General features: G+C 36.5%; 1 protein-coding gene across 12 annotated transcripts; it reads right to left on the reverse strand.

The window, feature by feature from the left end:
• Positions 1-1,845: 1,845 nt before the first annotated feature.
• Positions 1,846-55,774, reverse strand: PTGFR (prostaglandin F receptor). Of its 12 annotated transcripts, none has more exons than XM_084528254.1 (4): positions 21,450-21,615; positions 20,581-20,682; positions 19,163-20,010; positions 1,846-4,202 (listed from the first exon to the last, which is right to left on the reverse strand). In XM_084528254.1, the coding sequence occupies exons 3-4, from the start codon at positions 19,949-19,951 to the stop codon at positions 3,897-3,899; spliced, it is 1,095 nt and encodes a 364-aa protein (XP_084384380.1). In that variant the 5' UTR covers positions 19,952-20,010; positions 20,581-20,682; positions 21,450-21,615; the 3' UTR covers positions 1,846-3,896. The 12 variants fall into 12 exon arrangements, with proteins under 12 accessions (XP_084384380.1, XP_084384377.1, XP_084384376.1 ...); XM_084528251.1 differs by lacking the exon at positions 21,450-21,615 and adding an exon at positions 21,207-21,256; XM_084528250.1 differs by lacking the exon at positions 21,450-21,615 and adding an exon at positions 21,124-21,215 and having other exon boundaries at positions 19,484-20,010.
• Positions 55,775-72,089: the final 16,315 nt, after the last annotated feature.

Here is a 72,089-nt window from a genome sequence, read left to right on the forward strand (position 1 = left end):
CAGTTCCCACATTGCTGTATCCACTGATAAGCAGCAACCCACTACTGAAAATTCATTTATTTGAGAACAATGGGCATGTTATTACTGAACCACTCAAAACAGTATTAACATGCAGTAGTTTCCACCTGAGGTACACACTCATATCGTCATTTGGACAATGGGTTTGGAACTCATAAATTTTTTTCTTTGCTGTTATTCCAAATCACAAAGCAGTAAATTCACTGTTATCTTAAGTTAACTACTCATATTGAATAGCCCATCTTCATCTTTGTAATAGCACTACACTGGCAGTATTTAAGAGATCTTACCAAGTATTAAAATTAACTCACATTCAGCAGGAAAACATAGTCTGTCCAATGAATAAACAGTTCCTTCAATATAATGCAACCAGATTGAATTGGAAGTCATAATTTACCACAATCAGAGAAGTTTTGTCATTTTCAGTGCTGGCAGATCATAGAAGTTGAAAACAAAAACAAAAAAAAAAAAAGCACCTGAAGTATTTAGGAAGCAAAATACATCATCACAGGTGTTGTAAATTCCTTTGGGTGCTTTCCTAAGTATCCAAGTGTTGAGAATTAAATATCATGCTAATATGCTAATATTTACAGTTGATCAGAGGTGTGCTGTGTTACCAGTACAACCCTGGAGAAGCATACCAGCAGGTGAGGCATATCTCAAAGGTCCTAACACTTTGCCCTAAAGGATCCCCACAGCTACAGAATCAGTACCTATTGTTTATTAGTGATCCTGAAATAATTCCTAACATTTCAGACTAAGGTAACAATCAAATAAAAATACCTACATACAAATATCTGGGGGAAAAAAAGAAGAAAAAAAAAAAAAAAAAAAAGGCAAGATATAGAAAGGTGGACATTTTGCCTCAAGAATCAGATTTTAAGACCTTGAACCTTGCTCTCTGTCTATGTACACCACAAACAAGCTACAGGTATTTGTCTAATCTCAGTGATGAGCAACCTGTTACTGATGCCTTCTTTGCCTCAGCAGGCTGATTCAGCCTAGGCTGAGACCTTGTTTCGGGATAATGTACTGCCTTATATAGCCTACCCTTTCTTAAGCTCCCTATTAGATTAAAATATTCTCCCACCTTGAGGATTTCCTCAGTCATTAGTCAGAAATAAGATTCACTTTCAACCCAGCAGACTGCCCCTGCCTGCTCTGGAAGCACTAATTACTGCCCAGCAGTGAACAGGCAGCCAGCAACTGCTCACGTCGGCAGCCAGCCACTGCAGAGATCATTGGCACATTGTGAGGCAGCCTGCCCTTTTCTTCCTTCCTGGGCAATACTCAAACCCTACTGTGAAGCTGTCCTGTTTTTTGCTGTTGTGGTGTGGGGTTTTTGTTTGTTTCTTTTGTTGTTGTTTATACGTATATAATATATAAACATTTATAATATATAAACATTTATTATTTATATATATATATAACTTTGAGACAAAACACTAGCAGCAAAACTAACTTTTTTTTTTTCAGGATTCATAGTGTACATGAGACTAATCACAATCCATGTAACATGTTGGCAGCAATTTGAATACAAACACTTCTATTTGCATTTTCTAAGTATGGATCATCAGAACTTGACCTTGTTTACCTCAGACCACTGATTGTACTGGGCTACTTACATGAAAATGAAATGTACGAACATTCAGGCCTCCTATTTATATCCTCACTGTCCTCTGTTCTACTTTCACAGTTTTTCTGCTGTCAAAGTTGTGAATGGCACTGGTCAGCTTGAATCCACTGTAGGTGGGGGTTGTAGTAAAGCTTATGTTTAGCAACATAGGTTCTCTTTTTGTCATATTAAAAAAATCATAACTCTCAAGATACAGTTTGATAACTTTAATGAGGCTCTGCAATTTACATTCAGTATGTTATAGTACACAAAATATAATAAATCACATATACATATAAACTTTTTGTTTGTTTGTTTTACAAGTTAACCATTACGGACTACACAAGCTACATTTATTCACATAACAAAATGGAACATTGATGAGCTTCATTCACTGATCAAACACCTCAACAATTTACGAGCCAACATTTTTCTGCAGCTGCTAAAACAACTATCTTCCTTAAAGAACAAATAATTTATGTCAATAGATACACTGGCATCACATTCTACAAAATCAAAAGGCCAAATTGAGCACTGACTGAATACTCCCAGATTTCAGCAGAACACACAAGAAGCAACAGTGCTGAGCTTATACCAGCATCAAATGTGTACACATTTTATGAACTATGTGATTGACAAAATAAATCACAAATTCCTTAGGGTAAATAAAGCCATTTCATTTCATTACATGTTTATTTCACCCATATTTTTTTAACCTTTTTAAAATAAAAAGGAAATAACTTTTAAAACAAAAAATGAATTATTTAAATCATTTATTTTCTGACTCAAACTATTCTCATAAACAACATGAATTTGTAGTTAGTGAATAGTTTTGGTCTCTCAAACAGTCTTCTTGGTGAATCAATTTTTAACTACTTAGTCCACATACATCAACAATTTGCAAATGTTGTTACTTGAAGTTAAGTAGGTAAAAATAACATTAGACATTTCTATATGAAAATAATCCTTCTGCTACAACGTCTCTGATACTGATAATTTTGCTTCTAAAGAAAGTACAGTCACAAAAGCCAACACTTCTTTTAGCAGCATTAGAGGAGCAGGGTATAGTCCTGTGTAAAGTCCTTGTAATTTTCTGACACCTTCAAATATACTAAATGTACTCAGCACTTCAGACACATACCCTGCAAACACTGAGTATGCAGTTTGCTTTCATAAACAGAAACCACAATCACAGCGCAGTTCCCTGTAGAGCTGCTCATTTGTTCACACAATTATTTCACATGAGACACACATGACCTTTTACTAATGGAGCCTTACAAGGTACCCCTTATGAGCATTTCAATATACATATTACGAAAACCCTTCAAGAAATTTTCTTCAATTTAGGGAAAAAAAAAAAAAAAAAAAAAAAAAAAAAAAAAAAAAAGCCCTACTCTTTATACAGGCTAACCACAGCTTTATTCTGTTAATTTCAACAAAATGTATTGAAAAGGCTTAAAACTCACCAATAAAACAAAAAATGTAACTGCAAGCAAGCTGAGTTGATCTGCTTCTAACTGTGTTCCCACAGGGAACCTAAAATTTTATCAGTGATTGGAAAGGAACACTTACACTGATGATGTTTGCAGCTCTCCCAAATACTCACGCAACGGTAAATAATTAGGAGGTCAAGTCAAGGAACCAAGCAAACTAGATCATTTAGTACACTGGCCAGAAGCAAAACATCTTTTCTACATTCAACTGGAAAATTCCTTGCTTATAAGCAAAGAATACCCTTAGGTAAAAGGATGATACACTTTACCCTAGGAAGCAGTGACTTTGCAAAGGATTTGGGGGTATTACTGGTAGGTAAAGCTACCCCCTTTAAAAAAACACCTTGGAGATCATTTTCTCACTTTTATGTTTTCTTAAGAATCCTGCTAAGGTAAAGGACTCGGTAGGGGTCACTATAAGGAACCCTGTTCACTTTAGTACCTGGAAGTGAAAAATCCAGGATGATCTATCATTCTACAACCAGTTTTGGAAGGGATGTATGCTAAAGTGAATTAAAACATTCAAGCATATCTGTTGGAGTAACAATGTCAAACAGGTAAGCAACAAGAGCAAATCACTTACAATTCAAAACAAATGCCAAACCACTGAGCCTTAGAATTCATTGTAAGGTATTGCCCGTGTATGAGCACTAATTCCATGCTAGCGTTAGGTCAGAGGTTGGACTCGATGATCTTGAGGTCTCTTCCAATCTAGAAATTCTCTGTGTGTGATTCTGTGTGTGTGATCTCTTCTTACACCATAGTTAACTTTATTGCCCTGTAGAACTGAGTGGCTGTAGATTTATTTGTTTGGAACTTACTGGTGACTCAGATATTGCTGCAACCTTTAAAGAATTCTTGATGGAGCTGAGCTCCCACATGTGTAAGTTTATGATGTGCATGCCACAACATCCCCTCGTGATCTTGTACAGGTTTTTAAGTACAGCTTTCCGGAGAAGAATGTACACCCAGGGATCTAAAATCTGATTCCATGTTGCCATTCGGAGAGCGAAAAGTATTGTTTCACAGGTCTCCTTTGAACGACTTGCATTTATCCCAATTCTGGCCATTGTCACCTGAAAATGGAACATTTTAAAATTATATTAAAAAAATAAAATAAAAAAATACATCAAGTGAGCATGCAAATAAGTGAAATAATTTCAACATTATCTCTAATATTCACGCCTTAATAAGACTGATCCAGGGCTGGGTTTTTTCAAGGATAGAGGCCACTGTTAGATCAGGACGTTTTTACAAATGGTATTTACTTTTTCACATTTTCCAAGCCTGCATAAAGAATGCAGCACCTTGATTTTATCAAGAAGATTCATACATTTTAAGCTGCAACATAACAAATTTTATTTACACCAGAGAAATACGAGGTTCAGAGGTTTCTAGGAAAATTTAAGCCATGGTGACAAAGACTACCAATAACCCTCTTCTTCCAATGGAGCTACTGAGGGTCTCATTCACCTGTAGAGGCAAAGAAAATGCTGCAACACATGGACAGACATCCACCACCCCTTTAGTTTCCCAGTCCAGCTCAGCAGGATTACTTGTGGCGGAGGATACCCAACAGCTACACCAGCCAAGTACAGCTCTGTAAGCCATGTCTGGCACCCACCTTTGCAGGGCTGCAGCCTGATCTTTGAAACACCAGCCCTACACACAATACTGGGGCTCCTGCCCCACAGAGACCTCTTTTGTAGACTTGCCACCACTGAGGTTTTGTAACCTGAGTTCATGCATGAAGAAAGCCTGACTGTGCAATGCCAGGAATCTGCCAGACAATGGTAAATTATCTCTCTCTATTATTAATGTTAAAAGCACAAGAAGACTTTTTTGGTAGAAAGATGAAACGCTGTGAGGCTTTCAGTTCCAAAGCATTTAAAGTGATACAGTTAAGTAACTAAGAAATTAGATATTTTACAACTGATGTTATGAGTATACTGATTTATTGTGTGACAAGAGGTAGGGCCAGTCTGTACAAGTGCAGAATACTATTTTCCCAAAGAAACACCGTAGGGAAAAAAAATGAATGAAGAGATAAAGAGAAAAAAATATTGCTTAGTTGTTTTTTTTTGCTAAGCAAACCTATTTTTACTTCTTTAAAATGATTCTCTAGGTCCTGTTTGTAGCTTGCAGGTTACCACATCTAGGTATAAACTTCCATAGGGGAGTAGAGTGAATGCATAAAAGACTGTACTTAGTTAAGGATTTGGTTAAGCATTTCTATATGGACATCTGTCATGGCAGAGAAGAGAGCCCACAGAATATTTCTAGGGAAGCTGGTAAGACTGGCAGAGGCACAGCTGGGAACCGGTGCGAGGAGGAGGAGGAATGTCTGAGCACCATGCCAACACAAACAGCTACAAGTCAGTTCCCTGAATCTGCTTTTCACCCCACAACCATTGGGTGCATTCCTCTCTGACATCAGCAGACCACCCAGACTTGGACAACTCCTTTGGCTTCTGCACAGGATGCTTTCTCAGGACAGTCCTGCATTTTATTTATTAGAGGCCCAATACCACAAACCAAACTCAGACGGAGTACTCCTTTCTCATGAAAGTAGGACTGGGCAGCAAATAACAGCACAACAGGGTTCAGACCAACATCCTCATCTGATATATTGGATGCTTGGTTTAATACAGATATCTAGCTTCCTAATCTGCTGCTTGATGTTTCTGTGGGTACTTCAAAATTCCATTTGTTCTTCTTCTCTTGCATTCTGCAAACTTAATAACTGCCAAATCCAAATGAATTAGAATTCATTTGGAATTAATTTCAGTGCCTGGAAGAGGAAGCAGCAGAAGTTGCCGTTTAAGAGTAGCTCCATCTGCAATTTGAAAAACTATCGTCGTCTTACATGTTTTCTAGGAAACTTGAGAGATTCCTTTCTATTTAGTATTTGTCACCTCTAAATGAATCTATTCATTTTCTGTTCAACTTGATTATGTATTACCTTAAAGTGCTATCTAATGATAAGATAATTTGATACATAATTTTATGGATTCTGATAAGTGGATAAGCTTCATCCAGGACATTTAAGTCACTTCTTGTGAATACTGGATGTGCACAAAACAATGTATTTGAGTACATGTAGAAAATAGAAACCACAGCTTATTTACATAGCTAATGATTAAGCAAGTCAGCTGTGAATCCCAGTACTGGAAGTATTGAGATAAAATGTTAAAAAAAAATTGTTTCATACAGTAAGTTTTTTCTAAAATTATTTGGGAGTGTAATTCAGAAATTAGAAACTGTTTCCTTTTTTATTTCTATCACTAAAATCAATAGAAAATATTATCCCAACTTTTTAAGTTCTGTGAGGCTGACATTTCTATATAGGCCTGGAATAAGACAGAGAATCTCAGTCAAGCTCCAAGCATGGGTGATTCCTAAGTATTTTTATCCTAAAACACTTGTGCCAGAGCAGCAGCAGTGACAGAGATGTCACCATCACATCATCTCTGGCTATGAAGTGAAATAGCTTTTCTGTTCCTCCAAGCAACTTGCACTGTCCTGGGAGCTCCTCCACATCTGAGACAACACATAAGACTCCAGTCAAATAAAGCCGACTGCACACAAAGAGAGGAGAAAGAGGGGAACATGTCTTGCTACAGCAGCTTTTCTAAAAAAACATCTGATGATTTGTAGAACAAACCCTAAACTCTAGCTGAAGAGGGTTAGAATGAAGCAAGGTCAATATAAATTATTTATATCACACTTTCATATTCATCATTATTTAATTTCACTTTCAAGTCATTTTAAAACTATGAATGATAAAAAGGCTTAATACACTACCATCTCTTTAAAGTGTTTCACTGAATCAAAACATTCAGACAGTCTGTATTTGCTCCCTGGGTGCGAGAAAGTTGTTACTGAACTGGCACAAGTCACCAGCTCAGGAATGGGAACCAGAGCTTGCTGCAATGCTAAGCCAATTTATGAGAGCAGGACCTCCTCTGAAGGCACAGAAATGTATTATTTCTTCTTATTTGACTAATACCACTCAATAATTAGTTCAAAGTGGAGAAACCAATTCAAATAATGATGTGCTTTTCTCCTTTTCTGCAGGTCCATCAGGTTAGTATGATTAAGGAATTGTGTTGTTTGTAGACAGCAGTACACAAGTGGGAAGAAGGAAGAGGCACAACAGGATAGCATCACATCTGGTTGCCTTTGATCTCTACAGCTGACTGTAATATCCATGCAGATCCAGCAGCATGACTCAAAAAGTTAATCCTGTGATGGTAAATAATAAATGTAACTCATGACATTTTCTAACATATTTAGAACTGTAAAAATCCAAATAGCGTTTTGCTGAGTTATACAATGTTTATAAGAATACAGCTGTAATACTTCTCCCTGGCTTATGAAAAAAAAAAAAAAAGTATCACATGATATAACCAATACAATTCAAAAACTTTCTTCAGGAAAGTAACAATGAAAGCATCAGTGAAACACATTGACTTTTTAAACCAAGGCCAGCTTGTAAGATACAAAGTTACTCTGATTCATGTTGGTCTTTGCTAGTTTAAGGTAAGACCTGAGAATTCCCTATCCCTATAAATAAATATAAAGAAGTCCAAATTTGTGTCAGGCAAGGACTTGACATTAAACTTCTCCATTCTTTTTTTTTTTAACCTCTTAGGTTTCACTAAAACCAAAGCTTACTTTGCAGGTTCCAAAAAGTCAGATGGAAAAGTTTTAAAAACATTTTGAAATCATTGACTTCTACAACTGCATCTACCATCAGAGAACTGTCACTTCCCTTAGAGACAGAGCTCAGTGCAACAAACTTAAAAAAAAAAATAATAACTCCAGTGTTTCACACCACTCTCCAAATATAAACAGAATGTCTTTAATTTCCCTTCCAATTGGATTTCAATTAGATGAGAACAACTAACAAACTAAATGGCAGTGCTGCTTAGTCACATTCCTGTTAATACTCAAGGACAGCCAGTCAAAACAAGAAGCAGACTTTAAAGCTAGTTAGGAAATAAGGCAAAGTGTAGAACTACTTTGATGCACTTCAGCTCATAAGCTCTAAATCCATGTTCTATCCTTGACTTCAGGAAATTGGATAAAAAACCGTCACCAAGAGATTGATACGGAAAGCAGAGCAGACAGGCAATTCTTGTTATTTGCAAACAAATATCAGAAATTCTCTTCCTCTGTAGGTCAACCTCTAGTCTCCATTTCTCTGTGGGAACCTTGCAGACCCTCCTAAACCTCTTCCTCTTTCTTTGGATTCCAGTTAAAGCATTTCTGAGAATTTCCATCAATGTAGGGAAGTCCATTTTTTTTCCCAGTATTTGCAGAGTACTTTTATCACTGCCATCAATGCCTATGTTGAACCCAGAGGTGCACGTCCCCTTCTCCTAAACCACACAGGTGGTATTCTGACTGTGTTCCTCTCCATGGATACAAAAGCATATTTAATTTTGTATTTAATTATAACAAAATAAAAATAGTAAATAATAATAATAATAATTTTGAACTTCCAGAAGTTTTTGGAACTTCCATTATTCATACATGCACACATGCACTGTGGATGTTTGCTATCCAGAAGCTCAGCTCCATCTGACTTTGCTCTATAATCACTCCTTGCTGAAGACATTCAGTTCTTCTGGGCTTTCCACTCTCCTCAATCAGGCTCAGGTCTGCAGACTTACAAGTTTATCACATTCTATTACTGTGCCATTAGAGTCAGTGGGATAATTTCTCCATCTGTGTTTTTACAGCTTCATGCAAAATGTTTATGTATGACAATATAATTTCTGAGTAAACATTTGGAAACATCATTTGAAATGAGATTTTTATGTATGCAAGACTTTATCAAAATTACTGAACAAAATATAAAGTGCCATGACATTATACTCACTCTTTATATTTTATTAACTGCCTTTGGCATGATCATGTCCTATATAAGGCAAAAATGCAATTATGAAGTAAGCTTCATAAAAAGAAGGATTTTGGTGTGCACAAGCTAGAAAGCATTAACTGAAATTTGAGCTTTTATATTCTGACAACTTTTCCTTTGGAGGCTGCATCTCTTTTACAGTAATATATATTCAGCTTGGGCTCGAACAAAAGATTCCAGGCCACTTCTTCGTTTCTCCAAAAGAATCCAGATAATTTCAATCTGGGATTGATGGTTCTTTTTCCTTCTCTCCTTTCCTCCTCCTCAAAATTACAAATATTTTGCTTCAACTAGCTGACAATGTAATTACTCTAGCAGCTTAATTGATTAACTTATCTGAACAGAGAGAACAATGAATATGGATAGGGAAAAGTTTAGCACTGAAAAGAATAAATGAAATAATGAAAAATTATGAATATATTATTATTATATTAAATAATAATTGAATAATAATTTTAATAATAATTTCGTTATTATTAAAATAATGAAAAATGAAATTTCACTTCATAATGAAAAGACATAGTATCCATATCAAAGTCAAATAAACAAGCTGTTTCTTGAGCTGCATATTTTAAAGCTACAAAAAAGCCTGCCTCCATAGGGCAAATAATGTATCGCTGCCTAACAAGACATATAACAAAAATCTCTTGCACAGAAAATACATTTTACAGATAAAATGAAAATATTCTTTACTCAGTAACACTGGAACTTTACAGGACAACTGCTATGTCTTCTGGGACCAGAAAACAATAGAGTATTTCTAATAAAGACCATCCTGAGGGGAAAAAAAATCTAACAAAATAAGTATTTAGAGTAAAGACTATATGTATTCAAAATCCAGCCATTATTCCATTAGGGTCAATTGGGAAAAGCTTCAAAGCCAGGAACTAGCATATCACTTCTTTTGTACTCTCTGCTTTTTCAGGTTTTCACATGCATTTGGAAAATAATCACATTTTTATTGGTTAAATAAATATTCTGTTTTGGAAGGAAGGAAGGAAGAATGACAACACTTAATATTGTGGAGGAGGGAGAGAGTTGTGTAAATACAGAAAAATGAGACAGTATACAACCTATAGGAGGAAAAAAGAGCTGCAGAGATTCACAATTATAGAATGAATTCAGCATTTAACTACTGTAATGCACAGGATCAAATCCATGGCTTAGAAGCGGACTGACGTTTCCAACATTACTACACTGTTACTTTTGTCTAACAATCCAAGAATTAGGCTGAATTCTCCAAGGATTCCTTGGACTCATCACTCCATGGTTTCAGAGGAATGGCATATACACACAGGCTTTCAAGGCAAATACCACTAAAACAAAAGATATCCATACATACTAGAAGCATGATAAGAAGGGATTCCACAGTGAGTCAGTCACACCACACAGTGGCCTCTTCACCTCTTCTAGAGCTCAGACATGCAGTGGCATTGAAGTGTCATTATGCCTGCAATACCTCAAGTAATGACAAATCTAAGAAAGAAATGAACTTGTCTACCAGTTAAGTTAGACCTTCAGGTTAATAGTCTGAGAAATCACAGTGCTGATTACACAGGTGTTGGGGAAAAGAAAGAAAAAAAAATGTTAACTTGTAATTATATTTTATGCATGTTTATGTTTACGATATGTACAGCATATCCAGTGGAGAAAAAATAGATCTTTTTAAATACAGACTGGAGTACTTGTTGTTTAATGACTTGTACTATCTGATTTGCAATATTTGCAGATCTGGCTGGAGGCAAAAGAAGATGTGGTATGTTCCCTTATTCCTACAAAAAAATATGTAACTTTACTAAAGCAACTTATTCTATATACATGTATCACTCTGTAGAAGTGCACTGACAAGCTATGAACTGAAATATCAGTGCTAATGAATTAGTATTACATTTACCAAGTTGGAAAGTTTAATTTTGAATATTTTTATTTTTACTTTTGGCAAATAAATTATAAGGGATTTCTGTGCAGTTGGATGACCTTTAAGGTGGAGATAGAAGAAAAAAAATTCTAATCTCCATTTAAGAGTGATTTATTTCTCACTACTTCTGCAAACCCATGCTCCTGGTAAACGTACATGACTATTAAGTACATTCATTTATATTTCTAACACACTAATACATTGCAAACCCTAAAACAAATTGCTATCACTTATATGGACCCTTACCTACTTCCTGCTTCATCTCCTTGTTTTAACACCATTCTGCACACTGGGGAAGATGGGAATGCAGCTGTCCACATCCCCACTGGAGCAACAGTCTTCCTCCCCACATCCTCACATCTTAATGTTGGTCATAACTTGGGTGCTGAGGTTGGTCACAGGCAGACTTGCTACATCCTTTACATCCTCACTCCCGTAACTTCGGGTTGGCCATGCCGCACAGGCACAGTGAGCTAGCATGTGGTTCAAGCCACCTGAGACAGCTGGCAGCACGTGGGACTGGGATGGCAAGCAGCTGGAGATCAGTCATTAACTTCTGGTTCTCCAGTGACAAATTCTTAGTGTCTGGGAATCTACTAGTGAGGCCCTATTTTCTTTAAAAACTGTTTTGGACATATTTCACAGCATCTGAAGCTTCAGCTTCTTGCAGGCAATCATGCAGAAACAGCTCCAGTGCTGTTGAAACCTGTGCTTTGGCACACACAGCTCTTCATGGGGTTCATAAAAAAGAGGCACTAAGAAAGAGCTTAGAGCTGCTCTCCACTCCTCTCCTGCTCTGTTTGCAAAAGATAAATAGGAATCCTTCAGCAGGAGGCAGTGCTTTACCTCCAAGACAGCTCAGGTTCATTCACCTCATCAGCAGTTTCACCTCATTCAATAGGAGAATAAATCCAAAAGAATGAACTGCAATTCCTCAAACTTCACTGTAACTACTGGTGTAAATGATTTTGGCAGTGTTCTGCTACCTGACCATTACGATATGCAAGATTCACAGATCCCAACATGGTATTGTGCTCCTGTTCTGTGAACTGTAGGCACTATACACGCATACACCTTCCTTCCTCAGGGAGTTTATAACCTAAGTAACCAGCTGTAATTTAGCTATTTCTGAATATTTAAATGTAAAATTTAAGTCTTAAGAGCAGGCGAAACAAGAATGAAAAGACCTGAATTAGAATTGCTCTATTTTCAAGCTAAACAGCCTATTTCCCAGAAGTGGATCCGAACAATGCATTCTCTCAGACATCAACAGGTTCTGTATTACTACTGAGTTTGCAGAAGTAGTGAGTGGGTTTGCAGACATAGTGAGAAATAAATCACTCTTAAATGGAGATTTTTTTTTCTTCCATCTCCACCTTAAAGGTCATTCAGCTGCACAGAAATCCCTTATATGCCAATATTATATCCCAATAACTTATGCTAGAAAGCATATATAATCACCATGAAGAACTTTACATCTTGAATTAACACCATAATAACACAACAAATATCTCACAAATACAAGAATGTATATTGGACACTGAAGTCTGTCCTGTTAAACCTGGTGAGTACAGAAGAGTTTCTGGAGTTTTTCCATGTGAGTGTATTTGTCCCAGAGACTTTTCAGCAACAAGTTTACCATTTAAAGGCTTCTGATAGTCAGGAGAAAGACCTTTCCTAAAATAACAATCCAAAAATGGTTATGCAGTGTATGATATTTTCCAAAAACGGTTATGCAGTGCACGATATTTTCAAGCAAGAAAGGCCTGAATAAGTGTCATACCTAAGAAACAGAAAGAATCCACTCATATCAAACAAAACTGGAAAGTATCTCAGATTGACTTATTTTTCAGTATCAATCACAGCATCTGAAAACTTTAGTAACTGAATAAAGAAGGGGAGATTAGGAATAGTAATTTGGCTGAGGTTTTCAGAATTTTATTTTTGAGATGGCAACTTGCAAATTAAAAAAAATAAACATCTGTGATAGTCACTGACATCTATCTGGAATTAAATGTTTCCATTTTAAACTTCATGGTTTAATACTGTATACATAATATGAATTTAAAAATCAAGCGGCAAGCAATTTTGAAAGCAAAACAGTACCCCGTTGTTTTGAAAATGCAATGTTTTCACACAGTTGGAATCCTGCCTTCTGTATTTTATCTCTCCAAAGCAAATCAACCTCATTGCATTCTGATGGCATTGCATTTTCAGAAGAAGGCTTTACATAAGTCTTTCTAAACAGCACAAGTAAACATAAATAACAAAAACTATAATTATGCTTCTCCAAAAGTCTCTAGTAAAGGACAATCTGTCAGCCTCAGCTCTTCTTCCTTTCCTCATTCCCATCCCTACCACAGGACAATATGCTGTCTACTTTCCTTTTCTTCTCCAGAACTTCTTTATTGTTGAGAGAATATTTCAGCAGCTCAACTCCCTGACTTCTGCGAGAAGGAGGTAAACATTTATATTTGCATTACAAACATAGCCACATTTAATACATTTTCTAAGTGTCTATGATAAACTAAGCCTCGGCCCACAGTTAAAAACATTTTTAAAAAATGAATCATAATTCTCAGAAAGGCAAAGACCTTAACAGCTCTACAAACTGTAAAAGGTGAACACAGGCACAGACCAACTCTGAACACTGAAATAGTAACTTTCAAATCCAGTATCATTTATGTGGGCATACTCTTCAGTATGACGACTCTTCAGTGTTCCTTTTCCCACAATCTCATTAATCTCTAAATCAGCAATTTATTCCAGAATATATTTTGGGCCAGAATGTTTGGAATGGCACAGTAACATTTCAGCGATACAACCTTGAGTATCAGAAAGTCATTCAGAAAAACTCAAGCAAGAATAGTAATTGAACTTGCACAGTGTTAAGACATATTGAAAAATTTGGCAAGCAACTAAAACATCACAATATCAAGAAGAGTGAGAGCCCTTATCCTAGCATGTGGTATGTTTTTCCCTGAGATTGTAACTTTTACAATGGCATTCAAAGCTACAAAATTAGCTGAAAGTCTTTTAGAGTATCTCCTTCAGTCTTCAGAAACAGATGACTGAAAATTGAAAGCCTAATTTATCCTTCCAATGACCACTCTCTTTGTTCACAGTGCCTGTGCAGACACAGCAAGCTCATGGTGGCTGCAGCTTTGACCAGCAACTTATATTGCCAGTGGCTGTGTAAGACAGAGTGCCCGCACAGCAGCCACCCAGGAGATCCAGCAAGCTGTCCCATGCACAGCCAATAGGCAGGGCACGGACCTGCATCTTGGGACTTGTGTGTGCTGCTGCTTGGCCGCATTTCCCAATTATGAAAATCACCAGCCAGAGAGCACAAGAGAACTTTTATGTAAATATTTTGCTGTGGAGACGATACAATTAGAAATAACTGAAGGCAAACACACAGCATTAATAAAGCAACAAGCCTCTATAAATGATTTCCATTGTGTATATAATTACATGTAAGTATAAAGGAAATTCAAACTGACAATTTATAAGAGAATAAGGGATACTTCAAGGGTAACATAGGTATAAACTCCTACAGTAGTGTCACTGTGCATATATAGATATGACTACACATACAAAAATATTAAGATGAGATGCACAGAGGATTGCCATGTACAGCAAAGTGTCTTACACTATATGTAACTATGTGGCCTAGAATTCAGTTAGTATAAAACCTGCAACCCATCAGCCTCCTTTATCATGTATCAACCCTGAGCTTGTCTCAGGACCTGAAATACCTGGTAGAGCAACTGGGGCTGTGAGGTCAGGGTAAGGATATTGCACCAAGTGCTAATTAGCGCAGCACTGCCCTTCTTGCCTCCTCCAGCAGCATGACCACTAAGGCTGGACACCTAGGTTGGACTGATTCAAAAAAATAGAAGCTAAATGAAGCCCTACATGCACAACCACCAAGCCTCATTGCATATGACAATCTGAAGACAAGAACTCAGAACAAGTTTAGAGAAAAGCAATTAGAATAAAAAATTGGAAAGGTAAGAGATGACATGAGAAATGATGGCTAGAAATTAATCTAGGCAGTAAAAAAACAAAAAAGCAACTGACTAAGAGCTGATATAATCATATGAAATAAATAGCTGAAATCTTTAAAAAAAAAAAATAACAGGAGCAGCTATTTTTTGAGTTAGAGGGGAGGTAAAACTAGAAAGAAATGATTCAGGTAGGTGCATAGAAAAAAAAGATCTTAACAAAAATAATTTAAATTTAAAGGTAATACTAATTTTCTCAGGCTATGTTCCAAACATGAAAAAGAATTTTCTCCATATCATAATTTATTCCTGTAGACAAATTCACTCTTAAATAAACCCCTCCTGTCTGTAATTACAGCAAATTCATCTTGCTTCCCCAGAAACAAAACTTAAAATGTGTTTATCCCTTGAGCCCCACAGAACTTGATGTACGAAAGTCAGAATCTGCTGATGTGAACGTAGCTCCAAAACCAAGCTGTTTCATGACAGGCCAGACATCAAAACACTGCCAAAAGATCAGATTTATAAAACAATCTGTTTCATCAGCAATGCTTGTCACAAAACACTCCAGTGCAGCTATTCACTTTGGGAATCCAAGCCCTAGGAACTACATCTATCCAACAAAATTCATGTATCCTTAGCAAAGGACTAAGACTAGCAAGGATGAAAAAACGATTGCTTACTACACAGAGAGGTTGATGTCACTATCTTCAGAACATATTTTCCTGGAATTACCCATCACAAAGCTAAATGATTTGGACTGTTAGAATAAATGTGCCTCTGTGAAACACTGACCACACGGACTATCAGAAAACTCATGAATTTCACTAGCTTTGTCAGTTTCCTGCCCCTTTCAACTCCTCAAAAGGAGATAAATGTTTCCCTGTAAAGGAAGAAACAGGTTGGTAACCTCAGCCAGCAGATCCCTCACTGTCTGCATTTAAGAATTATGGAGGAAATTAAGGAGTAACATTGACTCTGTGGACATTCCTCTTCTCACCTTGGTATTCCATTAAGGAAGGATTCCCACTCAGTGGCAGAAAACTTGAGAAAGCTGTCTGTTTTGAGATGCAAACAACACAAGAGAAAACTTCAGAAAATAAATCAGAAGGAAATCCCTGTCCAACAGGCCCAGCCAGAGATCCGCATGACCCATACAATGGGCTCCATTTCTGAAACATACTCCAGATCTCCAGGAGTCTTAAAACAGAGGTGGTGATAGATTATAATATATTTTAACATATAATATTAAATTGTATTTAAATATGAAAGTACTAAAATACCAAAACATCAAAACAAGTTCATCACCACTGAACAGGTGCAGAAGTCAAGCTCAGTTCCACACCAGACACCATAAAGGATGATTCGGGGTCTAATGTTATTTAAAGGTGATTTTAGCACAGGGCAGTGATTGAATACATAGCTCCACTTGAAAAAAATACATATAAAATAAAATGTAACAGTAAAGAAAATCTGCACTGGATTACAATATTGGATAGACTTTTGGTAGCCGTGCACATATGAAAATTGACACAACACCAGACTAGACTAAAAACAGAAGGAAAATAAACAACCCAACCCCCCGTCAGATGGCGAATCAAATAAATCTAAATTTTTGTATCTGCAAACCACATGTGGCATAAACTGTATTGCCTTCCTCTGCTTTCTCTTCCAAATGTTTGTTTGATTTCTAATAGCTTTGGTTAGATTGAGGCAGTTCACTCTCAAATAAGGTTTTATTGTACATAAACAATATATGTATATAAACATATTTTATTATAGATGACTCCATTTGTAGAGAGCATGGGTAGAATTCTCAAAGATTGACACTAACTTCTAGATTTCACGTTGAGAAAAAAATCATACAAGCAAATGGATGTAAAATTAACATGAATTTAGATACTTTGAGAAATAATTGCAACTATGGATGCCTGATCATATTTCTTTCAAGAAATACTTATATAGGTATATCCTGAATAAATTATGGAATCTAAACCATTCATTTCACAAATCAAAAGCCCTGAGAGATTTCATATAAATAGGATGTGTAGATCTGGATCAGCAACCCATCATAAACTATATGCCTTAACAAATTCTAGATCTCTGCTGTAGTAGGTTCTTGGCAAAACTTTATTCCACGGAATCTGCATGCTCCACTCCTGTCCAGTAAAGCTTGCTCTGATGGCACAGTGCTTACAATTCTCTTTCTATTCAGTGATCAGAATGCTATCAAAACCAAGTAAAATTTGTAATTCAGAGACTTAGCTATGATGCATACTCTACGATCCTAATAGCTAAGAAAGGTAATACCACAAAGGACTTGCTCACTGTTGTTGCATTTCCCAGACTTTCCAAATCTATGACTAACACTTTGTTTGCTTCCTCCAAACTTTGTTTCAAGATCTAAATCCAACGTGTTGCACTGTGATTTTATTAAAGACCGTCAAGATTTAAAATATATGGTTTTATAATTAATAAAAATTGAAAGGTATAAAAAAATTGCCAAAACCAAACTGTGTAGCTACAATTCTGTGTTCCTTCAAATGTTGAACAAAATAACTCTTTTGAATGAAAAACAGCTATAGCTCTTTTGACAAACAAAGTGCAACCTTTAAGGACAATTATTTTACAGGAAAATAAATGTCAGTGGAGGATAAAATACTGTTTTGCCATGAAAAGTAAAGCCACCCCTTGAGTCACTTTTCTTGATAACCTAACCATTCTGTGGCTTGCCACAGATGAATTTCAGAGTATTGGAAGTTACTTTAAGAAAGCTCATTACATAAGTTTTCTGCACTGCTCAGATGACTTTGTTTATCCTGTGTATCCAACAGTCAGGACACTGACAAAAGCTAACGTGAATTTAAACTACGTTGTAGAGCAAGTCTAGAAAAATCAGCAGAGAAGCAGGGGCAATTCTGTCGCTGTTCAACATGAGTGACAGAGGTTTTGTGCATTTCAGAGAGGCAGACATATCCCAACACTCACCTTCACGTCCTTGGTACTGGGTTAATTGGCTACTACCTGCCAGATATACCCAATTGCTTCAGCTAAGCCATTATCAGTAGCTAATTTAGAACCAGTTCAGGTACCTCCACACTATACCATAGCCAGTCAGTAGATGAGATACAGCTGGAGCTGATTCTGATCTCAAATTTAAATTTCTATTTTTGTAAATCTGTAACTAAATTTGCTCCTCGTTCACATCAGAGGAAAACTATGGGACACTGTTTCTAGGAAACAAAATTAAGATTTAATATTACTTGTGACTTAGCCTCTCTTACTCTGGCAAAAAAAAAAAAAAAAAAAAAAAAAACATCAAACTGCTTCAGTCAGGTTTACTAGAGTAAACAGTCATTTTTCCATACCGCCTTCATAATGCCATCATACCACAGAAGCCGTCAAATTCTTTCCCGTATCATAATCCCATTTCCTTTAACACTACTCACTGACAGAGCACACAGTATCCCGAGCAACACTTACCACTTTGGAAGAGTCACTGCATTTACCAGCAAGCAGTCCTAAGTTACAACCGGGACAGCTGAGAAAGAGCCCTAAGTGCACAGAGAAGTTTTGCCCATGATCTATCCAGATTACAAACCCAGCTTGATTAGGTCTAAACCAAATTTTTACATTAACCCACTGCCAACCCCTTTTTTTTTAACATAACTCTTAAACAAAGTTCTTAATATCCCGCTAACAGAGTGGAGGATTTTTATGTTCTGAACTGTTATCTTCTGTAACACATTTCACAAGTAGCAGTAAACTGTAATAATAACAATGAATAGACTACCATAAATAAAAAAAATTGATAGGAAGACTAAACAGAATTACCACTCCAAGATTTCACTGAATTTTTGGCCAACCTCAATATTTGCTTTAAGTTATTCTACCACCACTCTGCTACCACTGTCTGCTTCACAGCACTGGAAATAAAGCCTTCAGAGTCCCTGCACATTTTGTTTGTTCAATCTATTCTACTCTTGATCAGAAGTGATGAATAATTATTATTTTTGTTATAGATGCATAGGTACATATGTCACGGGTAATATGCTGTAAAATTAATACATTAAAATGTGAATGGATCTGTTATCGCAGCTAAAGCACCTTTAAACCTGGAGATAAAAAGTATAAGTTTTAGACAGTGATGTGCATTAAAAATTGGCAAACACATTAGGCTCTTACCAGGAATGGACTCCAGCAAATGCAAGAAACACACATTATAGCCAAGAGCTGAATGATCATTTCAAAATGATGAGATCTGCCTTGTCTTTGTTGACTTTTAAATTTGACCCTTAAGAGGGTAATTCCTGTGACAGCATTGCACAAGAATGAAATAGCAAGGGCCAGTAACCCAAGGCAAGAAAAAAGTAAGAGATAAAATCTGTCTTCCCAGTCCTCAACATGTTCTGTTTTATAGAAGCACCAGGTCCTCGATGCTTGAATTTGATAGGCTCTAAACCTAAGAATAGGCAGCAAAGCTATAAGAACAGCAAAAAGACATACCATAGTCAACATCATTTTCACATGTTTAGAAGTCATTTTTGTAGAATGAAATATTGGCTTAGTGACTCCAATGCAACGTTCAACAGCCATCACGCTGCCCAGGAAGAGCGGGCACAAACCAAAGAAAACCATGCAGATGCCAAAAACACTACAAAGAATGTTGGACTGGTTAAATCGAATCCAGTCTTTGTCCGACGCATACACAAACACTGCAATGGCTCCGTTGATGAGGTGGCCAAAGAGATCTGTGATGACCAAGCCACTAGCAAGAAGCAAAAAGGATGCTTTTGATTTCTGTCTAAATCTCTGGTATGCTTTCATGAGAATTGCTATTGCAAGACTGTTGGACAAAATTCCCACTGTCATGAAGATTATTGAAAAGAAAACCGAAATCTTCTTCTCCGTGTGGCAGGTTGTGTTTTTTAAGATTCCAAATCCAGCCAGCCCAGGTGATTTTGAACTGTTCATGGTTAGGAGAGGAGAGGTAGTGCTCAAAACATTTCAGCAGTCTTGCAATCAAAAGGCATCTGTAATATTAAAAAAAAAAAAAACACACAGAGTGTAAGAGGCATGCCACTGTTCCAATGACATTTGAAACAGAAAATCCATAATGTTAGTCTGTGGTACGAATCTAATTTTCCTGTTTTCTGAGTGATATGATATATCATCATATTTTAGTGCAGCAGCCACAGGATAAAACAATTCTCTGCACACATGATACAATACAAATGTAGTTTACAGTATTTTCTGCAAGCCTATTATGCAGATAATGTATGCCATATATATAATGCACATGTACATGTAATCCGAGAAATCATCAATACATTACTGTGGTTAAACTACATATATAAAGAAACGTTTTTGTAACATACTCCTAGAATGAAAATATTTATCAACCCAACCACAGTCAAAAGTGAAATACTCCAACTAGAGTGTTATGAGATGCTAATCACACTCTGTTTTTCTTCCCTCACTGTTAAGCATTTATTTTCAAAACAATGTCCCAACATCTTCCAAGTAATTCTCCTCTCACAACTCAACGTTTTAAAGCTTTAACATAACCGGTCCTGAAGTCCCCAGCTTGCTCGCTGAATTACCAGTGTGCACCGCAGCCGACCTCTGATACCGAAGCCAATTCTGCGAGCTACTTTACGCCTTATCTCTCATCTCTACTCTCAGGACATTCCTGATGGCAAAAACTTCCCACGCAGAAAGGAGAAAAAAAAAAAAAAAAAGCAGGCGTTAGTAAGGCAGCGAAGTATCTCAGTCACTGAGCCAGTCCGACGAAGCCGGCTAAGCCCACGGCACCCGCGTCTCCGGCGTTACAGGCTGCTCAAGAGGGGTGCAGCCGGCAACCCCCCAGCCCAGCGCCTTCCTCGCCTACCTCCCCGCAGCGCCCTGCCAGCGTGGCGACACCGCTGACAGAGGTGACAGAGTGACAGCAATGACAGCGGTAACAGCGAGCCTCCCGAGCACGTGGAAGGGCTGCTCCCACCGCAGCGCCCCGTCGCCCCCAGCAGCGCCTTAAGTGCGCGGCGCCCCCGGGCGGGGCGAGCCCACCACGCCGGGCACCAGCGCCACAGGCAGCCCCGGACACCGCCACCGCCTCCCCGCCGTCCCCGACACCGACTGCCGCGCACCGCTCCTACACGATCCCGGTGCCGGTGCTGATCCCGGTCCCGGTCCCGGTCCCAGTCTCGGTGCCGGTGCTGCCGCCCCTCACCTCCGTTCCTTGGTGCCGGCAGAGGCGCGGCGGAGCAGCGCGGTGCCCCCCGGCCCGCCGCCGCCGCCGCCTCCCGCCCGGCGCCGCCCGCCTCCCGCCCTCCCTCCGCCTCCCCTCCCGGCCTCCTTTCCCTCCTTCCCTTCCTCCCAGCAGCTCAGGGTTGCAGTTTCCCAGCCCCTCTGGGCTGCTCTGACAGCCCCTGCTCTCGTCCGGGCACCGGGAGCCCCTCGGCTCAGGCCTCACCCCTGTGAGGCTGCGACCGGCCCCCAGGTCGGAGCAGGGCAGATGGAGGAGAGCGGCCCTCCTGCGCCAGCCAGCACGGAGCAGGTGCTGCCTCGCTGTGCCCCGCTGCAGAGAGGGCTCCGGTGACGGGGACCGGGCTGCCTTGTTATGTCACAGCACCAGGGGACGAGGCCACGCGGCAAGATCACCACAGGAGGTGTTGCCAGCAGTGCTGCAGCCACAGCAGCAACAGCTCATGGGGCAACCGACTTCTGTTACCAGCGAGGTGTCCCTTCACTTTCCACACAATTCTTCCCAACCATCCCTTTCACCGGTGCACAGGGAGCTCAGGAGGGGGCAGCCCCCAGGAAGTCAGCCATGGAATGCAGATGTGCACATTACAAAACACACGGCCCTCACACCCACCAGATCACGCCGAGCTGACAGTGTTCCTGGGGGCATTTCTCCACTGGTGCAATATGACATCAACATGGCCAGATGAGGAGTTAGTGACGAACAAGATCCAAGGTTTCTTGGTTTCACATCACATACTCAGCTTGAAGTTACAGATGACATCTAAGTTCTCTTTCATCTATCCATGTCCAGGATTACCAAGCAGGCCTGAATGGGAATCTTTATTGAAAACTCTTACTACAGAAATAAACCAAAATATAAAATTAAAGTCAAAATATAAAATCGAATTGTAATATATTACAGAATATTTCATGAGTAAGAACGATGGAAAATGTGTATCTGCTTACATTAAGACAGAGCCTTGATTTGTACTACTGCTAGCTCCACAAAGCAATTGTTTAAAAATGACAAGTCACAAACATGTTAAAGTTCTGCTTTCCTTCATGCCTTGAATACTATGGATACAGTTTGCCTCTGCCTAATTCACCACTGAGGTAATACAGGCCAACTAAAAACATTCTTTCAAATTGTACCTTAAGTCACATACAAAAATAGTTAAAAGCACTATGCAGTGACCGTCTCCCTGCATATGCCTTTACATTTTGGCATCTTATCATGCAACAAGCAAAAAAAAAAAAAGAAATAAAAAATTGTTCTGTTTGAGACCTATAAATTCCCAGAAGCTCTTTTTTTTTTTTTTTTTTTAAGATCACAATAAAGTATAAAAACATCTCAAAGCAATTTATTGACATTACATTTCAGAGGAAAATAGTTTATTTTATGTTTCCTCCTCCAGACAGAAATAGAGATGGAGATTTCATACTACAAACAGTTTGCACCATGCCTTTCTTTCCTAGCCAGATTTCTTCACCCATCTCTCCTAAAATGTGGGGCAACTCCATTTGAAGGGAAGCAATGAAGCTGGTACTTCAAGACTTTGGGAACCAGAAGTTAAAACACCATTATCAAGCCAAAGAAAAGAGCAGAAAAACCTCAAGACAGATGTTTCAGCATGCTGCTAAAATTGTGGCTAGAGTAAGGGGGGGGGGGGGGGAAGACTTGGATAGTTCATCCCCCAAAAAGCTCTGGTCTGCCAAAAGGAGGCAGAGTGAAATTTCAGTTGCTGCAGAGATGGTGAAGGAGGATAAGAATCAGTGTTGGGAAAGTGAGTATGTAAACTACCAATTTTTTTAATTTTTTTTTTTTTCAGACAACAGGCACTGGAGATTGCTCCAGCTTCTGTACAGCCTGAAGAGGAGAAATGGCCACAGGCATTATTAAGCATCTGTAACAGTTAGGTGATAACGTTACATTGACCAGAGCAGGACATTAATGCAGGACATGTGCCCCCCATAAACATTTCTGACCTCCTGGCATAAGTGAAATAATGGCTTCTGTGATAATTAGGTGCCTTGTGGGGTTATGGATTGGTAGGGTGTTGACTTTGGAGAGTGCTGGAAGACTGAGAAATAATAATGACACCAGCAGAACTAAGCTTTTCATACTGACTGAGGATCAGCTTTCTCCATTTCCTACTACTAGAATTTTGCTCTGTTCGAAAGTTATTAATAAGCAGACATTATAAATGTGGGAGTGAAAATAGCAGTCCTACAAGTCTGAGTCCTTTCTTAAACAAAAGTGTTACTAGTTATTGTTGTACTTTTAGTAGTAATATTTTGTATTCTTAGTATTAGAAAATGAGCAATAATCTACATGTCTGAGGGGAGTGTTAACTAGGTCTTACAGCAGATTTTCAAAGGCATTGATTTTAAGTCACATACAAGTGAAGAAAAATTCACAGTACTATTCCATGAAACACTTACAATCAATGAACACTGATTTTGCATTAGAAGTTAATTATAAATTATGCCTTGAAAATAGAGTCAGAAAATGAGGTCAGTTATATTGAAAGTAATAATGTACATAGTAAAATGGCAACAAGTGCACAATAAAGGGTGTATATATATATATATAGTATATATATAAATATATATAAATTTAACAAATAAAGCTTTCTAAAAACCACTGTGTAACTGTTCAATACCTGTTCAAAATTAGGCATAATTTCTGATTAATGTCCTGGCTTTATAATGTTAAGACAAAATTGCAGAATTTCTACCCAAGCTACAAAATATATATTTTGTAACAACATATTTCACGTACACTATCATATTGGTGTGTAGTTAGACCATATAGCTACATGAAGTACATAGTGGAAGTTGTAATATTTCTCTTCAAAAATGTGGTCTTGGGATGCTGGGTCTGCTTGATTTTTTAGGAAAGTGGATAAAATGCATACTCCCAGAATCGTGGCATATTCAAAATACTCATTTTAAAATATGTTAAAACACTTCTATTTTTTAAAAGTACGGTTCATCAGAATGTGCTGAAAAGATCAGGCATGGCTTTGCCATTCAGATAAATGCCACCCTGGCCTTTATGCTTCACCATCAAGTAGTTCATAAAGTAGTCACAAATTCTGGCCAAAGTATTTCCTGAATTGGTGTACTGTCCAATACAGTTAAAGGAGGAAATTCTTAGGTAGTTAAATATAAATTAACAGTGTTTTGTAACAAGCCCTAAATCATTCAAGGAGGTTAAGAACACCAACATGCCAGCAGGCACTCACTATCAGAATGGAGTAAAAACAAGAAAGGTCATCAGGAATCATAACAACAAATATGCATCCTTCTGCTGAGATTTCCACCTGCTGATATCTAAAATGGGACTGTTTGCTCTTACTGGAAGTACAACTTTGGATACTATTGTTTTCTAAACATCCTTATCATCAAGGAAGTTCAATTCTTTTCTTCTTGATAATGAGACATGTCCCTTGGCAAATGAGGTAAAAGTTGCTGTAGACAGAACAAACAGGAAATATCAGTTCCCGAGTGAAGTTTGATGAGAGTGGGGCAGGGAACAGAGGTTTGGTAGTTTGGGACCATATTTGCATTGTGGTTCTTTTTGTTAGGAAAAGCAAAGACAGATTTTCTCTCTTAATGTAGATCTTGATCCTGTCACAAGAAGTAGCCAAGAAGTCCATTCAGAGCCACTCCCTTAGCCAAAGAGCTTGGCAATGAAGGGTCTTGACAGAAGGGTCTATTGATACCAAATAAACAGATTGTTACTGAGATACCAAAAGACCTGCAAAGCAATTGGTTGATGAGTAGACCAAAAACACGAGCTAAGTTTCTGAAAGAGATGAATTTGACCATGTCATCACAGCCAAACCACGTTAACACAGGAGCACAGAGCTCAAGCATCCATCATCCAGGAGACAAAAGCATCCAACATCCAGACAAAACTTCAAGTGGAAAAAAAAATAACTGAACCCAGAAGTTTCCAGCCTAAGACAGGATAGTTGTGATATGCCAGAATATGCAATACAAAAAAATAATACTATTAATAATAACTGATTCTATACTTTCTTACATTTATTCTTAGTAATGTTTATATAAACACATAAATGAAGATGCTAGTTGTTGGTCAAATGATTCACCAACAAGATCATGCTAGTCAATACTAAATAATATAATTGTCTGCTAAAACCTTTCATTACATCACTTTATTGATTTACTTTTTTTTCCCACTTAGAGACAGACTTTCATCTTATCACATATCGTCACTCTAAAATTATTTGATTACTACAGACAGTACCTAACTTGGTTAGAACTGGAAGAACTGAAGAACGATAATTCCTCTTTTTTCTTCTTCATTTGCAAATGTTTTGTATCTAGTACTTTCTTGACACTTTTTTTCTTCTATTATATCAGAACAGAGCATGCACAGGAGATGGTGCAAATCTCTCTGGGCATAGTTCAGTTCTTTCTTCCATATATTTTTATGCTTTTTTTTTATACTTTGTAGAAGCCTTCCCCTTAGAAATGAGGCAAGAGTAGAATAACGGGAGGGGGATTATTTAGTAGGTGTGTCACTGAAACATTTTTAACTACTTTCTAAAAATTGACTACAGAATAATCTGAGGGTGTTCTTCCTATAAATCAGTGATTTCAGAAGCATTCCCTTCAAGAAATTCTGGGAAGGTAGTATGCATTTGGCTGGCTTTCATCAATACTAGATTTACCAATTAAAAAAGGTATTTTTTAAAGTCTAATATGATGTTTCAGAGTTCATAATCAAAGGATGTCTCCTTTATGATTATATGGAGTATCTATTTTTTGTTCTACCACAGACCCAGATCCTTACATGGCCAGAGGACAGACACATCACCACTGCTGACATGAATCTTGCCTGTTCAGGCTGGGGTAATTTGTAGTGAGTTGGCTTAATCAAGACGCAAAGTACTGTTCTACTCATAACAACAACAGCATAATATTCTTTTGTTCATTTTAAATATGTGGGACAAAATGTTCTCTCTTATGAGTCACCTCTTTAATATTCTGACACATAAGAACAAACAATCTACAAAGTGATACTAAATAGTGAGCCATATTAACTCCTTTTCTCCTCTTCCTTTTTCCAGAATGGAGACAATACAAAACCAAGTCAGAAGACATCTTTCATCAACTATTCTTTTCAATCATTCTGCTCAGGTCAAATGAAATAAAGAAATCATTTCCTTTGAATTGTCCTAACCTATTGTATTTACGCCACGTGACATAATGGTCAAAATAAGTCCATTACATGAAAAAATCTCATTAGGGGTATGCCTGTTTTATGCCTTCCAGTTTTGTGGTTCTATTTATTTGATTTTTTTGCTTGCACACATGTTCAAGGATGTAATAGGTGAAGTTTTGACAGCTTAAACACTTTTAAAGAATATTTTGAAACTAACTCATTATGCTATGAGTTGTGAACAGAATTTCCATAGTGACTTCAAAGAATTAAATTACTTAAAATAAATGATGCACAGTTCATTGAGTTCTTTAAGAGGTCTAGTAGTCGTGCTATATTACCTACCATATACATGTAGTCTCTGGTCTAGGCAACAGATAGAGAACTATCTCTTCAGACTTTATCAGTTTCAGAAGAAAGAGTTTGAAAGGATCACATTCTCTCAAAATTTAAATAGTTGCAGATTTAAAACACCACACACTAAATGCATAGTTATGATCAGCTGCTTTACAGAAACTTTAACCTCTTTCTACATGTGATTCTAAATACCTTTGTTTGGGAGATTTGGTCTACATGGTAATTTTAATTGTAGCTCAGATGAAAGGTGAAATTCTTTTTAAATGGAACAAGTTTTCATCTCAGGCATATGGTAAAGGGTGATATCGATAAAAGTAGTTCAGGAAATCAGTTACTAATCCAGCAAACTTCTAATTTAAAAGTTAGTTAAGGAGAGAAGCAAATCACATTTGAGATACTATTTCACTATTTCATTTTATTTTTTAAAAGGGGGAATTGTAAATCATTTTTGTTTGAAAAATTTTCTCCACTGACTAACTATAATGGATACCTAACCAACATACCACAGAAATTAGAATTTCATTACCTGGAGGGCTGGATTCTTTTTTCTGCTTCTCCAAGAGCCAATTCTATCCCTAACAGGGATGATTTACTCATCGTTTACTGATGAGAACTTATGAAAAAAACACTTGAGTGTTTTTGTTTGTTTGTTTGTTTTGTTTGTTTGTTTTGTTTTGTTTTTCCTTCAAAAGAGCTAATTAGCTTCATGCTATTGGTGAAATATCTCCCCAATCCACCACAGAGAAGGACTCATATCCTATTTTTCTTACTATTTATCAGAAGAGTGGACCATTAACTCTGGCAGAAGGGTGGAAGAAGAATCTCAGCACCTACTGCTAGGCAGGTTCAGTGGCCTGCAGCAATTTGGCAGAGATTTTAGCAGCCTCAGACCTGCAAATGGTACAGCTGAAGGTCATAATAGGATTCCTAATCCTGCTCCATGCCAACTTGCACATGAAGTAGTTTGTATATTGCAGCCTACGTAATAATCCATCTAAAGTTTGTTACTCATTGCTAGTTTAGGAAAAGCTGAAGGGTATGACGGAGAATATATGAGAGGGATGCAGATAACAGGAGAAAGATTGTCAGCTTTACAATAATCTTATTTCACAGCCAGTTTACTCTGAGGACAGTAATAATAGTAACAGAACTGGCCTTGCTCCTGATGAGTTTACAATCTACATAAATAAACAGATAGAAGAGGCTGAAGTGATCTTCTTCCCAGAAACATAAAAGCAGCCCTTGCACTTGACTCACTGTCGAGTGTCATCATCCAATATGCCATGCCAGCCCTGGACAAGTGTAGCTCTCAGGCAATTAGGATGAAATACAATGTTCTCATTTTCAGATGTATCTATTGTAATTCATACAAGAATAAAAAGATATTTGAAACTAATAACTCATGGAGAAATGAAGAATGCGATCTCTTGTTTATTCTGAGCAGATATTGACAGGGCAATCAAAGCCATGACTGAGTGAAATTCTTCCTTTCCGTTTAATAACCCATAATTAATGCTGCTGTTTGCAAAACGTGCATGCTTTTCCAGATTCTGGTTCTGTTACAAAACCATGGTCAGATTATTATCAGTAGCTCTCCATTATCAAAAGTCTCAGGAAACAGAACACAGCTGCCTTTAATAACAAAAACAAAAGCATCTTTTCTTTTGTTGCATACAACCTCCTTGCATTTGCAGATGTGAAAGGTGACAAACCGAATGAGTTCTATGGGTTAATAATTTAAATTACTTTTTCTAATCATATATTTCCTAGATTATTAAGATTTTCTAACTTTTACATCTTTGTGATCCTGGAATCTTGTATCAACTGTTTTCACCTTTGTATTTGTGCTCTACAATAAGTTATCATTTCTTCCACATCAAAAAACAGAGAAGTCAAACTTTTGGCAGAAATAGCATTTAACACACCATATATAGAAAAGAGTTAAAGAATTATTGTAATCATTTATCCATGAATTAATGGTTTTTCATTTCTGAAATGGGAAATGCTAATATTTGCAAATCTAATACTGCCAATTTTCTATTATTTTATTTTTTAACTGTTTAGGCAGTAATATAATTGGTTAAAATAAATCAGTATGAAACAAGCATTTCTGAAAATGGTCATCCACTTCTAAAGTTACTTTCCAGATAGAGAAAATAAAATTGAGATCATAACAGGAAAATTTCTATAAAAGGTGGTAAAAAATAATGGAAGAGAGTAACTTGAAATCAATCACCATTGTAACCTTTACATTTTTATACCATTAGATATTTTTTTTATCCTCTTTCTTCCAAAATTCAAATGTAATAAATGTTCTGAGTGGTAGAGAAGTTATTTATGTTTTAATAACAGGAAAAAAAGAATCTATAAAAGTAATTATTACCCATCTGCTTTACAGTGCACAGCACTGAGCTTCCTGGCAGCACAAGCCTGGCAATACTCTGTAGTTTCTGCAAGCTTTAGTCAAAGAAACTTAGACAACATTGTTTTCCTTAAGAAAACAGAATGATGGTAAGAACCCCAAAAATATGATCTTGTACCTAATGTACATAATCACCAAGGCAATTCTCATTGAATTATGCAGCAGTATTTTTGTGCCTTTTTATTAAAGATATTACTAAGTGCTTTCAGTTATAAACTCAACTCAGTAAAGTCTGGATGCTGTTATTTAACATACACCATGTAGTGGAATATTCATAACCCTGTTGCTCTATTGCAACGTGTTGTAAATTGTGCACTTCCTACAAATGGAAAAATATTTCAAAGGAGCTCTTAATTATGGATGAAATTTCCCTAAACCAGAATATATACTAGCAAGTAGGCAACTTCATTTTGATTTTCTATACCAGATTCTCCTCTTATCATTTTTCATATTTTTAAGTAAAAATACTTCAGTGTTATTTTTAAGTATATCATCAAATACAAATTCAAAGTCCATTAAAAAGCAATAGGATGGATTCCATTAATTTGAGGGGCTTTGGATTACAAGCAATATAAATGCAACCTGATTAGCACAAAACTCAGTCTTAGAATGGCCAAATATTACATCACAGAATACAGTTCCTTCCCTGAGCTGTACCAACACAGCTAGAGATCAACAGAGATGCAGGAGCTTGTGATTGCTATGGACAAATGATAAAAAGTTATCCCTGTATTTTATTATCTAAAAGTGAGGAGAAATACATTTTGGTTCATATATACCAAAGTAAACAAAATGAAATTAAAGTAAAGCAATAAGGAAAAGGTAAGGAAAATTAATTTCAAAAAGGGCTTCGTATTTCTGCAATGTTTTCCCTACAATTGCTAGTATCTTAAAGCAGAGTGTTTTTTAAAATTTAGACTCAACAAAAAACCGCAATTGTAAGCAGGAACTCAGCCTCAAGGTTTCCAACTAAATGAAAGTGGTTAGACTTCCTGGCAGAAAATAATTTTTGATGGAGAAATAGATTCATCTTAATGAAAATGAAAAGCACTCAGTTATGATGTGAAGAGGTCTCTCTGTGGAGATATTTAATTAAGAGTGATCTAATTTTATTATAAGTAATTCTCACAGTGTTGGCTTACTTCAAGTAAGCCTGTGCTAAAGAAAGGTGTCAAACAAGTTTATATCCTTAATTAGAAGAAATTTCATTTTCATCATGATGGACAGCCATGTGGCCATACAGCTCTTACTAAATTAATAGAATCTGTATAAATATAGACATAAGCCAAGCAGAAAATTTACCTCTGAAATCTCAATAAGCCAGTCAATTTTGAAAACAGCAGGGTTTGATAAACAGTGAGCTAATGAAAGATAATGATATTTCCAGTAATAGCATTTATAGAGTTTCAGAGAAGAGACGAGAGAAGGAAAAAAAGGTGTTTGGAGAGGGAGCAGACCATCAAGATTTGAGAGTGTATTATGAAGGACGGGAGCAAAGAAGAATTACATATACTGTATGTCTGTACACTGATTTTCTGTGCCTTTGTGTGTTGAAAAGTAGAGGGCTGGATTTGTTAGAGAAACAAAGAAAGCATTCAACTTTGGTAACAGACTTCTGCATGACTTGATTGACCAAACAAATCTCAGATGCAAGGATTTAATAACCAGATGGGTGCATGTGTATCTTAAGACACAGTAGTAGAGACAAAACATCTGTCAATTAGTTTTGCAACCACACTCTCCACATATTTGTGCTTACGCAGGAAGTTTAGCATTGCATATTCAAAGAAGAAGCATGTGCAGAAGTCATAAAGGATCTTGGAGGCTAGCCACATGTATATGAGGCCCAGTATATATATGAGCACAAGCACGAAAAGCTAGTCTGACTTCTGGTGTTTAAAGACAAAACAATTTTGTGTTTTCTCTTGCAGCTTGTGACTCCATTAGTAACACTGCAGGTTGTAAAAAAAAAAAAAAAAAAAAAAAAAAAAAAAAATCAGCCTCACCTTGTGACTGCTTAAGATTGAATTTGATCAGCTTTTACCTCAGGATAGAGTAATTCAGAAACTAATCTGTACATGCAAGGAACAGCAACTGACTTTAAAATGGGCTGAATTAGATTCACATACAGGAGAAAACACCTGGCATACAGCTAGTGAAAGAAAAGTTGAATGTGCTTAGAAATGTAAAATGCACACAAATTAAAACATACTAAATTTTGGAGGGTTTTAATTTTTGCATTAATTAGTAACAAAGCAATTAGTAGCATTTTAACATTCTGATTGCCTGAGGTCATAAATAGTTAATGGTAAACCCAGAAATTATGATTGAGATCTCTACTTTCTAGCCTGGGAAACTGCAGTAGACATAAAGCTGTTTACCCAGTAGAAGTAAAACAGATGAGAAATGTAGGAAATAGAAAAACAGGTACAAAATGAATACTAGCACTATGCAGCACAGCAGCAAAAACAAGACAGCCTTTGCATAGCCTGATTCAAGTTTGAAGAGTGCTGAACATGGATGAGTCTATACAGTTACTCTAGAACTTTGACTAACTCTGATTTAATATCAGAACATCTATGAGAGAACATTTCATCTCATCAGTGTAATGGCTTTAATTCTTTTATTTTCATTTTGAACATTAAGTAATTGGCCGGTCTGATGTCAGATGTATTCCCTTCTGAGAAGTACTTAGCCCTTAGGATGAAGGCCATACTTCTAGCTCTTGTCACATCAGGTCTTAGTGCACTTGAGCTGTACTTAAGGAATAAAAGCTGCCAGTGCATTTCCATGTTTCCATTTTGAATAGTTCAGAGTTCTTTGATGTCTTTTTCAAAAGGGTCTGTCTTAGCAGCTATCTTTTGTTAGCTTTCATAGTTAATTATCCACACATTTCTGAAACCTTCTGAAGATCATCCATGACATCTAATAAAAGCTGACTGGTAGAGGAATTATCTAGGAAAATATGTTACTGTTTCCTCACCAATGACACTGTGGCTAGAAAAGTGTATATTGCTGTACCTTGCTACCATAAAGATGACCAATAGTGTGGAATGAATTAAACAGATGAAATGATTAAAGGTTTGGAATGAGTAACGTGGTTTTGAGGAAATGCTATAATCAACATGGTTTGGCCAAGAAAATTTCAGTAGGAGATGTGATTATCTTCTACACAAGCATAAGCACCAAAAAAAAAAAAAAAGAGGAAAAGAAACTGTTTAGGGTGAATCCCAAGGAAACATAGCCAGTGCTATCTGGACTAAATTGAACAATGGAAAATATCAGAAGAATGCACTAAAGGTGAGAGGTGACTGCTTGTGAAGTGTTCTGGTAAGGGCACTGATGCAACCTTGAATAGGATCGCCAAGTCTGATAGCCTGGGTCAACCACAAAGTTTATTTAGTAGAATTTTTCTTTACCAAGTTTTAAGAGTTTGTTTTTATTTGCTTTGTTTTCTCCATTACATCATTGTTTTCATATTAAAGGACAGATCTCCAGCTCATATTTATCGTATTCAGCAAGGTCTAGAACAAAATCTAGGCTTTGACCATTTGATATACAATAGATTTATTCATAATCAACAAAATAGTATCGAATCTCCAAAACTTCTTGTGGATAAAGGAAAAAAAAATAGTGAGTCATTGCAGGCAAGGTTTGAAAGCATAGATTTTTCTTCATAAGAGAATGTCTAGGTAACATTTATAGAAAAACAGCATGATTTGTGACAATAACTCATGCCACTGCATTTTATGGAAAGATTCTAGCAAGCTATGAAAGACAAGACAAGAATTTTCAGTGCTTCAAAAAAGGATGAGTGTCTTAGATTTTTACTTAACATTGCTATTTTTCTAATGCTAAACTATTAATTTTTTAAGGATCTACATATTAAACAGTAACGACTACATCCTAAATGTAAAATACACAGTGCACAAGTGTAAACAGAGTTCAGTTTGAAATACAGAAGTCACCAACAACAATAGAACTCTGTTAGACTGATTACCAGACTGGTACATTTTTCTGAGAGAGTATCAAAACAAATAGTAAATAACCAATTTTATAAACTATAGTGCATGTAATATTTTTCCTTAGCAGCTATACTTTTCAAATGTATTGATTGAATTAAGCTATGTTTTTTTGTGTACTATTAAGTCCCAGATTAATATGGGACAGCATACCCCATACTGATAACATCAAACATCATACTTTATACAGACCTATGTTCAATAATTACTTTTAAAAATTCCATACCTGAATTTAAAAAATTAAAACAAAGAACTACAGCTGTGTTAAATCACTCCGTGTTTCATGACACCTTCAGTGTGAAAGGTCCAGGAAAAGTTGCAGTATTCCAATCTCATATTTCCATGTTTCATTTTGAAAGTATTTCTTTTAATAGTGTGAATGTGAAAACAGCATATCCCAGCAACCCTATTGACTGAAGTAAATGTCACAGTACATATCATAAGCAATATACAATATTAGGAAAGAATAGGTCAAAGTGTCTCGGAGTTTGGTAAGAGCACTGAGCACAGTATCCTTTCTCGCCAGTATCCTTTGATGAAATTCAGAGTGATCTGATATTTTTCATTGCCTGTGTACAATGAGTGGTATTTAAAGTTTTGCTCAAGTTCTCTGTCCTTTTTTTGCTGAGGTATACTGCCAATAGAATAACTAACTGGAGGTAAATCACTGAGGCCTTATTTTGCTGTATATATAGTAATAGTTATTTAACTAATTTAACTAATATAGTTAACTAATATAGTTAACTAAAATATAGTAATTTAATTATACTAACATTTATTTGTGAATGCAATGCATCTGAATCTGTGAGCTATTATTATCTCTGTAAGACGTTTGTTATCTTTCTCGAGGATACCTAAATTGTAATGGAATCCTAAAAGAGAGGGAAGTTTTTCTAACTGGTTATAGGACAACCCTCGTGCAAAAGAATTCAGACAGAAAGAAAAAAAAAAAAAGTTTTTTAAAAAAAAAGTTAAGAAAAAACTAATGATCACAAAGCATACTGTCCATGTTCTTGCTTCATCATATTTTGCAAACAGCGAATTAGTCTGCACTTTCTAATAAACAATGCCCACAACAGGACACAGCATTCATCCAAGTAGCAACAAGCTTGTTTTGTGGATGGCACAGCCCTCTTGTTAACAAACCATCACACTATTACACAGTTGACTCATGTTTTCAGGTTAATTGCTGCATTTTTAACAATGAAAATAGGAAAGAAAGAAAAAATTTTAAAAAAAAGGAGAAATATTAAAAATATGAAGATCTGTTAAAGAATCAATTTCCTCAGAATTAGTGCCTCTCTGATTCAGAGAAAAACAAGAGATTGGAACATAGAATATTCCAATGCAACAGTATAACAATTGATTTAAGCACTGATTTAAGTTTTGTCAACCAAGCCACTAAGTTATTTGTTGTTGCACAATTCATCCCTCCCTGAAACAGAGGAAAATCACTGTTCATTTCATGTGGTGATGAAGTGTACTCAAGTGTTTTTCTGGTGCAGAAGGTAAAAGAGAGAATCTGTACTTTCTTTGTTGAAACATTTACAAGGAGTTCAGCCTTGCTAAGCCTTTCAAGTGTGATGTAGACAATTAAGTGATGCTTGCAGAAATAATTGAGTTTCACAATACAGGATATCAACTACCATTTTATAACACCATTCCTTTAGGTAAAGCAGTAAATCAACAAAGAAAAATAAAGTTTATGGGCTGTATAAAATTCATCTATCTGTCCAAATTTTCTCATTTAAATGTTCCATTCCACTTTATTTATTTATTTATTTTTAAAGGCAAAAAATGCTTGGCATATTGAATTGCTTGGAATTTAATTGTCTATCCTCTAGAAAATCCTACTCATAACTAGGTTTGTCCTGTCTAATTACAATGATTCAGTAATGCAGCAAATACTTTGTCGCAGTTTTTCACACTTTCACACATAACTCAATGAGGTGTCTATGATTGCAGTGCCCTGATAAATTACAGGATTGCAGCAGGATTTTATTGGCTAGATTTTGGACCAGGGTTTCCCCAAAGACAGTGTTCCAGCCCTGCAGTTCAAATGACCCTTTCCTTGGCTTTATCCCAGGCTCCAGCCAACACTTCTCCCAGCATCAGATAGGTTTCACTCTGCCACCAGTTCCAAAAACAGTTCTGACCCTCCTTTATTAATGAGAACATTTGTTAAATATGTTCTTTTATGACTAGAAAAAGAAAACTCCTCTACCTGCTTTGCAGTATAAGAATACTTAGAAATATTTCTTAAGGCAGAAGACTGCACGAAGAGAAAATCAGGAATAATATAAGCAAGGGAACCACATGTTCCTGTTTGATTTGACTGCCCACAGTGAAACACAATTCTGTGCAGGCTCTGTACCTAGAACACCTCTATTGCATTTAGCTATAAAATGGCCCACATCTGTTTCCATAGATCCTAAATTCATGCAAGCTGAAATACTACTTATGTAGTAGTTCACATTCTCCTGGGTGACCAAAGTAGAACTGCAAGCTACCAAGCCTGTAACTATTATAACACTCAGAAACAATTTCTTAGCAAAGTGAGAGAGTTCAAGCGTGAAGCTCAGAAGAAAAAGAAAAATTTTTAAATCACGTATAAGAAGCTGCATACCAAAAATCCTTCCTGGTCAGAAAATCTATCTAAAAATAGTTGGGGAAATTGTAAACAATGTTACCTGCTTTAGTAAACTATAAATGGCAAGTCTTCATGAAAGATTATACCTAAATGAGATCATACTATTTGCAATTATTCTGAAATGTAATTAACTCAAGCTCAGATTCATGGTACTACATATTTTTCCCATGTGTTTAATGTTGACAGGAGCATATCTGCATCAGAAATTGAATTTCTGTATGTTTTTTGTTGTTGTTGTTGTTTTTGATTTCCAGTGGTCCTGAATTTGAATGAGTAATTCACTCAGGAATGAAGGAATTAAAGTTCTAACACAGTCTTAATATTGCTGCAACCAGTCACTGCTACGAATTTATATTTCATGCTCATTTTTTTTCCTTTATGCAAATTTTTCTCATGTTTTCAGATGAGACCTAGCCCAGAGACTGCAAAGAACCTAAACACTTGAATCAAATTCAATGTATCATGAACCAGGTGTTCATCAGAGAACCATTACTGAATTTGAAAAAGTGTATTTCCAAGAGCTTTGAGCAGCAATAGTCTACATCTCATCCTATTACACTAAATTTTGATTAAATGTCAAAAAGTGCATGGTCTTTGGTGTTCTCTACTGATAATAAAATTAACCTCCACGGGAGTTCACAGTGTAGCAGGCTATAACTTTTGCAGCCAGAACCAATTCAGCATAGCCTGCCAGACATTATTTTTGTTAAAACCAAAGGACTTCCATGTGAGTAACTGGTATTCTTGCACCACTGTGTAATAAACATTTGATTACCAAAGTATGTGGCAGTCTTAGGTCTCCTTCACAAAAAGCTAAATGCAAACACCTCTGTTGTGCTTAGGCCCACAGTTTTAATCAAGTGTAGTCAAAGTTTAAATTTATCCCAAAAATGTGAGAGGTGGTTACCATAAATTGAGAAGTTAAAGTTGTTTAATGTGCTTGCCTTTGCTCTTCTTCAAAACTTGAGTTTCTGTAAACATAAAAATGGTGCTTATGTGTTACTTTTAAACCTTCTATCAAGGGAACTAGAGGTCCTCTGGATTAAATACAGTTGTCTGGTTCTGTCCCTTCTGCAGGGAAAGAAGTTACATCCATTGCTTTGCCTTGGCTGCAGACTAACAAATTGCAGTTTCCATTGGTCATCTGGCCCATGTTCATTTGTTTCTGGGTTTAAATATCTATATTGCCTCCTTGCAATCCAATTTCAGTGATATTGAGACAGCTTCTGAATTAACACTGTGCTTCCCATTTACAGAATTGTTACAGTCTAGTAACAGGCACCAGGCAACCGTATTCATCTCTACCCAATTAAATTTTTTTCTTTAGAAATTTCTCCCCTCCATAGTATTAACAATGAAATGGTGACACATGAAACAATTCCTCAAATATTATTTCAAGAGATATTAAATGGTTCTCATCACCACCTGCCTACAGAAGTGCTAACCATCATCACTGGATCTAGCATGGCTCCTTGAATCCTATGGAAGTTAAATTATTGCTTTAAAATAATAGATACCTCTTAGAGATTTCCCCAACAAGCCTCAAAATAGTCTTGCTTTTAACGAAACCTTTTTTAATAAAAAATGTGTTTTCTTGGATGATCAGAGAAACAGCAGTAAGAGCTACTGTTGTTTTTCTTCCTTGTTTATCTCATTCTACCATTAATTTTCTGTGTACACAAGTGAGAACCTAATTCTACTAAGAGTTAATGAGAAGTGTATCTCCTGTGAAATTATTTCTGATAGGGAAAAGTTCCTTAACAAAAAGGGATTAGAGAAGAAAATCTTTAATGATAGCCTCAGTATAACCTCTTTTCCCTAGAAGTTTCTTTAAAGTCCAAAATAGAAAACGCATCTACTGAGACCTCACCTTCAAACTGCTTGTGTGGCAGTGTGGCTTTCTAGTGAGACTCTCTGGAGATCATTGCTAGACTCCTGATGTATTAAACTGGTTCTTCTAGGAGGAGATAATCTGAAGTGACTATTCATCACTTAGCCAAAACCTGTGCACTAGGACATCCTGAAAGATTAGCCATGATCTCAGTCTAACTTTGATTACACCTGAGCAGAATCTCCACTTTTCCATCAGCATCACAGCACCAAAGAAAAGATACAAAATCTCCATACCAGTCTTAGCAGAAAAGAGCAGGCTAATTTTCAAAAGTGCTTGAGTAGACGAAGGACCTGACTTTCATCATAACTAATATCAATGAAGCAGTGAAATCATTTAAATACTTGAAAAATCCTACTGTTTTTCCAGCCCCACTCCAGGAAGCTTAATCATACCTTTCTATCAAGTGAAGTTTGCAGTATGTGCCCATATCCACTCTATCCCTAATTCTGAGAAGCCAAATTACAATACACTGCATGGGAGTTCACAGAGCTAAAGAGCACAAGACAGATTATCAGTGGAAGATAGTTTGCTTTCCAATCAAAAATGCAGGTATTCAGTTCCTGCCCAACCTGTTTGCAGCCAGTGTTGTTTCACAGCTTTTCCTGCTATACAGAAGAACCCCTGTATGAGATGACATTTCCTAACACAACTAAAAAAAGTGTTACTACATCAGCATCTTAGTTGATAATTGATCATTGCAATGAGCACCTGTTTTGCCCTGACCAATCTACAGAAAGATCTGATATAAGAAGGAGGGTCAAGACTGGATATATTTTTGCTTTTCCTTTTTTCCCCCACTGACAAAGAAACAACATTCCCACTCAGATAATAAAATTATCACCTTTAAACACAGCAGAAGACTACTATCAACAGACACAGCAGCTCTATAAAATGTGGGAAAGATTGATATAAAACAAGATGATGTATATAACTCAGAAAACTCAGAAATTACATTTGAGTATTGGAGCCTATTTTATTCTTGAAGATTGATGACGCAAGGCTAGAATTCATATTCTTTGTTAAAGTGCTGAGAGAGAAAAATTGTGCAAGTACCAAAATTGTAGATAAGGAAACAAGGAAAAACAGCTGACCTAGAATAACTACCACTTACCTGATAGAAGATAAAACAATATATATGTTGGCCTGATGCATCATCCTGTCTTTCCCAAAGGATTTGTGAGAAAAGCTTTCAGATACTATTCCCCTGTGACATGCCCTTTGGGGACACATTAAAAATAACTTATAATTAATTATTAAACATAATTTAATGATTAATATTATTAAATAAAAATATTAAATTTACAGTTTATAATTAATTACTTATTAATACAATTTATCAATTATTAAAAGAAGAAGAATTGCATATGGAATGAAAAGCCTGGCAAAGACAAGAAAATCATTGCCAAGTAAAACAGATGAGAAAGTAAAGAGTAGAGCTAGTGGATGCACTAATAGGATAGAAGGTATCCTATTGCCTTTTATTGAATTGAAGAGTAACAGGGACCAGGAAGAATGCAGAAATGTTTTCGAACATAAAGGCAGTAAACAAACAGCACACTCCATATACCATGTGCTATGAGGTGAAAGGTTAAAGAAAAGGAGATTGCTTCTTCAGGAAACCTAAGTATCAGCACTTGGTACCACTAAATAAAAATGGTTAGAAACTGTTAGGCTTAGGGGGAGAAGACAATAGAATTTATACATATATTTACACAAATAAATTTTTATGAGTTACTGAGCTTCTGGAAGCAAAATAGTGAGCTTCAATCAAACTGAAAATACAGCTGCTAGGAAGCTGATTGCAGTCCAGTTAGGTCAGGGATGAACCAGTTTCATTTGGGGGGGAGATGAAAGAGCCTATTCTGGGGGCTCACCACAGCTACACTCTTTGCCTGCTCAAGCTCATTAAACCCAAAGATGATTAAAAATACTGTGCCTTCCCTTCCTAATATAGATTCAAAATGGCACACCATTTTGCTGTGTTGGATAGAAAGGAACATGTAAATAAAGTTTTATGTCTGTATTTTCCTGATAGACTTTAGCAAACACTTAAAGTTCTTTCGAGCGGCAAGAGAAACTCAGACTTCTATTTTATAAAATTCACAAGTTGTCATGACTACATAAAAGTGCAATACAGTACTGAGATAAAGTATATTCACCCATTCCTCTATCCTATGTGCTGCTGAATATTAAACCTGTGATTAAAAAAAAAAAAAAAAAAAAAAAAAACAAGAAAATTTGTAAAACATTTAAATGAAAAGTATTATCTTTCACTGTAGTCAGTTTATAATTAAATCCTGCTTTTAGAGACAAGTATATGTGACTACCATAAGGCATATTCGCCCACCTCATCATGTAAGTAGAGCTGGCTGCATCATCAGCAGTGCCAGCTTTGCACACACATTTAGCCAAATGTCTAGGCTTTAGCTGCTGTTACTAGGAACTTTCTGACACTCATTTGAGGAACAGGTTGACACTCAAATGTCGTGGGAAGTCAAGGGAGCCTCCATCAACTTCAGCAGGGCCAGGCTGAAATCAGTGAAAGGCTGATTTTTATAGTAGAAATACAGAGCAGACTGTGTGGCTGTCATTAGAGCAAAAGCTATGGAAGGCTGTCATATGTGCACCTAAATATAATGCAAGTAGGGAAAAAAAAAAAAAAAAGCTTTATTTAAAATGAGGAAAAAGGTAGAAAACATTTTTAAAGGGTGCAGAGATATGATGATAACCAGATTATATAAGTACCTAGGAAAAAAGAAGATAGCTTGGTAGCTATGCAGCTACCATGTTTAAATCATAACCTAGCTTATGTCTCAGGACTAGAAACAGACACATAAACACAGAGTTATTTGTCCCAAAGCTGAAGTGCAGAATGCACTGTCTCTCTGAAAACAAAGATCAGTGCTTGGAAGCGGTTAAACAATATTTATAATCTAATACGGATCCATAACACTCAGCAAAAAGTTTTTTTTCTTTGTTTTTAAAGCACAGGTCTTTTCCACTAGTGACTTGAGCAACATCCTTTTCAGAGGATACATTTAAGAAAGAACTGGGAAATGAGGGAAATGAGTAAAATTTTTAACACTGGCAGATTGTTTTCTTTTATGTAAAAAGCCCCAGAGATTTGATGAGACAAGAGTATTCAAACAGAAAAATTGATTTCATAATAAATAAACTTTTAAATTATTCTGGTATATTCAATCAAACAAAGATGTTTTTCCCAGTTCAGAAAAACTTCTTATAGTTTTATTAATTCTTTTTTTCTTGCAACATAAAACAACCTAACTTATCTCTTCAGATAACTCTTATTTGTCTTTTTCCTGAATCTTGTGACCTCATTTTCATTTGCATCACCAGCCAATCCTGTCATTAGGATTTAGAGATTTATTAAACATTTCATGGTAATCTTGGTAATGTATTTGTGATGTATTGAATTTGGTCTTAATGAACTTTTGTTTTAAAGAAACATAAACAAAGGGGACTTCTGCTCATCCAATGCAATTTGGCTGTAGAAACACGCAGAAGGGAAATGAGTTGTCCCATAGTTAGCATATTGGTCTGGAACTCAGAAATTTCTGGTCTAGTTCCCTGTTCTGCTGTAGACTTCCCGGGTGACCTTAAATAAATCTCTCTCTGCCTCTGATCCCCATATATAAAATGAAGTAATACCTGTTCTCTGGTTAGCAGATGGAGGAAAATGAAGTACAGCTGTAAAGAGCTCAATATTTGTCAGCTCAGTTGACTCAATCTTATTCGGATTCTGTATTTGCTCATGCAGTCACCTCATCTTCAGCTTCCCTCTATGAACTGATCTTTAACCATTTAGCAAATGCCTTTCCTGCCTTATTTCTCCCAGTAGCCTTTTCATGTCTTCCTCTATTCACTATACATCTTTGACTGCCTCATCCCTGCCCATTGCATGTGTCTTCTCTGAAACACCACCTGTCACTGACGACTGTTTTCAGGTACAAAAGCAGGTGATTTTATAGTCAAATCAACACAAATGATTCAATGTGTTTGTCTTCACAAGCTTCTGGGAATTATGATATACATATGTCTTTTAAACCGCTCTCATAAATTCAACTTAACACACATTTCATTATGGATGTTAGGACCCAGACATTCTTTCAAAGACAGCCCTGAGCACAGATATCTGCATCTTACAACATGCTTCCTCACCCCTTGGCTATAGGCGGAACTGCAGTTTGCCTGGTGACTTCTGTCTTAGAAAAGTAATGAAGTAGTTTTGTAAAAGAAATGGAAGAATTCAGGTATTTTAAACATCAGCATTTTCTTTCCATTTAAAACTCAAAATTATTTTGAGTTTAATGATAATTTAAAGTCCAGACAAGATTCCAGACTGTTACAAAGGAGAAAAAACATAGTTTTAAAAAATAAATACATAACAGTTTACATTGAGTGCATTTACAAAAGGCAAAAAATGATTCATAATAGGTGGTTAGAATATGCAACAAGCAGTTGTAAGCCATCATAAAATGTAAACCACAGAACTGCTGCACTTTGCTGCACTCTACAGTGAATCCTTTTAAATATTACTAACTTTATATATGCTACTAAAAAATATATTTCATAATATAATATAAAGGGAATTCATATGAAGTGTCCCCACAGTGACAAAATTGAACAGATGCCCAGAGCAATTAGCATTTTTAAAAGTATTTTTTTTAAGACAAATGAAATAAGCTTTGATAATTCAAACTATTAAAAAACAGACTGGTGATTTTAAGAAAAAGTAATTTTTATATTGTAACCAAATATGAAGCTATTCTTCATAAACTCAACTAGTTTTCATTCTGAGTCAACAAGGGAAACAAAACAGATTCTTCAACACCTTTTTGTAAAAGCCAAATAGAAATCCAGTCTCAAAAGAGGCGTATTTGTTCCATTGTAGACTTTGATCTATGTCCATGTATGACTAGGTTTTCGGGTGTTTTTTCACATTCCTAATCCCAGCTTCAAAGCTGTTCTATCTGTTAGATCTGTTAGCCAAGTATTCAAAGGCTGTATGTATGGTTAATGCCAATGGAGTTCAGAATTATTGTGGAAAGTGATGATTCAGACGAATGGTTAACTTTTCAAGCAATCCTGCCACATTAGATTAACACATTCAGACTCTGCCTCAGGATGGTCAGATTATTTTTTCAATATATTTTTTATAAGAAAAATCCAGGAGAGTTTAAGGATATCACCTTCCAGAATTTCAACAGTTACGTTTTGAGGTGTGAACATAAATAAATATAGTTTACTAAAAAGTCTGCTAGAGTATTACCATTCTCATTTGCTTGCAATGTGTGCAAGGTCACACAGAGTTTTCATGTAACATTTACAAGAGATGCATATATATAATACTGCATTTCCATTTTCAAGGCATAGGTACTAACCAACCGTATATCACTCATTTTTTTTTTGATAATGTGATTCAGAGTACAATGCCAACCAAAAGAAGCCCCAAAGGTTCCTAAATTAAGATGTTTCATTAAATCAATATTAAAAAGAACAACTTCAGCTTCCTTATCTGGAGCAATTAAACACCCACACAAACAAAAGCAACAACAACAACAAAATCTAATTATTCCCTCTGCAAAAATATGTTGGTTCTATTCTTAATCTCCCATTTTTCTGACCAAAATCCCACTGTCCATATTTTGCAGGACTCACTTTAGTAGGCAGGAGGGTTATATTTGGTTCCGCATGATTTCACTCAAAGCAAAATTTATATTCAGTTTATACTTTAATGCAGGATTAAAACTTTGCTGCAAGAGGCAAAGATTTTAGGAAAAAAAAAAAAAAAAACTGTCCAAATTCAATTAAAAGTATTAGGCAATTATTTATACCAATTGTCCTCCAAGATACTACCAGTCTCATATTAGAGAAACTATGAAGCTAGAAAGTTACTCTGTTCTCTGTTCACTAAGAATAAAATCCACTTACAAGATGGACAAGTTATGCTTGAGTTGTCAAATTATTATTACTTTTTTGTGTGTGTGTGAAAAAATAACACCAGAGCACTTAAAGATATTGCAAGTGTTGAAAAAAAAAAAATATCCCATACGTTTATTACCGTTGCATCATGTTTGGCCTTCTAGTCATAAACTTACTTTTGTTAGACAACGAAAATAGGAAATAAAGCAGAGTGGTAGTCTTCATCTGAATGAGCAGCACAACTGTAAGGAAAAAAAAAAAAAAAAAAAAAGAAAAAAAAAAGGAGAGAGAGAGAGAGGGAAACTAATCTTGTAATTTGAGGGCAGCAAACTTTGGGAATTAGTACTGAGCAAATCATAACCAAGTAAAAGCTGATGAGCTGGTATAACCACATTACCCTGAAAGTGTATTCTGATCATGATCTGACCACCTGCACAGGTTGCTGGTGGTCCACTTCTACAACTCCAATCATTGTTATGTTTTGCAGAAATAATAATAAAGATGCTAGATACAACTAATACTAGTGAAGAATAGTGGCAACTGAAACCAGAGTACAACAATCAAATGGAAGTCATTATGTTGTGCTCATATCCCAATTGTTATTGGCATTACTATTATAAACTCAGTTTAACTATTCACAGGAGAAGGAAAACACATCTTCACAGATACTCAACACAGCTTTTTCCCAGAGATTTATTTTCTTTGATTATTTTCTTTGATTCTCTTTACATGGTGATGTTACATGTACCAAAACTCAGAGAAAATAATCTATACAGTACGTGCAGAGTGAAGTACGTGAAGTAAGTTGGTGACTTAGCTTTTTTTTTTTTTATATAAAACCATTTACATGCAAGAAGCTAATAGATGAGTTTGCATAACAGAGAAAAACTACCACTCAAACTCTTAATACAATCTTTCTCCTGTAAATTAGCTTGTAAATAGCCTGTAATAAAGCTTAAGAGGGAATCAGCTAACAGGTATTTTCAGAGAAGCAAGAGAAATCGCAGTCCCCAGGCCTCTAGTTGCAGCACCTCTGTGCAACAAAATTATGGGAATGGGAAGGCAAATGGAAAGTGGATAATGCAGTTCCAGAACCTCACATCTGAGAGACTATGAAGCCTATACAAAGTTGGAATTAATGATGTGAAACCAACTCTTGCAAAAGATTTGCATCTCTGTGGCAAAACCATCAATGAAGCCAGTGAAGGGCATGAGGCCATGATCCAGCACTGGGAGGAAATATTTGCACTAGAAGTACATTCAAACATTTCAATATGTTCAACATCACAAAGACCCAATTATATTGTAGAGAAATGAAATTTCTCCAAATAAGATCTTGTTAGCTGACTAATCTCTCCTTTTTACTTTTTATTTTTTTTAATAAAAGGTTTCCCAGAAAGTGTGGGTATTGACTCACTTGTTTTCCACAGAACTTGCGCATAAGGTTTTGTTTTCTTTAAGAGACATCCCAATACCTCCTTGCTATTAAGAAAACCTGAGTGTGATCTGACTTTCTGCCATATTATGGGCTTGGGGACAGCCATAAACTGATCTCATGGGAAGGCTGTGAATTTTTCAATACAGGCTTTTCTAAGATGTGCAGCATCCAATTATGAAATCTGTAATTCCTGTATACTAAATAAATAAATAAATAAATAAAATCTATAAAAGTAATAATACTGGTGATTTATCAGAAGCAGCCACTGTATTACCTCTGATGACTTAACATAAAGATACATCCAGCCCACATGAAACATCACCTGTTATCTTTATTTCATATTCTTCACTCTTTTCTTCATATAAGCCAAGTTTGTTTTGGCAGATGAACTCCACGTAAACTAAACTGAATTTAGCAGTTAAAATTTTTATCACTGTTCTTAAGATTGTAAGGGCAAATAATGTATTTGTACACATTTATGTGGATGGTCAACATATCAAGTAACATCTTGTGATAGTGGCGGGCTTGAAGAAGAGAAGAAAGAAGGAAGCACTCATCCATAGGTAGCACCTAAGCAAGATATTTCCATCTCTTTACTACTGCAACAGACAAGCAAATTGCAGTTACTTAATCTATGCTTGGACAAAGGAGAATGGAAATTTTTTCTTGATCTGAGAATCAACCATGTCAGAAGGAAATGCACCATAAGGGGCACAAGAAACCACATCTTCTTCTTGGCTCTACAGGAAAGGCAACACTGGTACTTTCCATCATGTGCCTGACTCCTTTCTGCAACAAAATACAGCCAAAGTTCTCAGTTCTCATCCAACTCCCTAAATCATATTTGTGTTGGATAGTTTCTAACAGTGCCACTTCCATTCCTATTCTGTGCTACACTATCGTAAGACAAGCATGAAAAAATGTTTGTGATTCCTTCAGCCTGTCTCCTCCTCCACCTTATACCTTACCTTCCCTCACAACTATAGCTGTACCTGTTCTGGAAATCGCAGCTGAAGTTACCAAAGCTTGCACTGGATGGAAGTTGTAAGTCTGATTCTGACTTAAAATGTGAAGTCCAAATCCAAAAAGCTATGCTGACAAATCAGAAGTTTAAAAATTTGCCACAAAATTTGGATCTAAACCTACTGCTGACATTATTTAATAAGTACTGTCCAGAGCTAGAATAGGTGCATCACCTAAAAAGACTAGTTTCATTATTGAGAACTGATGTAGTTTTATTTCTATACAAGACAAAAGGAAACCTTAAGTCCCAAATAATATTGACTTTTAAGAGACTCTGATATTAATTCAGATTGAATTGGGTGTATCAGAAAGAAAGAAATAAAACTAAAAGAGTAAACTATCTTCACTTCTCTATCCTAGGAGCTTCTCTGAGCTTGCTTTTGTTTTGATCCATAGCTTCACATTTCAGATTGGTTGTCCGATTCAAACAAATGCAGAATCTTACCAAGTTCCTCTGCAGCTAATGTTAAAAATGAAATCATTTGAATAATTGATTTTTTTGGATCAGTAAGCAACAGGAAAAAAAAAAAAAAAAGTTAGTGGTTATTGTTTTGGATTCATCCCAAGCTGAAATGTTTCCACATACTCAGCCAATTAAAACAGATCATTTGAGATTGAACAAAACATTTAATTCAAACAGAAACAAATCAGACATACTTAGTAATGTCAGCAGGCCAGAGTCAAAAAGCAAACAAGAAAAAAATATATATTTCATGTCCTTGACCCCATGTACTAAAGGTGGTAATCCTGTTGCGCTTGGATCAGAACTGACTTGCAGGCAATCCAAGGACTGCTCCCATGCCAGCCCTGGGTACGTGAGGGAGCAGAGCTGGCTTTTGTAGGAATAGTGTTGGACCCTTCACAAGGAGAAGAAAGGAGCCAGCTGTGGCCAACACTTCTTGCCTGGATCAGTGACAAGTGACATGTTCAGCCTCAGGGAACTGTTGTCAGATCCTTCCTGTGAACTTCTTTCAGAGTTTCCTCTCCTCAGCTTTTGAGTTACAGTGCTTGTCCTTGATTATGTGAAATATGGAACGTAGCTCACAACAAAAGCAAGTTTCACCACTCTATATGTTGGGAAAACCATCCAAAATACAGGTGACTTGAGTGTTAACACTGCCCTGTTCACCCCATGAAGCTTAGGTCTTCATCTCACAAGCAGACCAGGACATTGTGAGACCAAATTCTGTTCAGAGGACTTTAGTTTTATCAAAGGCATACAAATCACTTTGTTAATCAAGTTATGAAAAAAAATGTTTCTCTTTGGATATATCATAATATTTACCCAGGACATATTTTTTCCTCATCCTATATTGCCTTAAATAGTACATTTTGAAAAGTAAAATGTTCTCAAAAAAAAAAAGTAAAGTCAAAGCTATTAAAAACATAATAAAAAATCACACTAATGTTTAATTTTGCTCAGATTTGGTGTAAACAAATGTGATAGTCCAGGTTTGCAGAAATACTTTTCAGAAGATATTTAAATTTACATATAATCCATAATATTTTAGGTGTTTGTTTTTGTTGTTTTTTTTAAGGCTTATGGTCTTGCTGAAACTCCCCTGAGAAAAAATAAACAAACACTCTATAAAACAATCTTTTAGTTTAAATATAAATACAAAATTGATCCTCTTTTTTGCTCATCCTATACAACTTTTCCTTGAGAATAAAAGTCTCAAATTGTAATAAGTGAATTAACACCCACAGAGACAAAAAGTAAACACAGTGAGACCAGAAATGGAACCACCATCTGCAAGAGGCATACAAGTGCAAGCCACAATAAATAAATAAATCAAGTAAAATAAAGGAAAGGGTTAGTGCATCTGTTTTCTCAATACAATAAAAGGCACCACTCTTTATTGGTCACTCCTTTTAGAAATACTTTTGGCGGCCAAGTTTTCTCAACTGTTGAATTTAATAAAACTGGGGGAAAATGGCATTTTCAAAGTTCACTTATTTCTCAAAGAGAAATGCAGATGTTCAACTTACCACAAACATCAACATTTTGTTTATTTTACAAAGAGCTGAGGAATTCACATCTCCCTTCTGGAGTCACGTTGTACGCTCCTTTATGAGACGACTCCCACTGATGTCAAACTCTCCTGGCTTGTAAATTTGGCGTGCCACTAACTGCGCTGCACTAACTCTGAGAAGGATTGTGAGGTTGTGGGACTACGAATAAGACAAAACATGCCTTCACATTCACACACAGCACTTGCCTAAGAAATAACAGCAGGCAGATGAAAGAAAGAACTAGAAGCTTTGCAGGAGGTTAAAACTTCTTTTGCTGCTACAAAGCAAAAATTCTTTTTTCTGCTTCCAAAACAAAATTCTGTAGCAATTCCAAGTTATATAAGTAGAATTATCCAATATCAAAGTAAGTCAAAAGGCGCAAAAAAGGTGAGAGCTGTAAAAAGGCAGACAAATTTGCCGTGATATTTCCCCTATTGGAATCTTTGTGACTCTTTTCTCCTGTAGCTTTTCCTTTTAAAGTCTTACTGCAAATCATTGTAGGAAAAAGCAGGTCCTAGCTACTCTGCTTCCTTTGCAATAATTGCTTCTGTTCTGAGGCCAGAAATATATGAATGGTGCATTGAACTTGTTTCTTTATTTGTTTCTTCAGCTGGGAACCTTGAGCCACAAAAAATAAATACTAAGTCAAATGAAAATGTGAAATGGATTTTCATCATTTAAAATAAATTAATAAATTGGTCCATGATTGGGAAAGCCTTCAACTCTCCTCAGTATTTCTGCACTGGTTGAATATTAAGCATTATTCCTGATGACACATACAAATGAGGTTATCAAGGTGATAACAGCACCTCACAGCTGTGAAGATCAGCTTCCTGGATTACGTTCCTAATTCATGTTCACCTTACAAAGGATCTGAGGATAGACCTTAGTCTTAGTGGACACACCGTTTCAGGCAGCAAGTGAATGTACGCTGGAACACCATGAGCTTTTGGTTTTGCTTTGCACATAATGGAAATGTTGCTTAAGAGTTGTTGAGCAATCTCCTGTAAGAAAATTCCCGATTATGAGAAAACTTTTCCTAAGAGATTTTCTGTGTTTTGGAAGATGTCGTGATGTTTGTGAGGTGTTTGAACTTAATGCTTGGAGGTGGGATTTAAGACTATTTTGTTTGAGTGCTACATTGTTTTGTTTTTGTTTTTTGGGAATCTTTCTGCACTGTAAGCCCAATAAATAGTTATTTCCCCATTTTTTTCCCCCAAAGAGAGGTAGTTCCTGTTTTCTTATTTCCTCCTTGGCTGCACTGATAATCCAAAACCCAGCATAAGGTTTGTATTTGTGCATTGCACAATTTCAGGCACTTTTGGGATGCCACCATATTGTAGCTGATTCAGAAGTAAATGAAGTCACTGGGAACCTTTTCCCTGCCCTCAGGGGGGTTTGGGAAGGCCTGTAAGGATTATTTTATTAATCTAGTAAACTCCCCTGTGAAAGTCATCAGGAAAATGCAAGCATACAGGTATTAAGATTGCACATTTCATTTCATAAGGATACCAGAAATAATGACAGGTTCACTGTTAAAACAGCTAACAAACTGAAGGGTAAGGAAGAACACCTCAACCAGCCTTTCTTGTCCTCTTTCCAGTTCACCTTCTTTTTGGAAACTAATTTTATTTATATATATATACATACGCATGTATTTATATATATATATATTAGGGGGGGAGTGTATTATAAAGCAAATCTATTTCTGAGAATCATCCAGCATGAAAGTGTTTAAAAGAACACACTTCCATTTGGTCTGACAAGTGTCTCCTCTCAATGTGGTTTATTCTCTGCTTACCACATCTTAGTGTCTAATTAATGGCAATTTAATAATGACAGTAAGTTGGCAGCTATTTTTATACAAAAACTGTGAAACACTTTTGACTTCTCAAATTGTTTCCATCACCTCTGTTCCTATAGCATCTTTCCTTTCCAAATGAAAATGTAACTGATAAAACAGTAAATAAAACTCTTGCCTACTTAGAAAAAAAAAATGCAGTTCTGCAATCTTTTGGTTACACTCTACCATAATCACCATCAATTAGAAGTTGCTTTCTAAAGTGAAGACAGGAGTAAAGTATTCTCTAGATATTCATGAGTTTATTGCTATAAAAGGCAATATAAAATATATATAAATACAAATCCATGAACATTTTCTCTGTAGTCACTAAATTTCAGAAGCAACTTTAGTGTATTTGTATAAGGATATATGGAAAGGAATGCTCTAGGCAACAGAATCATAGGGCCCTTGCAAATATATAGTGGATTATTTTTTTTTTAATTACAGACTCACCACTAGATAATTTTTGATCCTTGGTTTTGCATTTAATTCTTCACCATATAAAAATATTTTATATTTTACCATTCCCATAAAGAGTTTTATTTTCTGAAGTCTTTAACAGTCTATCCTTAAGCTGTTTGGGATTTAACATGTGCTCACAGACCTATACTACTAAAAGCCTTGAATGGTGAGTTCTCTGATCCATGCAAGTTAAATGCAACACATGGGTAGAGTTAAAGATGAGAGGGAATAAGCACATGCTCCACATTGGCTTTGCCTTTAAATCAGCTGATGAGCAACTACTAAAACTGCAAGCTTCTGCCACTGCTCCAGCTTTCTCAGAGTGTAAATACATCCACAGCTGTTCCAGTTGGGAAACCATAACACAATTTATGCAAAGAGCACAGTTTACAAACAATTTAGTGGCTGAATGAGCATATCTCCAAAACTATCGTGCCAGCTGGAATGTTTCAGAAAGTGATCAGGAAGACGTACAGAAAACTATTTCTTAATTTTAGTGAGAAACCAAGATTAGAGCATTCTATTTCTTGGCAGCCTCTTGATAAGCAGCAGAAGAGATTAAAAAAAAAAAATTATTACAACGAAGCTGAAGTCACATGGGATTCTGTGATCATTGCTCTAGTTCATGCTATCTACAGGTAGAATTTCACAATATAGAGAAATATCCTTTCCTGCTCAAGGTGCAGAATACTTTCCACTTAGCCCTTACCAATACGGAGTCCACAATGTACCCATCAGGTAGCCCTGATTCACTTAGAGAAGAAGTGTATAATACATACATCCTGGTTAGCTAGTTAGGAAACATTCAGTGCATAAAACCATTTAAATCATTGCAGGGCCATTCAAAAGAACTGACCAATGCCAAAAGACAGAATCACAGAATCATCTAGGTTGGAAGAGACCTCCAAGATCGTTTAGTCCAATCTCTGACCTAACACTAACAAGTCCTGCACTAAACCATATTACTAAGCTCTACATCTAAACGTCTTTTTAAAGACCTCCAGGGATGGTGACTCCACCACTTCCCTGGGCAACCCATTCCAATACCTCACAACCCTCTCAGTAAAGAAGTTCTTCCTAATATCCAACCTAAAACACCCCTAGCGCAACTTTAGCCCATTCCCCCTTGTCCTGTCACCAGGCACGTGGGAGAATAGACCAACCCCCACCTCGCTATAGCCTCCTTTAAGGTATCTGTAGAGTGCAATAAGGTCGCCCCTGAGCCTCCTCTTCTTCAGGCTGAGCAATCCCAGCTCCCCCAGCCACTCCTCATAAGACTTGTTCTCCAGACCCCTCACCAGCTTCGTCGCCCTTCTCTGGACTTGCTCGAGCACCTCGATGTCCTTCTTGTAGCGAGGGGCCCAAAACTGAACACAGTACTCTAGGTGTGGCCTCACCAGAGCCGAGTACAGGGGGACAATCACTTCCCTAGACCTGCTGGCCACACCGCTTCTTATGCAAGCCAGGATGCCGTTGGCCTTCTTGGACATCTAAGCACACTGCTGGCTCATATTCAGCCAACTATCCACCAATACCAGGTCCTTCTCTGCCAGGCAGCTTTCCAACCACTCATCTCCCAGCCTGTAGCTCTGCTTGAGGTTGTTGCGCCCCAGGTGCAGGACCTGGCACTTGGCCTTGTTGAACTTCATACAGTTGGCCTCAGCCCATCGATTCAGCCTATCCAGGTCATCCTGCAGAGCCTTCCTACCCTCAAGCAGATCGACACACACACCTAACTTGGTGTCATCTGCGAACTTACTGAGGGTGCACTCACAGAATCACAGAATCACAGAATTTTCTAGGTTGGAAGAGACCTCAAGGTCATCGAGTCCAACCTCCAACCTAACGCTAACAGCCCTCCACTAAACCATATCCCTAAGCTCTACAAACTCGATCCCCTCATCCAGATCATCAATATTAAAGAGAATTGGCCCTGGTACTGAACCCTGGGGTACTCCACTAGTGACCAGCCTCCAACTGGATTTAACTCCATTCACCACGACTCTTTGGGCCTGGCTACCCAGCCAGTTTCTAACCCAATGAAGTGTATGTCAGTCCAAGCCAAGACATCTCAAGGGTACCTTTTTACTGTGCCTGGAATATGATGGAATTGAGTTTATTACTGTTATCAAAAACATATGTTAAGTTAGTGCCAAAAGGCACTAATCAGTAGTGGAGATCTTTTTGTTGGATGGTGCATAAACACAATTACCTGCCAGGCTTATAATCCTTTTGATCAGGACATTTTTATTTCCTTCACAAAATTATAGAATGCAATATATTAACTAAACATTTTTGTCACTGATGAGGAAGCTGTGACACAAAGGTCAGAAGAACTTTTGTTATGTTATCATAATGATATAATAATAATGGTATTATTCAGACAGCACTGACATTTGCTTTAATATACGAGTGTGTGTGAATTCGCTAGATTATTCTGCAGATTTCCTCAAAATGCCATTCTGCACACCAATGAGGCGCATGCTGGTTACCACTGATGCAATGGACTGTACCTTCAAGCTTCTAACTGCTCAAGCAAACTGTACTTCCAAGTGCTCAAGCATTGCCTACAGTCTCCCTCCACAGGTCTATAATATATCACTGAAAAAAAAAAAAAAGAAAGAAAAAAAAAAAACTTATTGGCTTTGGAGTTTGTGGCACATCCCAGACTATGTCAGGTTTAACCACTGTGTCTCAGGTAACCACAGCTGACATTGCTGAACTGTCATAAACACGGAGTAAAAGCCTCCCAGGTACACAGCTCCAGGAAATGCTAAACACAGCTTAGGATAAAATGGGGAAAACAAAAGACCCATTTGCAGCTGTCAAACCTTTAAAGCAGTCTACAGCCCAGTTCGAATCCTCTCCCTTAACCAGAGCCCCAAGACATGGTCTAGGCAAATTACTTTTGCTATTATTGTGTTTACTACCTGTTACCCCAGCTGAGAGGGCCTATCAACCCTCCAGCCATCACTGATACAAAAGGATTGACTGGGGCTTCCAAGCTTATCCCAACATTATTTATTCAAACAAACAAGCAAACAAACAAAAGCAAAGCAAAACATACAAATATACCTCATTATGCTTCTCAAGATCTCCCCTATTTGTGATCTGTCTTACATCAGCTTGACCAAAAGTAAAGGTTTCGATAACACATACACTGATGCATGTAGACAGTTTTTGGACAAATATTACTCATGGTTTTCCTGTCAGTTACTGGTTTAATATAATCTGTACAGCTGGCACATAAGCATTAGTTCATCTCCTTTGCCATATACTTCCCTCCCTTTACATCTATGATTCAGGTGCCTAGAAGATTTTGGCTCATTTGCTTGCATTTGTAACAGAACAAAGACAGCATCCTCTTCTGTACATCAGTTATATGTATTTCATAGAAGAATTGTATGTACAAAGGGCATTTGAACCTGTAAAATTTGTGTTCCAAGTGGAAACTCTCTTCTTAAATAAAGTAAGAACAAGATTTGACTGTTCATAGACTAGGGCACTTGAAATTGTTGCTTTTAGTTTCACTCTTTTCCCCCTGACCTGAGACAGGGAAGAGATAGCTTCAGAATCTCAGCTAAACCATAAATTTGTACTACTGAAGAGCAAAACTGCTCATGTTGGTTGGTGTCTGAGAATTAAAACAAAATTAACATTGCTCCACCTATGCCCCTCAGAGAATATTGGTTTTGTGGAAGCCTCTTCCTACATAGACACCTTCTTCTGCAGATTTGCTGAGAGTAAACCAGAAACATGAACACAGAGTTTTTTGCTATGAATTCACAATGATATACAATCATCTAAGAACAAAAACTGTCCAGAAAGAAAGAAAGAAAACAAAAAATATTTTATAAATAAATAATTAAATAAGCCTGGGAGGACTACAAGCTGTTATTTAGTCCTTTACCCTGTGCACTAGTTCCATGGTGCCTCAAAGTGCTTTGTCTCATCTCGCAACACTTTCCTAGCATCTCCTGGAACTGCTTTTGTAAGGTATCCCAGTCATGAACAAATTAGTTCTGACCTTATTTATTTTAAGATATTTTAAACTGAAGTGTTCTGCTTTCAAAAACAGAATTTCAGCCATGAGCTGAATTATACCTACCACCTTCTATTTCTCCATCTTTTAAAATATGAGGGCCTGCCAACTTCTAGAAACCAGTTGTGTCAGGAAAAGAAAAAAAAAAAAAAAAAAAAAGGAAATGAAGCTCTGAGTGTGTTAGTCAGAACAGCACGTAGTCCTTCCACAAAGACAGGGTTGTTTCTTGTGTCAGCTTTAGTGAACAGGATTTTTTTTTACATAAACCTATAAACAAACTATTCTGACAATTTCAAAATCACATTGAATTCTACTGCATCAAAAGGATGGCATTAATATGGGACTATGAGGGAAAGGGAAAAGAAATAAAATGAAGATACAGAAATGAAACTGCAAAGTAAACAAGGGAGTAAGGAAGAAAATTACGGTCAGAAGATGAAGTATTTTGTATATGATGTTTGTTCCCACTTTTTCTGAGCAAAGCAAGGTCTTTTCTACTTCTTGGCAGCAGTGCCTGCAGAACTGCAGTGCCTCTGTCAGAGCCAGGCTCCTTGGTGCTGTTCATTATTTTGGGTGGGAACACGATGCAACAGCAGGAGAAGGGAGGGTAATGGCAGCTGACCGAGCATCCTGCACTATGACAATCCAATGCCTGTGAGCAACCCCGGGCTGCCTTTGATTAGACTGCTCCCTGGCCTTAATCTAACTCAGAGGCAGCAGCCTCTGGAGCAGAGTATTGACGGTCATAAACACAATGATTTTACTGTTACAACACAGGATTATCCCATATCTTCCAAAAGCACATTTGGGGCTACTGCTCCCTCGTGTGCACTCTCTGTCAGCATTGTGCAGCAGGCTTCGCTGGTAATGCACTGGGAGTGCTCCTAACGCAGAACATTGCACAACATTCCACTTCTGTGGTACTGATCAGATGCCAATTATGTATCATTAACTATTGTGTTTGGATAGTAAATCGGGCAGACTTAGCTAAAATAACACAGCTTGTTTTACTAAGTTTTTATGTAAATAAAGCTATTGTACTGTTCTGATTCCATACTCATTGCTTCTCCCTATAGGCCAGATTCTGCTTTTGCTCTACTCAGTAAAAGCCAATTTCACAAGTTTTTCATTAGTTTCACAATGTAAATTTCACAATATACAATACTCACAAATTTGACCTTTCTCCAGCCATTTTCTGCAAAACTCCTCTCATTCTCTATGAGATACAGCCATTTCTTCATCACTTTCCCTGAAGGCAGAATAAAAAAGACACAGATCATATGTCATCCACTCCTGGATATAAAAATCATTTTCCTATTTCCTAAATTCAATGTTGTGACACATCAAGGACCCAGAAAGATGGTTCATGTTGTTGTCGGCTATCAAACGGCAGAGCTACAAATTAGCCAAGCTGTGGATACATGGCACACCAAGAAACTTTGTAGTTGAGCAAATGGAGATCAATGAGAAATGAAATACAAATAAATTTAAATTAGGAAGTCACTCAACTAGGAACTATTACCAAACCAAGAATGTTCTCATACATTTCCAAAAAACAACTGGCATGGATATCTAATTCTGTACTGGCCCCTTTCTCCAAATCTCAGCTGAAAAAGCTGAAAAGCAAGCATAACTATTTTTTGGAGGGGCTGCCTATATTTACAGAAGTCAGTGGGCTGGATCAAGTCAAAGGGTACAGACTATGTCTTTTGACCAGAGGACCTTCCTGTCCAGATTTCAGTAAGTACTGCCAACAACTAGTTAAGAAATCGTGCAATAGTTTGTAGACTTATGAATGTATTCAAGAAACACAGCATAAAGAAATATAATATCAACTGACTGTAAACACTGTGACTTTGAATCACATAGTTTGCACATCTAATAACTGTGAAGAACTTCCAAGTCAAAAGAAGTATTTCAAAAATATTTGTCAGAGACATCAGAGAAACATGAGAAAAAGAGTTTGCATTTGTCTTATGCTATACAGAAGATTACTGAATGTGTAGCTACCTAACAACTTTGATAACTGTCCATTTGTGTATACTCTTGTGGCAATAGGTCTTTAGCTTCTCATTCTATAGGCACAGCTTTCCAAACTGAAATTCTGCTTTTAAGAGCTTGATGATGGAAATGCAAAAGACAGATCACAAAACACACAGCAAAATTCTTCATTGCAAAAGTAAACTCAAAATTGCAAATGAAGTGACCATTCTAGGAAATGAACAGGACTTGGCAAGAGTGATATTTATAACTGTGAAGTAAAATAAGACCTCAGGCAGACTCTGCTTTATATCAAGAATCATTTGTCCCATTTGTCCACTGACAAAAATTGAACATAAGCATTGCATTAGTCTCACTCAATCTACTCATAAATCTCATGACCTAAAACTAAAGCATGTTTAGTCAAAATATATGCCACTTGAAGGGGCTGTTGGGATGTCTCCAACAGACACTTGGATGCATTCTTCAAGCAGAAGCATGGGTAGACATCCTGTGTAAATATCATTAGCTAACAGTGGTGAAAATACCTCCCAAAATCATCAAAATATGGTTAGTAAGTCTCACTGTAAATGCATGCAGGAAATCATTAATGACAAAAATAAATGTCCATGTTTTAACATACCCATTCCCAGATCATCACACATCAATTCAGAATGACCGTTACCCATATGAAATATAAAATTACTTTAATGCTTATTCCTTTCTATTCAAACACTTTCTCCTTTTCTGACTACCATATCTCCAGTAATTTCACTTTTAAGCTTTTTTTTATAATTCATTTTCCATATAATTAATTTTTTTACTTCAATTCACCATTGATAAGCTTTTGATTTCCTCTTTCTGTTCTCCTCCTGTGTTTTGTCTTGCATCACATAAAAACATGCTACACAATGCCACTTACAAAACAGTAAATGCCTCATCCAAACACAACTTGAGAGGGAATAAGAAATTTTCAACACCTTTTAGAATTAACCTTTCTGACAGGACAATCTTTCCTATGAATGTTTTTTATTATGAGCTAAGTCTTTAGGCCTCAGATAACTTAGATGTGTGACTCCCTTTGAGTCAAATTTATATCAAGAGACGATCTTGGATTATACCTGGGTGCACTTTGCTACATTTCTTGTATAGACAGCAATATTGACAGAGGAAGTGTGATGATTCTCAATTTTACTTATGGTGTGTCAGGTACAGAATCTTCTGGATACCTGTTCACAGTCCTACAGCAATGTCAGCATGTCATGCTGAGCAATGTATGAAGTATTGCAAACTATTCTTAGTACTATTTAGCAGTTAGGAAATATGGAGTCATATATTTCCAGGTCATTCTGGGAATTTCAGATAGACCCTTTTAATTCTGGTTTGCAGACAGAAATTTTAACATTTCTCATGCTCAGATGTAGTATTTTTAGCAGATCTGATAAAAACATTCCCCTTTAAATATGATATTTCTGAGTTTGGGATATTACCTGGCAATCTGAGCCACATTAAAGTAGAATATATGGCTGGCATGTTTGTCTTGAGAAGAATAAATCTTTTGGAATTTCTTCAGGAACAATGGAGAAAATAGTTATTCCAAATCACAGGATGAAAAAAGGAGACAAAAACAAGAGAAAGTTCAAATTTAAATTAATCTAATCCAAAATAAATGTTAACACGATTTATGGCTTCTGGATATAAGTGGCAAAGACAGAAATGCACACAATATGTTGTTAAAAGCTAGTGAATATTTTTTCTTTGAAAACACCCACCTGTATGCAGCAGGAATTACACTCGTTTCCTAACTCAGCAACCTGAGCATCCTGAGTAGGCAACAAATAGTTTCTGCTTAGTCAAAAGTTTAGTCAAAAGCATGCTACATACTACCAAGTACTAAATGTCTGGAAACACCTGCTGTCTCCATACTGTATCACAAGTTTTACTCCAGAAGCCTACAGAGCACAGAAGTCACCTGAGAGCTGAGACAGTGTTTGCTGCAGGCAGTTGCTGTATTTCCATGGACCTCAGTTACACCATGTCTGCTTGCAAAGCAGCCAGCTGCAGCTGACTACATTGCTTAGAAACCTGGTGGCCAAGGCAGCAGGAAGTAGGAGGGAAGGGTGAACAAATAACGTTGGTAGCTTTACCTATATGCTGGAGGTGATGGTACACACTGAGACTCCCTATGAAGAATCTTGAGATGTTTTGGCTGATAGTGATAAAGCAGTTGAACTGAAAGGCAGTAAAAAAAGTACTAAGCATTATTATATTGCCCAACTTTTAGATATTTACAGAGCTTCTGAACTGACATTGGTTAAAATCTCTTATTGTAGACTTAGGCAAAGAACCCCATTAGTGTTTGGAAAAAATATCTGTCCCTTAAATATGTTTTCATTTTGTTTGACAAATGTAATCCTCCCGTGCTGTTTTGTTGCAATGCACAAATGAAACTGGTGAAGCAGAAGGAGGCCCTTTTAATTAGGAAACTTGGAAAAAATTTCAGCTGAAAAAAAAGTAGTCATTCAGACAGCATAGTCAAAACTCCTTTTCAAAGTCTAAATAAAACTGAGAAACAGAAAAGGTTAGAATGAAATTAAAACCTAACAAGAAAATATAGCATCCCTACCTTTATAGTATCTATTAAACATATATATTAAAATGCATTAATTTTATGAATGTTTTTTACTAATTGACTGTATGTGGATTTTTTTAATTTATTTTTTAGAGTGGAAGCATTTGTAAACAAAATCTCAGACTCAGCAGAAACATCCGTCTGGATGCCACACTGCACAAGGCTGAAGCTGGATGTTCATGTTTGTGTAGGTTTGTGCAAAACAGAAACAGTGCCAGACAGCAATTGTATTCCTGAATTGGCTTTCTCAAACCAGACATTTGCTTCTAATCACAATTGTCAGGCTGTAATAAAAGGAGAAAAATAAGAGATTTTAAACAATGCAACATGTCTGTGTGAAAACTTTCTTTTACATCATAAAACCTTACCCTCGAATCCTCCCAGACAGAAGAAATCAGAACACCTCAAGTTTTCAGCTGCTGGTCAGAATAACCAGTTGTGTAAGTTTGCTACCAGGCGAGCCATTTTTCAGTCTGTGCCTCTAGTAAATGAACTGCAACTTTCTCAAATAAGTTTTGAAACAGAACTGAAGGTGGTTGCTAGCTTTATACTCTTGTGTGCTGAAAAATTTAGAGCTAAACTTGAACAGAGAAAAGGATTGAAAGCAACAAGTACTCAACAACAAGAGCATGTAGCAGTAAATGGACATCTATGACCCACTCAAAATACATGGCCATGAAGAAGTACAGACCAATAGAAATGATAACTTTAAACTGTTACACTTTTTCTTTGTATTTCTCTTACAACAAAATGAGCTAGTGAACTAGGCTTATGACCTTTCCATTCTGATATCTGCTAGAAAAGAAAAAAGTAAAAGGGGGGTGGGCGGGAGGGAGTGGACACAATATTATGTAAAAGTAATTCAAATATCAGGTGCAAAACTTAGAAAGAGCATGTTGATGTTTCTTCAGAAAGGCACCTGTAGCAGAGGAGAAGCCAGATCACAGTTCATTTGCTTCACCTTTTGCTGCTCACTTCCATGCCTTGTAGTGGTAGAAGAATTCATTCCATCAGGCAAACATCATAGTATATACAGCTTCTCACAATATCCTCACTGCAAGCACCTGGGAAATAAGTAACTCACTTGAACATGGAACAATTGTAAATTAACATAGAATAGCCAAGCACAGAAGTAACATGCTAATAACTGTTTCCCTGTCCCAGTTACTGAATTCCTGAGGGCAAATAGAATAGCTTACAAGTGATGAAGTCTGAAGGCCACATATGAATCATTCCCTGTCTCTTGAGTATCCTGAGTCATCTTCATTGTGAACAAAACAATGTTATTTATTTATTGCTCATCACTGTTAGCATCTGGGTGCCATGCAGAGTTTAAAATCAATATGCTGGCAGGCAGAACAGTACAGCACAGGCTTCTAGACTATGTCAGATGGTTATTAGATGTCCTTGTTGTTAACACCCACTTTTTGCTTTGCTTTGTCTTCTGCTGCTGCTGTCACTCTGGCAGTTGCAGTAAGTTGCTGAATTTGCCCTTGCTCTCCCATTGTTTGAGATTCTGTGTAAAATCTGTGACTATGCAGAGCTGAGAGCTCAGCCTTGGAGATAAGCAGAAAGCAGCAACTGGGAGAAAACGTTACAGGATTTGTTGGTAACATAGCTCCAATTTCTGCTGTTGTGACCAGCTACCTTTTTCATACAGTCAAAGCCAGTTGCCACTCTCTATCATTTCCATATGTATCATTCACATGTATTTTAAAGTGAACTAAGTTCTTGGTCAGTGATTTCCAATCCATTTACCTTTCACCAGATAATCCCATTTATGCATTTAGTCATTCACATGATTATGTGAGGAGTAGAGAGCTGTTTTTTCTCTAAACAAGACCTTCATTTCCTTTGGCAATGCTCCTCTCCTATGTAAAAAATTAAAACTATGTAGAGTATATTTTATTTGCTAAAAAGGGCTACACTCCATACCAAGAAACTATTTCATGAGATTTTTCAAATTTGATATCTTATTAACCTTTATTTTTTGGATTCAAGCTTCTTAGCCTTCAGATTTCAAGTCAGTTAAGATACACAGCTCAAAAGTATGGATGTCTTTAAAAGATATGATAAGTATTTGCAAAAAGCACACAGCAAAGAACAATAGGGTGGTAACCACAGTATTTCTGATACTTCTTGCTTCTAGCAAATCTGAAACATAATAATCTCACCAGCACTCAGTAGCTCACATACTTGGGGTATCTGAATTTTGGAATGTTCTACATAAATATTTTATGGTTTGTTACCAGAACTGCTCAGTCCTGATGAGTTTAATGGAAATCTGTGAGTAAGTATTATATTCAAGCATGTCAACAAATTTCCCAGTTAATCACACATGGGCATAGACAAAAAAAAAAAAAAAAAAAAAAAAAAAAAAAAAATCACTCAAAGCACTCGGGACTGGAGGACAGTCAAAAAAAAATTGGACCTTAAGTCATTAAGTCCTCAGTAGAGATACTGACAACCCACAAATATGAGGCCATTGGAAATGCTGTATATGCTAATAATGATTCCTCACACAGAAAACACGAGAAATCTTCCTAACAATTCTGATTTTCAAGCCTTGACATCAAATAACTATTTGGCAAAACCAAAATTTCAACAAAAGAAAGAATCCTGTGAGATTCACAACACGATTTCTTTTTGCCTTTTTTAAAATTTTATTTTTTGTTTACTTCGTCTCTAAATTGTGTGTCCCCCTCTTATATTTTATTACATATAACTAAAATCTGAAGGATTACCTAAATTAAGAGCTTTAAAAGAGCGTACAGAAAACTCATATCTGGAGGAGCCCTGCCCTGAGATTCCTGTGGAGAAATGACAGCAATTTGGAATGGGACTGCATTGGCAGATAGCCCCCATCACATCTCTAATTTCTATTCCCTCATGGATACATCATTGTTTAACTTCCCTCACAGAGAGGAACACAGGGCTCTAGTTGTAGGATTTATTTGTTTTTAAAAACTGCTTCTGTCTGTATTTAATTATATTAACACACAAATTGTGCAGTCACCTGGAGCAACTGTCACCCTATCTATTGGTCCTAAAGGCAACAAAGGGATAACTGGTTGGAAACAATATTTTCTATAACAAGCTATTAGGCAAGAACATGAGAAAAAGAGATTTCTCAAGAATGCACTTATATAATATGGTCTCTTCCATCCCTTTATCAATGTGAATAAAACACAAGCACATCAAATGAAGAGCCTCCTGATATAGCCAGTTGCTTCATGCAGCGAGTTCTCACTCTCCAGCAGGCATCAAAGTAAGGGATACTATTGTGACCCAGTGCTAGATGAGGAATGTCAGAAAGAAATGCTTTGTCAGTATGTCAAATAATTAAGCCATTCAAACTTCCACCCAGAAACATAGGGGAAAATATTATATGACCTTATTATTATTATTATGTATTATTATATATTATTATATATTGTTATTATTATTTATTTAAGACATAGCTACTCGATGTTGCTACACTCCAAACTTCACCCAGGAACTGGGGAAAATGGAATGTTAGAATGGTAACAGAATATGTATGTAAATAAAGTATAGGGTAAATTTTTCCCAACAACTCCACTAACTTTGTTAGCAACCCCTTTCTATACACAAGCAAGATAGCCAGTGGCAGAGAACTGTTCCTCTACATATCTCCATTCACCAGCTCCCCAATTTCTTTCCAGGCACTTTCAGCTTGGACCAGCAGCAAACAACATAACTTAAGGGTTTCTCTGCAGTTGTGGATCCAGAGAGCTGCATGCTTTGGTGCTACCACCTTGCCTGGTTTCTTAGTTCATTAAGGAACTAGGCAGAGGCAAATTTTAGAATAGTCTCTTTTCTGCAGCTGCTTCATCCATTATCATTTGGGATTAGTAGGTCCAATACACTCACACAGTATTAAAATAATAACAATAAATTAAAAGATAATAATAAAAAGGGAAAAAACAATCTAACTTCTTCAAAACAAGCATTTTGTCATCTCCTTCAAACTCTGTAATGCTTAAGGGGAATATCATCCTCAAAATCCAAGACAGCATATAAACATATTTGTACATAGTTATGAAACTATAGTTTTAGAACTACATCACATTCTGTCATAAACATATAGTAGCAGACAAAAATTGGACACTGATTGCCAACAACCACCTGAAAAGAAGAGGGGAAAAAAAGAAAAAAAAAAAGAAAAAAGAAAAAAAAAAAAAAGATAAGTTACTTGGACCAACAATTCAAAATTTATTTTCCATTCAGTTTCAAGTTCAGGCTAAGAAAACCTCTCATTAGAGACATCACAAAGTAAATTTTATTCTTTCTTTAAAAAGAATTTCCTGTGCATGACAAAATATGCCAGACCTTTAGTTACTCACGTATCCTTTTCCAGCAGTTTGGGGAAATTTTCCCTTACTGTCATTTAAAATTCTGATTATATTCAAAGGAACAACACTGTGACAGTTTTAATTCACTGGTTTCCAGAAAATATGTTATATGGCGTACCAAAAAGGAGGAGAAAAAATAAAAAATACCAGATGAACACATAGTAAAGGGAAAGAATTACTGCTACAGGTATAAGTGAACTGAACCAAAGGCAAAGACAGGAAAATTAATATAATAAGACATTGTTAAAAAAAGCCAGATGATCCCCTGAAGCTGATCTGGCAGATCTTTCTGATCTGAGGTGAATTTTCAAGCGAAGATTTATTTTGAAGGTTCTCAGTGAAAATTTTCCCAGGGAAGAGAAGATAAAGTATTTTTGCTAATTTATGATAATACTAATGCTTGACCAGAAGAGTAAATTTCCAGTCATGTGAAACATTTGAAGTATCTATCCTAAGACAACACTAGTAGGCCAAACAATTGTATTATTTTATGGAAAAATATTTTAATGTTTTAGGTTGATCTAAAAGTTTCCACTTTATTTTGATCTATACTTTGTAAAATACTCTATTCTCCTTAACTGACAAAAACAAATATAGAATTTCCATTTCAAAAATGTTAAAAAGGCAAGCAACTGGCAAGAAGCAGACTCATTTCAAATTGACTGGCACTGCATTTTTAATTGCATGTAAATAAGTGCAAAAATGCCTCATTTCTATGCAGCATCTCTGCATAGAGCATGCAGTTTCTGGGATGGCATATATATGGCAACTGCACAAGGAAATGATCGAAGAGCTAAACAGATCTACAGTAGGGTGCTCAATTACACACTGAAAAAGTGTGATGTAAATTGGGCTGCATGAGCCACATGTACTGAGAGCTTGGCTCAGACTGCATCTCCTGTTCAGGCACTGTTTGTACTGAAATGTAATTAGTTTGTTATATCACTAGTCTTCTAAACACTATGTGTCCATTACTGAGTTATGCCCTCTATACTCAATGTTCTTTTATCTTTTGTGCTCTTGTTCTTTATTATGAAGTCCTGAGCACTGCATTTCATCTGTGGACATCAAATATTATTTCTGTTGTGTAAACCACAAGAGCAGGTTCAGTCCTTTCTGCATTTACCTCATGATCTATGGATCCACTCACATATAAATTACTACTGAATAGTTTAGTGCTTTGTGGTATCCTGCCTTTCAAAGTGGATATCTGAATGTTTATCTAATATGTAATTTACAAACTTATGCATTATGGTAGGTTACATAAATAAGGAAGAAAAAAATGAATTTAAAGGAAAGTTAATCTAATCTAAAACATAAATTAATATAAATAGACATTTTAGCCATCAGTGGACAAATCAAAAACCTTAAGCATATAATGCTGGAAGTATTTTATACGTGGAATTTGAGTACTTTATGTAAAATATTATCATATTATTTGAGTACTTTATGTAAAATATTATCATATTATATATCATTATAGAATGCTACTTTAAATTGCTTAGAAAGTTTAAAGCCTTTTATAACTAACTAAATAGTTATAAACTATTAACTATTAAACTACATAAACTGAATTACTAGTTATCACTGAGTAATTCAAAATCATTGTCTTTTGTCTTGATTTCATATGAAAAAGACAAAAATGACATAATAACACATGAAAAGTTTGATGGAGGCCTTAGTAATATGAAGGAAAGAATGCTTAGGAGTTTGTAATTCCTCTCTGTCTTTAACAGCATAGATCTGAAGGTGCTACAGATCACCTAAAACAAAACCTTAGCAAACAAAATAGACTAGTAGGTGTAGGAAGAAAAAGTAGCACAGGGTCACATTTCCCATTGATGCATTCGGTCCATATTTAGTCACTTGACTTTAATTAACAACAGTAGGCAGTTAATAGCACAGAAATTAAATTGATTAGCATTGGCAGTATTTGATCGTGAAATTAAGTCATGAAATAGTGTTAGTCTAAGCATGATGGAAAACCAGGTAGTTCAGCAACAGTACAAATGCTACCAGTCAGAACCCTGACAAAAATGTCAACAGTGTATCATCAACCATGAGGACCATTCTACCTGAGAAGAGCTGCTAAGAGTATCAGAAGAAAACAGTAAGTAAAGGTATTGTTTCTGTATATGACTGTTCTGCAGCATTTGTTTAGACATCTGCTAATAAAAGGCAAATAGTCATGAAAAATTACTGCAAGGATATTTATGAAGTTTGCCTGGAGCTGGTTCCTCAGAAATTGAGGTGACAAAGGCAACTGAGAAAGCAATGAAAAAGGCAATGAATACATTTATAAAGTGTAATAAAATTAAAATGGTTAATTAAAATCCTGAGGCTTCTCTGTACGTTTCCTAATTCAGTCAGAAGAATTTATAATGAAGTGCAATCTTCTGTATTATTATTTCCTTCAGCAAAAAGGTTGTAAATAACACTGTGATACTGTTGTCTGCCCTCTGTTTTGTTCTTCATTCTTATTTCAGTTTAAAATCCCAAGTGATTGCTATGTGCAGCAATAATAAAAAGATGTCCGTAAGCTGTAAGTTAAGCTTCCCTTTAAAAGAAAAATTCTCTCTCCAGCTCTTATCAAACCACACTAAGGCCAGCTGTCCTGCAGCACCCTCTCCAGCCACTCAGCACATCTTGACCTTACTTATACTGGGTCATTATTGATGAACCCATTTTCTTCTGATGAAATGACTGCTCAGCAGGCATCATCCCAAACATGCTTCCATCAGGGGAAAGGGACTGAGATCTGCTTTTTATGCTAATCTTCTTCCATTGCAGTGGAAGGTTCTCATTCCAAGGTGCTCAAAGATCAGCGTGCACCTGTTCTCCCACTGCTGGAGGCTGCTACATCTCACCATCAAATCCTTCCCCAGGACCGGTTCCCCAAATTCTAGCACTACCTTGGCACAAGTGAGACTGATTTGACAAGCCAAATCCAACTAAATCCACGTTTCCCAGATTTTGGACCCATTTCTCTGTCTGAATCAAGGCTCAGAAAAGAACTCAAGCTAGTGAAACATTTATCTTGTTATTGCCTATCTGGTTTAAGCAGCAATAAGGAAAGTGCTAATGACTATCAGAGCGGCTGTTCTGTAGAAGCACAGCACCTGCATGTGGTACAGCACGCCAGTGCTGACTGTTACCATGGCCAGATAATTAGACACAGCTGAGATGAATATACCCAAGATGCCCAAGCTGCGTGGACAAAATAACTCTACAGCTAAGGATCCAGAGGAGGATCCATGTGAATGGTACCTTGTGATTCCCAGTACAGGGAACCAGTACTGTATATCTGACATGAGGATGCCTACAACATTATACTGCTCTTCCAGCCACTCTCAACCTGTGAAGACTACTTCATGACTAGCAACTCACAGCCAAACATTTCAATTTGGACAGACCTTTGAAAGGAATTAAACCTAGAGACTATGCAGGATGAACAATTACAGATTTTTTGGCTATCACATTATTACACATCCAGAAATTCTTTGCAGGAATAGATGATTTCAAACAGTGTTTTCATAAATAACACTAAACAAAACGAGGAAAACCAAACAAAGACACAAGTTAGATAGAAATTCTTTGCTAGCTTCAAAATGCACGTGTCCCAGATTGACTGGTTAAAGATTCTTTTTATAGCTTCTTATGTATTTTTAAATGGCAAGGGCTCATTCTTCTGCTGTAAGCAGAACTGTCAGTAGAAGAAAGCAATCTCTGTTTCACTCTTTTCAATTAATTTTGAGCAGAGTACATTTCTGTAGCATGTTCTAACATCTTTGAATACAGCTGAGTAAATGCCAAGATGCTTGCTAATGAAAATTAATTTCATGTTGTGTTCTGTACATATAGTATCATTTTACTTGGAGAAAACATTTTCAATCAAGATATCAACTTCTACAGAATCTTTTCAATTTCACCAAATGTGCTTCATCAGTCTGTTATAGGTTTGAGCTTTCCTTTCTTGACTTGAGGAGATATGATCCCTCCCAGGTTTCAGTGTTGGACCATGGAGCCTGCAATATTTCCCAAGAGTTCTCAGACTGTTTTTTTTCCAGAAACACATAGCTTCACACCAAATTAAAAAGGAGATTCACTGAGAGACTAGACTAAGTAAACCTTGGACATAAATTTCTCCACTGGCACCAACTCATACAGCTCTTAATCATGCCAGAAGAGAAAAGCAGTGTAAATGCAAAGAGCTGAGCAGCATAATTGGGGCTACACCAAATCATTATAGCATCAGCTTTAGTGAAAGAGGTAGACTTATACCTTCTTTCAGATCCAGCTGGCTCTGTATGAGAGAGAACTAGCCCAGCTGCTCAACACCACCTTCCTTTTTTGAGCACTGGGTTCTGCAGTGGGGCAGAATCTTGACTCCAGGTACTTCAGAGTTAGTTTCAAGAAAAACATTAGTGGCTAGAGTTACCATGGCAAGTTTACTTAATAAGATGAGAAAGCAATCACATTACCTGCTCCACTTGCCAGTGGAAGAAGTCGAAGCAAGAATGAAGGGTTATGGGCCAGAGAGTTCTTTTCCTGGCATAGCTGGACCAAGAAAAGATTGTCTTCTGTAGGAGCAGAGATGCCCTTGATCCCTTTAGCATTTTTTCCCTTTGAGTTAGATCATAAATTTCATTTAACTTAACATTAACTTTCCCACTATTCAAACTGAAGTTTGAAATTGGATGCCTGAATTCAAGTAGGCTGTACATGTACCATGAGGAACTAGGATTCAACAAGCTGGTGAGGCAGTGTTAGCTCTGGAGACAGCACTGGCTCCACCTGTGACAAACATGTTACTAGTGATGTAACACTGTCAACACAAAAGTAAATACAAATATTTATGTTTGCAGATATTAATTTGATAACATATTCTTTGATCATAAAGGCCTTTTAAAAAATGCCTTTTGTCCAATTTTTAAATACTATTGTGTAGTAAATAACTCACAATTTCTTTTATTCAGCCATACTTACTTTATTTTTTATAAATAGCTTTCTGATATATTAGTAAGCAACTATTCAATTGGTAGTCAGAAAACATCATGTTCTGAAGTCCTGTCCCACAGAGTAAAACAAACTTAATATATGAACAGAAGTTAAAAATAGTGAATGTTAGCCAAGGAAAACATTACTGTTATGGAAAGAAATACAGACTTAGCATTTCATTTTTTTAATCCTTTTTCTCAAACTTAAAATAAATTGGAAAAGGGAATGTTCTAATCTAATCAAGAAATTACAAAGCAAGTGCAAATCAATGAAGCAATTCTTTTTTATTTCCAGTTGAGAGTGAGTATGAGACAACACAGGATGTGGAAAGAAATTCAGGAGGGACATACATAAATTACATGTTACATAAATGTTGCACCTAGAACAATATATAATGCTATAGCTTAATTTTGTTTGTAAAATACAGGAAAATAATTGCTGAAAATTACAGGCATCTTCTCTGGCAAGAAAAGATTATAAAATGACATGACTTCCACACATGCTGTTCTTCTTGGCTAATACAGCAATAACATTCTATTCTTTTAAATGAAAGTGTCTTGGACTTTGCCATTTTATTTATATTGCTTTAAAATCTACTTCTTAACACCAAAGCATCAGAATATAGCAACTAGCTATAGTACTTATGACTGGAGATTTGTTGAAGACCACAATCCAATGAACCAAATCCTCTGCACAAAATTTGACTCAGACCATTTCAGTAGGAATTCAGTAAAACTGAACTCAAAAGGCAATTCTAAAAACCCCATGGAAGATCAATACATATATAGTGTGTGAAAGACATACATATGTATTTCAAAATAAATACTGCAGATGCTGGAGGGTTCAGGAAATTGCAATGAAATGCAGAACCGTGGGGATCAAGGCATATTCAAGTCAGTACTCATTATCATATGAACTTTAGAAAATGCTTGGTCATATAAGTACTTCACGGTGTACACAAATGTTCCCGCTGGAAAACTACCATCAATGGCAGTACAGTCTGAGGAGAGAGAGAAGCATCAAAAATGAATTATCTATCAGTCACTAAGCAAAAGATAGATATTGTGTGGGAAAAGTGACAGTGTTCTAAAGACTTCTGTACCATGACTGGCAGCATTAAAGAAAAAATAGAAATAATTTTTAAAAAATGCCCAAGTCTGTGGTTGCAAAGCAAGCTTCCAAAGCACAAATAATGTGGACCTGAAACAACAACTCAAGACCAGTTTGTTATATCTGTCTCAGCACAGAAATTGTTTCTTTCTTACTGCATAAGGCATACATAAAAGGAGACGAATGATCCCTTTGTGTATGTCTGTCCTCCTGCTTCCTGTGGCCAGGATCCCATGATGGTGTCAATAGATGGAGCTCTCTTGTTTCAAGCAGGAGAGTCAAGTTAGTTTTATAATTTCAAGCTTCATCCACGGTCAGAGCAGGAGAAAATAGTATTGTACCTGTCTCTGACACATTTATAGTGAATCTAGGACTAGATATGTGGTTTTTAGAGAGGTGGTTTTTATCCTAATGCCTTTCAGACATACCAAGATCACAAAAATATAACCTTTTTAATTTACTTACTGACTGATAACAGGCAAATCAATGCCTTTCTTTGCTTAAAACTTTAATTAACCTAATCTTAAAAATATTTCAAAATCCCAGAAACAAGATGGAACACTATGATGATTATGGAAAAAAAGCCTCTTCAATTACACATATAGCAAAAATGGGCATCACACAGTCATTCCAAAATACTAGTATAAAACCCACACAGCAATGAAATATAATTCAAGCCATGTGAAATCATAGGAACAAACCACAATAATTCATACACCATATAAAAAATTCCAACCATTACATTGGTTTCATCTCTACACAGAAAAACGTAGCTGGCCTTCTTAGAATTGCTTAATCCAACTACCACATTGCTGAAGATACAGACTCAAAGAAACATCGATGTGCTAGTAGCTCTTAGACAATATAAACGCTTGGAGAGTACTGAATACATGACCTTGGTACTGACACATGACAAAGCATGGGTTACCACATCTCTGCTCTTATTTTGTAAGCTGTGTTAATTAGCTGAAACTACTTTGTGTACACAATGCCTTTTTACCTCACACCATTGTTTTACTGGGTACACAACCCCTCAGACTGATTATTTGTGGTTACACTGTCTGAAACAGTCACAAAGTCTGATAGTCCTTGCTTTTTGCATGTAGCGTGTCTGAGGTATACTCCCAGTGTCATTAATATTGCCCCTGCTAACAAGCACATGCAGGAAAGCATTTGCAGGATGAGTAAGGGTAGCACAAAGTGACAACACTGTTTACTGTTGTATCTCAGCAAGGACTTGCTGGCTCTACTTTGTCTCAATTCTCAAAAAGAGAATTGCCTGATCCAGTTATGAGATGTCACTATCATATTTTATCCACAGGCTGTGGATGCTAGCACATCAAAGTTAGCAGACCCGAACTGTAATCAATACCTGATCAGTACAGCTAAGTCCCTCTGTACCACTTACTTCACACTTGGGAAAATAAAAAAAATAAAAAAAATAAAATAAAATAAAATAAAATAAAATAAAATAAAATAAAATAAAATAAAATAAAATAAAATAAAATAAAATAAAATAAAATAAAATAAAATAAAATAAAAAGGAGACAAGAAAAGGTAAAGACATCCCATTCCCATTTTGGTTCTATTAACAAGTCTCTTTAGTAGTAAATTCACCTTCCACCTGGAAATGATATTCTGGAAAAGGAACAGGTGTAGCTTTACCTCTTTATAATGGATTTGGGAGAAGGATGATAACAGACACTTGCTTTGATGGCACAGATGCCACCTTCTGTAACAGAAGGAAAATGATAACATTGTAATCACTAGACTAATACATATTCCATGAAGTCTATTAACAGATAAACAGATACAAGTATAGGCATCTTTAGGAGCACTGCACTGGTTTCTGGAATGGGCCCTTACATCAACATCTAGTTTTACTAGCAATAATGGAGCTACATATAAACTGTGAATTCTGCAGTGGAGAACACTGTCCACAAAGCTACATACAATGTTATAATTCAGCTTTCCTAGCAATATCATCCAGCACTTCTTATTCTTTCCTCACCTTTCCAGTTGATTATTTTAATCTCTGGACAAATTGCCTGTCTAGGTATAAATCAGGTTACGTCTCACACACTAGGTTCATGTTCCATGTCAGAAGGGGAGTATGGGAGTATTCACCCTTAAAATGTTCTCAGGAGTTTCTGTTTTGAAAACACAAATATTTCTTTCAGTATTTTTAGAGAAACATCTCCTGCTGATGCCCAAAAATTCATGTCATACATTTATAACCAAGTGCCCAACTTCACCCCCAAAAGTTGAGTTCAGAAAAGAAACCCTGTAAAACCAACACCAAGAGAATACCAAATAATATTAACTTCTGCAACTATTAGATCAGTGAGTTGCAGAAAAATAATGCTCACGTAAGGTCAAGAACTTCAGCATGATCCCAGTAACCAGCCGAGGAGGTACTGTGACTCAGGGATCTGCCTGACTCATAGCACCTCCTTGGCTTCCTTGCATT

This window comes from Aythya ferina (genome assembly GCF_964211825.1).
Source record: "Aythya ferina genome assembly, chromosome: 8".
In the NCBI taxonomy this organism is placed as follows: domain Eukaryota; kingdom Metazoa; phylum Chordata; class Aves; order Anseriformes; family Anatidae; genus Aythya; species Aythya ferina.

Coding starts and splice junctions, on each gene's coding strand:
- PTGFR (XM_084528248.1), bottom strand. CDS start 19,951: ATGAACAGTTCAAAATCACCTGGGCTGGCTGGATTTGGAATCTTAAAA. Junction 4,203..19,162: donor TTTGCTGGAGTCCATTCCTG/GTAAGAGCCTAA, acceptor TTCCATTTTCAG/GTGACAATGGCCAGAATTGG.